Genomic DNA, 66065 nt, shown 5'->3' with positions numbered 1-66065 from the left:
CACATACACACACCCCACAAAGAAGAGAGCTAGGAAAGCAGGAAGGAAGGAGAAAATGACCCCCCATCGTGTTCGTGTCCCGCTGTGTGTGTGTGTGTGTGTGTGTGTGTGTGTGTGTGTCCCATAAAAGGATAATCAAACCAATTTTCAAAGAATGTACACAGAGCCCGGCGGTGGTGGCGCATGCCTTTAAAAAATCCCAGCACTCGGGAGGCAGAGGCAGGTGGATCTCTGTGAGTTTGAGGCCAGCCTGGTCTACAAGAGCTAGTTCCAGGACAGGCACCAGAGGTACAGAGAAACCTTGTGGGGGAGGGAGGGGAATGTACACAGATAGCAAGGAGTCCTCAAAGAAGCTTACTGTCCAAAACCACAAACAACCACTAAAGGAAACAAAGTGTCTATCATAGGAAACAAAGTCAAAGGAAACAAGCCCGAGTCCCTCAGACAGTGAGACTGCTGGGTGTACAGTGTGAGCGTCTTTTATATCATGAGATAAACGAAAGAGCACTTCTAAAACATGGGCTGCAGGTGCGGGTAAGTGGTAGCGCATTGCCTAGCCTGCACCGGACCCCGTCCTAAACACACATCTACAAAATCAAAACCACACCTAAAGAATAAGAAAATACAATGTTTTAAAAGACCAAGGAGATTTTTTGAGCCTGATAGAACCTCTAAAAATGCAAAACTAAAGTAGCCGAAATAAAGCCTTACTGCAGCTTAGAAGGATTTAAACTAATGCAGTTGAAGGAGCAATGATGTGTGTAATGATCTGTCCTGTCCCTTTAAGAGACAAGCCGCGCCTATTCCCTCCTCTTAAGGGAACTGTAAGAGCGAAAGCCTGGGAAGTCTGGGAGGCAGGAAAAGGAGTGTTCAAACCTTTTTGGTTATAATGTGAACTGCTGTAATCTTTAGACGTTAATATGACCGTCTCTATGTAAAGACATGGAAAATTTCAAGAAACTTTGCTTGATCAAGAGCTGGTTAAGGCGCTGGGTTCAAGATACTTTGTAGCATCAAGAGTTAGCTGGGAGCCGGGCAGTGGTGGCCCACGCCTTTAATCACGGGTAGGAGGATCTCTGAGTTCGAGGCCAGCCTGGTCTACAAGAGCTAGTTCCAGGACAGGCTCTAGAAACTACAGGGAAACCCTGTCTCGACAAAAAAAAAAAAAAAAAAAAAAAAAAAAAAAAAAAAGAGTTAGCTGGAAACAGGAACCTTTGCAAAAGTACAAACTATGAAATGTCCCTACCAGAAGTAGCCCACACCCTGCATGTAGCAAACTGACCCTAAATGAACCTAGCTTGCGGTTTTTGCCTATATAATGTCAAGCCCAGATGATGAGGGGGTCTCCTCCCTACTGAGCTGCATCCTGAGTTGTGGTTGAGTCTCCAGCCTGGCTGGAGAGTACGCAGAATAAACCCTGCTTTTGCTTTCTGGACTTGACTAGATTCCGGTGGTGTCTCTGGGGGGGTTCTCAACTTGGGCACAACATCTGAAACAAAACAAAAAAACCACTTTTGGTTATCTACCCAACAGAAAAAAAAGTGCCATTTTGTGTGAATATATTTACCACTGATCTGTCTGTCAGCCAAATTAGCTACAGTTAACAGCTGACTAAACCTCAGTCTGTCTTTGCCCTGCAATGCTGTGTGTCTGTTGAGAAAGGCAGGGACTGGGGAGGTGGCTCAGCAGTTAAGAGCGCCTGTTGTTTTTCCAGAGAACTAGGGTTTGGTTCGCAGCACCCACATCAGGACGCTCACAACTACCTGTTAACTTCAGTTCCAGGGAATCTGATGCCCTCTTCTAGCACACACACACACACACACACACACACACACACACACACACACACGCACACACGCACACACGCATGCATGCACACATTCCGGCACACATGCAAGCACGCACGCACGCACACATGCCAGCACGCACGCACGCACGCACGCATGCACGTGCACACACACCTGTGATTCCAGCACTTGGGAGGTCAGAAACTCAACGTCCTTATCCTTGGCTACTTAGTCAATTTTAGGCCAGTTTGGGGCACATGAGACCTGTCCCAAAAAAAAAAAAACAAGAACAAAGTGGGCCTGGAGCCGTCTCGGTTGTTGATAAGAGAGTTTGCTTTACAAGCGTGAGGATCAGAGTTCTACCCCAGAAGCCATTAAAAGTACTCAGTATGGCTTGGCAGGGTGGCTAATGCTTTGACTCCCAGCACCGAGAAGGCAGAGGCTGGGATCTCTACGAGACTGAGGCCAGCCTGTACTCCTAATGAGTTCCAGGCCAGGCAAGGCTGTATAATGAGACCCTGTCTCAAAAGTAAAAACAAAAGAAGAAAAAAAAAAAAGACAGAACGAAACAGTAAAACCCAAACATTAACAACTTGGTATGGTGGTACAAATTTGTAATCCCAGAGCTGGGGAAACAGACAACGGCTCCCTGGGCTCACTGTCCTGTAATCTAGCCTGATTTGATGAACTCCACAAAGAGACCCTGTGTAAAGGTAGACAGTGTTCCTGAGGGTGACACCTGCAGATGTCCTCGGACCTCCACACTCATGCATATACGTCACATGTGCATGTGCAGCTCCACATGCATGCATATACGTGCACATGTGCATATACTGCAGCTCCACACACATGCACACACACAGAATTAAAAACAGTAAAATAGCTGGGCAGTGGTGGCACATGCCTTTAATCCCAGCACTCAGGAGGCAGAGGCAGGCAGATCTCTGTGAGTTTGAGGCCAGCCTGGTCTGCAGAACGAGTTCCAGGACACCCAGGGCCACACAGAGAAACCCTGTCTCAAAAAAACAAACAAAAAAGAAAAATAAATGAAAAATAAAATAGTAAGTATTGCAGCAGTGATATGGTGGGGAATCTGCTGGTGAAAACCGTATCGAACATAACAAACTGTTTATATCTACGTGTAATGGCGTATTATATAAAACACAGAGGGCTCATTAGATTTTTGTTATGGAGAAAGGGAACTTAATTGAGAAAATGCCTCCATCAGATTGACCCGTAGGAAAGTCTGTGGGGGATTTTCTTTATTGATAGTAGATTCGGAAGAACCCAGCCTACTATGGGCAATCCATCCCTGGGCGGGTGGTCCTGGGGTATATAAGAAAGCAAACTGAGCAAGCCCGGCAGAGCAAGCCAATTAAGTTAAATGAATGTAAGCGGTGTTCCTCCGCGGCCTCTGTTTTAGTTCCCGTCTCCAGTTTTCTGCCTTGAGTTTCTGTGGTGGTGGCTTCTTCCCTCAGTAAACTGTGACTTGGGATAGATAAGCCAAATAAAACCTTTCCTCCCCAAGTTGCTTTTGATCATGGTCTTTATCGAAATAATAGAAACCAGTGTTAACTGCTGTTATCCAGTTGGTTGGGTGTAGAAAGGCAGAGACATTAGTTACAGTAAAAAGGTGAAAAAGACAAAAAAGCAAGAAGTCAGCTTTTCAATGTGAGCAATCTAGAAAGGCTGAAGAGAAGAGTGGCAGGTAAGCTCGGTCTTGATGGAGGGCAATGTTCACTTGAGAGAGACCTGAATAGATTTTTCATTAGAATGTTTCACAAGAGAAGGACTCACTATGTAGACTGCTTGCCCTTGTCTGGCCTCGAAGTCACAGAGATCCACCTGCCTCTGCCTCCTGATCAAAGGTGCCCGGTTTGAACGCTGTGTCTTATGTAACAAATATCTAGAAATAGTCTATGGGCAAGGAAATGAAGCGTGAAGCAATGAAATGAAGATCATATAGATTTCCAGAGCCAAGTTTGAGCTCTGTGACTGTAATTCTGTTGTCTGCTAGACAGACATTAGGATGACCTTGGAATTGAGATGAGTAGCTCTATTCAGTTGAAGTAAAACGATCCCCCCACTATGGGTGCCACCATCGCCTAGGCAAAGGATCTTCCACTGCATAAGATTGAGAAATCAGTTGGTCACTAGCCCAGATGGGCTCCTGTCTTTGTGACTTCCCCTCTATTATGCACTACACCCTGAAATGAAATGGGTGCCAGATAAACCCTTCCTCTTTTAGCTCACCTTTTAAAAAAAGATTTATTTATTTATTATGTTTTACAGTATTCTGTTTGCATTTATGCCTATAGGCCAGAAGAGAGTACCAGGTCTCACTATAGATGGTTGTGAGCCACCATGTGGTTGCTGGAAATTGAACTCAGGACCTCTGGAAGAACAGCCAGTGCTCTTAACCTCTGAGCCATCTCTGCAGCCCCTTTAGCTCGCCTTTGTCAGAGAATTTTGTCAAAGCAAAAGATAAGTTACTGTGACAATGACTTTTCTTTCTCTCTCTTGAGCATGAAGAATTAATTACTTTGTATCACAGTGCATTGATCCATTTTCTGTCACTATAGCCAAATTTCTGAAGCTAGGTGTTCTATAAAGAAAAGAGATTTATTCAGCTCACAGTTTTGGGGGATAATAGATGAGAAATCCCTATTGATTCAGTCTCTGGTGAGGACTCCCCTGGCTGGGTCACATTATGGTGCATGGCACCAGGGAAACACACAAAACCCAGAGAGAGACCAGGCAGAGGTCAGCAACGACCTCCGGCAGGGAGGTCCTAGCTTTTAAAGGTTCAGCCAACTGTTAACATCGCCACGTGAAGCCACGTATGCTCATACCACACATATCCAATCCATAGCCACAGGCAAGGTATGTGCCTCCAGAAGCATCCCTCGGCGAAAATGGCCAAGCTGTGTAGACAGGGCTATGATCTCCTAGAGTCACGCTTCCCTGATTTATACACTCCACAGAGCATTTTGCTTTAAGCAGTTGGACTCCCAGAGGGATTAATGGCAGACTGGGATGACTCCCACAGGGAGCCAGCATTCGCAAGGACCTTCAACCCTGAGTGGAGGGCGCAACACTGAGTAACAGCTTTTAGCTCCGTTTCCTGTCTCCCCCAACCCATGTCTGCACTCCTTGCCATTGTTCCTGCTGCCCCCTCTACTTTGAGTGTCCTTTGCCTAGAAAGCTCAGACTGAGCTTTGAAGATGAATTTAGTCGTTCCCCCGCCCCGCCCCCGTCCCAACTTTTGTATTCATTAGTGCATTTAACCCTCACAGTTCAGATAAAGGAAGGGCACCTCTGTTGCGGTGACCCCCCTCTCTCAGAGTCTGTAGCAAACAAGAGACCAGAGTGTTACCTCTGGCTCTGCCACTGGGTCTCAGTATTTCCTCTGGCAGTCCCTGTCTGTCTCTGTGTTTTGTTCTCTACCTGTATAACACGGTAGAGGTTGGGGCATTATCTGAAAGCGTCCTTGTAATCTCATCTTGGTTCGTGCTCTGGCCACAAAAGAATTCAAAATGCTGCATACCCTTGTCTGTGACTGAGTCTTCTCTCCCTCTGGCCTAGTTCACAGCGCTGCTCCCTTCTGCTCTTCTCCCACCGACCCCAGCCCTTTGTTCTTCTTCCTGAGACAAAGCTGCCAGTCCTGATACTCCCCAAGCAGTTGGGCTTCATGCCAGCCAGTCAAGTGGCAGCTGGGGCTCAGATGAAAGGGCCCTCAGAAAGCTACCTGTGGCAAAATGCCCAGCCCAGGCTCCCGGCAGCTTTGAGCCCAGATGCCTCATGAGGCATCTTGTCCACCACTCCCACACAAGGCTCTCTTTGTGAGCCCCAGAGAGGGACACATCCCTGCCAAACCACGGCTACCCGCTTCCCTTTCCTCAGTTCGATAATAGTTTGAGAAATAGCCCTTAGGGAGTGCTTCGGGCTTAGATCAGGTTGTCCTGCCCTTGTGCCTGGGAGTCTGGAACGTTTTACCCCCATTTAATCTTCAGAACTGCGCAGGTAGCAAGTACTGTCTTTTTCCGTTTTCTGTTTTAGGCAGGGTCTGGCTTGTTATATAACCCAAATAGTCTTGAATTTGCAAGTCTCCTTCCTCAACCTTCCGGGTGCTTGGATTATACTGTGCATGGCATATCTGGCCGCCATTGAAATCGAGATTCATTTGCGATCCATTCTCTCTCTCTCTCTCTCTCTCTCTCTCTCTCTCTCTCTCTCTCTCTCTCTCTCCCTCCCTCCTGTGTCCCCCATCTTCCTCCCCTCCCCTTCTCCCCCAATTCCTTTTGCTATTCCTCCTCCTTTTCCCCCTCTTCTTTTTGAGTTTAGCCCTGTCTGGTCTTAAACTTTCTGATGTAGCTGAGGATGATCTTGAACTTCTGATCCTCCTGCCTCTAGAATTACAGGCATATCACCACATCTGGCTTATGAGATATTGGGCTTCACACTCAGGCTTCTTGCAAGCTAAGCAAGCCCCCCCACACACACACCTGCCCCCCTTTTAAAACAGAGTCAATGTAGTCCTGGCTGTCCTGGAATATTCTATGTAGACCAGATTGGCCTTAAACTCACAGAGATTCATCTGCCTGCTTCCACCTCCTGGGTGCTGGGTGCTAGAACGCTTTCTCCTTTTTTCCTTCTTTTTTATTTTTATTTTTTATTTACTTTTTTTGAGACAGGGTTTCACATAGCCCTGGCTGTCCTTGAACTCCTGTACCTCCTGCCTCCATCTTCCAAGTGCTGAGATTACAGGTGTGTGCTCGTACAGGTGTATCTCTATTTTAAAAGAGGAAGAGCACAGACACCTGAGTGTCTTCAGAGGTGACCTGAAGGGCAGGAAAAACAGAGGCAGCATGGGAAGAGAAAGGCGCCCCTCACTCTGGAGAAATTTTAGCTACATATTATAAGAGATAAAACTGAGGCCTAAGCAGGTGAAGGGACTCACCAAGGCTACAGCTCAGCGGTAAAGTATTTGTCCAGCACGCATGTAACCCCGGGTTCTATTCCCAGCTCAGAGGTAAGCTCTTGTCCAGCATGTATGTAACCCCGGGTTCTTTTCCCAGCTCAGTGGTAAGCTCTTGTCTAGCATGTATGTAACCCTGGGCTCTATTCCTAGCACAAGAGCTGAAAATATTTACTTAGTGTTCCACAACTGGTTAAGTAGTGAGTTTTGATTGGAAACCCATATATCCCTGGCTCTAAGTGTCTGTGATGGCTACTGTGAATTGTTAACACAGTCCAGAATCACTCGGGAGGTGGCTGGACATACCACTGAAGGAGCCTCTCGGTGACATTAAGAAACAGAGCGCGAGGCCACTGTGGGCTTCAGTGTTCCCTGACGAATCCTGAACTATATAAGGTGGCTAGCAAGCTTTGCTTTCTCCTCTCGTCCTAGGGTTTGGTCTTGCTATAGTCAGGCCTCAGAGAAACACTTGCTAAGTGTCTTAGCTGCTTTCTCTTACTGTGATAGGACACTACAAATATGCCCTCTTAAACGGTTCCAGGAATAGGAGTCTACGATCGTCACAGCAGGAAACATGCATCAGGCAGGCACGGCCCTGGGCCAGCAGCTGAGAGCTTACAACCCGATCTAGCGGCACGAGGCAGAGAAAATCAAATCGTGTGAGACTTTTGAACCCTCAGCGCCCACTCCCGATCTCCTCCAACAGGGTCACACCCTTCCATCCCTTCCCAAACAGTTCTACCAACTGGGGACCGAGTATCCAAATACGAGCCTATGGGGTCCACTCTCATTCAGACCCCCCCAGTAAGCTACAAATGGCAAGGGAAGGAAGAAATACTGAGGTGCCTGTGCGTGCCAAGCGTTTTATTGGCTTTGCCCTATTGGCTTCTGGCTGTTATCCTGCATGGTATGCCACTGTGGCATTTGAATAAGAAGGTCCCCATAGCTCACATGTTTGAGTACCCTGTTTCTAATTGGTGCAACTGTTTGGGGAGGATCAGGAGGAGTGGCCTTGTTGGAGGAGATATGTCACTGGAGGTAGTCTTTGACGTTTCAGAAGCCCACACCAGGCCAGCAATCTCTCTCTCTCTCTCTCTCTCTCTCTCTCTCTCTCTCTCTCTCTCTCTCTCTCTCTCTCTCTCTCTCTCTGCCTGTTGCCTGAAGATCATGGTGTAAAGCTCTCAGCTCCTGTCACAATGCCATCCATGCCTGACTGTTCCCCACCATGATAATCATGGACGAACCCTCTGAAACTGTAAACCGCCCCCCATTAAACGCTTTCTTTGATGAGACTTGCCTTGGTTGTGGTGTCTCTTCACAGCAATAGAACAGTACTAAGACAGTCACACAGCTGTGAGCTTTCAAACACCGGCCCCTCTACTGTCACAAACACTCCATTCTCCTGTCCCTCACTCAGGGTTGACCACGATACAAGAGGCAGGGCTGGTCAGTGGAAGTCCTGTGAATCATTCTTGGTCAAATAGAAACCTGGAGAGCAAACAGTGTCTACTGTGGACACTCTCCTGTGGTCAGCCGCTCCCAGACCATCCCAAGCACACACTTTGCAACCCAGCCAGGCATCTACACTCTCCCCTGTTTGCTCTCAGTCTCTAGGTCCGAATCCACCTGGTCTGTGACCTGTAAGGATCCTCAGCTCTCTTTTCAGGGCTATTTTATGAGCAACCTACTCACCAAGTTCCCAAGGGCTGGACCTAAACCCCAGATACTGGGCATGGTGCTCTTAGGACCCCAAGTCCAACATGCAGGACAACTTACCAAATTCTGATGATTTAAAAAAACGGGGGGATTTCTGCTAAGTCCCCAAACATGTACATAAGCCCAAGCTGGAACCTGGGGGGGGGGGAGTCTTTTCTTTCCTTCTCTGGCTCTCAGAACCTGCAATGTCCTCTTTTAAAAGCCTAAACTTGAAGCACATCCCTGTAATCCTGGCACTTGGGAGATAGAGACAGCAGGGTCAGGAACTCCAAGTCCTCCTTGTCTTCTTAGTGTCTTCTTAGTGAGTTCAAAGAACCAGAATCATTGCCTGGGGCTGGAGGAATGGTTTAGTAGATAAAACACTTGCCTCAAAGTGTGAGGGCCTAAGTTTGGATCCCCATAACCCGTGTGAAGCTGGATGTGGTGGTGGTGGTGGTGGTGGTGTGTCTATAAGTCCAGCACTCCTATGGAGAGATGGGAGAGATGGGAATTCCTAAGACACTTGCAGGCATACACAGCAGTGGACAAAGAGACCGATCCAAACAAGGTAGGGGGGAGGGTGTCACCAGACATGACACATTTGTACCTATATTCATACACATGAAGAGAAACATACACATCATATACACACATAGACTAATAATAATAATAATAATAATAATACAGTTCGGCATTAGTGGTATATGCCTTTAGTCCCAGTGCTTGGGAGGCAGAAGAAGGCAAATCTCTTGTGAGTTCAAGGTCAGTCTGGTCTACAGAGTGAGTTCCAAGACAGCCAGAGCTACACAGAGAAACCCTATCTCAAAAAACAAACAAACAAGCAAGCAAATGAACAAACTCTGCCTCTCAGACGAGTTTCTGAGGTGCTAAGCAATGCTGGGTTGCTTGTTTTCAAGATAGCGTCTTACTGTGTGGCCAAGGCCGATCTCCAATTTGAAATCCTCCTGGCTCAAATGCTTAAATCCTCCTCTTAAATGCTAGGATTAAGAAAGAATTTCCAACAATTTCAGAAGTGGCCCTAAACATATTCTTCATATACATTTACGCAAAGTGACGTTCTCAGCATCAACAGTTAAAAAAAAAATCAAAATATCAATCACCTGGAAACTGTTGACAGTGTTCTGTATCTTACAATACAAATTTTAGCCACAATTTAATTCTTTGCATAAAGACAAACAATGAAATCTGTTTCACTGATATGAAAATCTGCTTTTATCTTTAATGAGCAATAGAATTGTATGCATGACAAATAATTGCTTTAAAATAAATTTATTTGGGTAGGCAAGATGGCTCAGAAGATGAAGGAGCTTAACTTCGAAACTGATGACCAGAGTTTGAGCCCGGAAGAGCTGTTTTCTCAAAGCTGTCCTGACCTCCACATGCATGTTATAACACACACATCCATAAACACACAAAATAAATACATTTGAAAGAGTTTTTGAAGAAATAATTATTTATGCTTAATAAGTCTTTATGTTCAGTAATGTTAGTAACAAATGTTTCAATTTATATACCTATTTTATATCCTTGTACACCAAGGTCCTGTAGAAATCTCTTGGGCAGAAAGGGATTACAGGTAAAAAAAAGTTTAAGAAGCTGTGGCATCGAAACCTGTCTACAGGGGCTGGAGGTGGCTCAGTGGCTAAGAGCACTGGCTGCTCTTGCAGAGGACCCAGGTTCAATTCCAGCACCCACATGGCAGCTCACTGTCAAATAATCCAAGTGAGAAAGTCACAGACCTCCACAATTCGAGAGCTGAATTAGAGTACTTTATTAGTTGGCAACAGAGCAGGATTTTGCCCCTGAAAACTCTCAGCACCAAGGCTCAGGGGTGCAGCTTTCTTAAAGACAATAGCCAGAGTAATGTTACTATTGTTGGATTTCTTACTCTTCTTTCGGAGGGGATACTGCCACCTAGCTCTGAAAGAAATCACACGGAGCCTTGTTCTTATAAATGCCCTGTTTTAGGTTGACTTATTTCTAGCCTGCTTTTCTTTTCTTTTCTTTTTCTTTTTTCTTTTTTTTTTTTTTTTTTTTTTCGAGACAGGGTTTCCCTGTAGTTTTAGAGCCTGTCCTGGAACTAGCTCTTGTAGACCAGGCTGGCCTCGAACTCACAGAGATCCGCCCGCCTCTGCCTCCCGAGTGCTGGGATTAAAGGCGTGCGCCACCACCGCCCGGCTGACATCTCCTTTTCATTTTCATGACCTCTATTTCTTTAATTGTTGTCACAAGCACACATGTACACGATATACATATATCGACATACATATATAGTGTTTTATATATATAAAATTTTATATATAAACACATAAACGTTATATATAAAAGTTTATGTGTACTTATATAAAAATATGTGTGCATATATTCCTAAATATATGAATACAATCTGCTTGGTCCATATAGCCATTTATGTATGTGTGTGTTTTGGGAGATGACCATTTGGCTTGGCTAACCAATTTGAAGGCTATTCCTTGGGGAAAACGAATTTTCCTGCTCTCATCCCACCTTAGTAGTTAGCTTGTAGTTCTCAGTCTAGGATTGAGGCCCCATGACAGTGGTTCTCAACCTTCCTGATGCTGTGACCCTTTAATACAGTTTCTCATGGTGTGGTGACCCCCACCCATAAAATTATTTTCATTCTACTTCAGAACTGTGATTTTGCTACTGTTATGGATCATGATGTAAATATCTGATATGCAGGATATCTGATATGCGATTCCTATGACCCAAAGGGCTCATCGCCCACAGGTTGAGATCCACCACCCCAGGGGCTACCGCGTTCCTTGTTAGCAAGTCCGGTGACGCCATCCCTGCTCAGGTCATGTTTAGGCGGTTGTGTTGCTGAGACTTCACGGGCATTTCTAGGAGGCACAGCCAACTTTCTGCTTCCCTGGCTCTTGCAGTCTTCCTGTCAGCTCTCTTGTTACAATCCCTGAGTCTTCAATGCTGCAGTTTTACCTGTTGGGTTAGACCACACTGTCACTTTTTCTGTGTCCTTAGATCTCATGTGGTTTCCTGTCATGGTCCCTATCTGTTGCCAGGAGATGTTGTTTTGATGAGGGGAGAGAGCTATACTTATCTGAGAGTATCAGGACAAATATTTAGAATGTAGGTAGGCACTGTACTGGTTTCGTAAAGTGGTAGGTGTCCGGCTCCCCTTGATTCACGAATCTGGGGTGGTTAACTATGTTTCCAGGAGCAGACACCGTTTCCTCCCTGTTTTGTGGCCTTAAAGCCCAGTTTGAGGGCTATGACAACTGCTAAAGGACAGATGCCACTAACTGTACCCTCGGGAATATTGTTCCACACTGCTCACCATAGGGTTAGTCACCATCGCTGGGGAGGGTCACTGCTTGCTCGGATGGAACCGTCATGAAGACATTCGTAAGTTGTTTTCTTGGAAAAAAAAAAAACAGCAACCCAAGATGCCCCAGGGGCAAAGCCCTGACCTGGCTTATAGCTGATGACCCCCTGCTGCTATGGAGACAGGCAGTTTTCTGGTGAATTCAATTACTGGGCTTCACAGTGAGAGCACAGAACGGGAGTTGGCCTCCTGCCAGAAACTTTGAGAAAATTTACTCCACAGGGAAAGCGCCGGGCTCGTGGGGAGGAACCAATCTGGATTTCAGATGATTAAAACAATTCACCAAGGGTGGAACGGAGCTGAAATTCAAGATGGCTCTGAGCAGGGACACCCTGTCACGGGTTTATCCTGTCAGAACATTTGAATTGTGCGGTTTTAAATGCACACATACATACGGGTGCACATTTATTTCCTCATCTAGTAACTCGGGGATTTCCCCATATCGTGAAGGACCTTTCTCTTTTCTTTTTCTTTATTTCTGTTGATTCATCTGTTTACGTATTTATGAAAGGGCCCTTACTATGTAGGCTGGGCTGACTTCAAACTCCCACCCCTCTGTCCCAGCCTTCCAAGAGCTGGAATTATCGGCGTCTGCCTCCGCGCCTGGCACTGTTTTCGTCCTGCAAGTACATGAGCGGAGGATTTGCCAAACCTGTATCAACATTTTTTGGTTTTGATTTTTCGAGGCAAGAGTTTCTCTGTGTAGCCCTGTCTGTCCTGAAACTCCCTCTGTAGACCAGGCTGGCCTTGAACTCACAGTGATCTGCCTACCTCTGCTTCCTGAGCACTTGGATTAAAGGGGTGCACCACTACCACCTGGCAGCATTTCTATTTTTATTGCTTTTAATTGTGTGCATGTGTCTGTGGGTGCCTTCAGGTGCCCACAGAGGTATCAGAACTCTGAGGAGCTAGGGTTACAGGCCTGTGTGAGTTGCTGGATGTGGGTGCTGGGGACTGAACCCCAGTCCTCTGTAAGAGCAGGGCACACTCTTGACCACTAAGACATTTCCCCAGAACTTTATTATCTGTATTGGGACAGGGTTTCTCTGTGTAGCCCTGGCTGTCCTGGAACTCTCTACAGACCAGGCTAGCCTCAGACTCAGAGATTCACCTCTTTCTGCCTCCCGAGTGCTGGGATTAAAGATATGTACCACCACGCCTGACCTCCTTATTTTTATTTGAGAAAAATATTGATTTGTGGCTAGAGAAATACATGATTAGTTCAGGAGCATACACCACTCTTCCAGTGGACCTGAGTTTGATTCCCAGCACCTTGATCAGAGATTCCCATCAGCTTACTATACCAATTCCTGGGGTACGGGGCCTTTGGCCTCCTAGGCACATAACCCTCCTCACTATATATATTTATTATATAATATATATATATATATTTCTTGGGCGTTCGTGTTTTTGCCTGCATGTATGTCTTAATGAGGATATCAGATCCCCTGGACCTGGATTTACAGACAGTTGTGAGCTGCCATGTGGGTGCTGGAATTTGAACCGGGGACCTCTGAAAGAGCAGCCTGTGCTCTTAACTGCTGCTGAGCCATCTCCCCAGGCCCACTAAATTTTAAAATAATAAAAATAAGTAAAATCTTTTAAACTAGAAACTTTATCTTTCGGTACACATATGTGGCGTGGGTGTGTGGGTGCGCACGCACCCACATGTGTGTTTGTGTGAGCATGAACGTGGAAGCCAGGGTGTCCGTATCCGTCCGAATTACTCCCCACCTTTATCCTTAGGCTTTGAGACAGGGTCTCACGTAGCTCAGACTGGCCTTCAGTTCACTACAGAGCTGAGGATGACCTTCCAAAGTCCTGGCATTGCAAACATGTGCCACTGAGTGCCAGGGATTGACCCCAGGTTTTCCTGCATGCTAGGCAAGTGTTCAACCAATTGAGCTGAGAGGAAAAAAAAGAAATAAAAAGGAAAGGATATGACGGCTCCTAGGTATGGTGGAGGAGGTTTATTGTAGATAAAAGGGAGAGATAGAGATAGCCAGAGGCAGGGACATCTGGGAGAGTCCAGAGTGGACACGACCTGAGCCACGTGAGGGGGGCGCGGGGGAGGGGAGAGCCAGACCAAGAGGCCAAGAGGGTGAGGGGTGGATGAAAAAGAAGAGGTAATAAAAATGGTTGGATTATATAGGGAAGGACAGCAAGGGGAAGGGTAAGGCCAGTGCTTGGGCTGGAGAAGTTTAGGGTAGGGGGCAGGGTATGCCAGCCATACCCTGTGACAGGTAGGGGCTGAGGGGTACAGGGAGAACCTGGTGGTCAGCATCCATTTTGACACATTAATGGACACTCCAGCAAGCCTTTTTTTTCCCAGTCAGAGACCTAACATGAGCCCCAGCCCCAGCCTTGTGCCAACACTGTAGCTATACAGCTGTTACATGAATCTGTCTTAAATGGATGAAGCTACATTTTATTTCTTCCTATTTTCTCCCTCTTTCCCTGTAGCGTAAGCAGCAACACAATAAGCATTCCTTATGTCTAAGTGCCTGTGCAGAGATGTGCACTTTTTTAAGGGCTTTATCCTGTTGCTAAATTACTAGGACTACTGCCCAGTGGTGGTGCACACCTTTAACCCCAGCACTCAGGAGGCAGAGGCAGGCAGATCTCTGTGAAGTTCGAGGCCAGCCTGGTCCACAAGAGTTAGTTCCAGGACAGGCTCCAAAGCTACAGAGAAACTTTGTCTGGGGGTGGGGGAACAAAAAACAAAAAAACCCAACAACAACAAAAGTGAGTTTATGGTCAGTCAAAGGCTACAAAGAGAAACCTTGTCTCAAAAGAAAAAAAGAAAAGAAAAAAATCCCTAGGACTGCCATGCTACCCTCTGAGGACACAGTTTGCGGACATCCCTGTTTCTGTTTTTGCCTCATGTTCTGGTATCACACAGCTGTGTGACAATTGTTTTTAGATCAGCTTATCTGGGCCAAAGGGATGGCTCAGCGGGTAAAGGTGCTTGCCTTCAAGCCTCACTGTCTGAGTTCAGGACCCGGAAGAACAGATCCCTACAAACTGCCACTCATGGGCGGGAGGTGGGGGGGTTGCACTGCAAGCCAGGTTGGCTGACAGCCAGACCAACAGCCAAGCCAAAGCTTCCCCCACCTGTCTCTAGTGATTTGCTGGATCTGATGCAGGAGCATTCTTCTGGAAGAACGTCCAGGCCCACTCCCCTCCCCAGTGCCCACGCTTCCTTTATTCTGTCCCTTTTCTCTCTTTTCTGTTTTCTCTTTCTCCCTTTAATTTTTGTTTTAATGATTTTGTTTGGTTTATGTGTGTGTGTGTGTTGTGTGGTTTGTTTTCTGATTGTTTGTTTTTTGTTTCTTGTGACAGGGTGTCACTGTGTAGCCTTGACTGGCCTGGAACTCGATATGCAGACCAGGCGGCCCTTGAATTCACAGAGATCCGCCTGCCTCTGCCTCTCAAATGTGGCATTAAGAATGTGTGGTACCAATCCCAGAGAACCTAGACAACAATGAGGACCCCAAGAGAGACATTCGTGGATCTAATCTACATGAAAAGTAGAAAGACAGTATCTCCTGAGTAAATTGGGAGCATGGGGACCGTGGGATAGGGTAGAAGGGGAGGGGAGAGGCAGGGAGGGGAGCAGAGAAAAATGTAGAGCTCAACAAAAATCAATTTAAAAAGTGTGTCACTGGGACTGGTTTCTCCTACTGATTTAACGCTGGTCTTTGCCCGGCTCTTTTCTCTGCGTGTCTGCCTTTCTTTTCTCTCTTTTCTGTTTCCTTCTCCTTTCAATGTGTTCTCCCTTGGATCCACCCTTCTTTCTTTTCCTTCCCTGTGGCTCCCTGTCCTCCTCCTACCACTTCTGCGTGAGTCACTGTTTCTACAAGAGACTAGCCAGTCTGGCTTTTAGGCACTAGGACTGGAATTAAATGAAGGTGAGTTTGCCTCTCCCAAGGTGGTGCTAACAGGTTACAGAACGGGAAGCCAACCCAGCATGACATAGGCAGTCTGAGCTTCCAGGAGTCAGTTTGCCCCGAGGCTTTGCCACCCTGGCTTTATCACACAGTGTTGATGACTCATGAGGCACAGGGCTGTAGAGAGCAGACTTTTTCCACCTGTGTGGGTTTAAGATTCCAAATGGAGCCCAGCGGCACAGCAGGGTCACCACGCTTCCTGCTGTGGGGCCTCAGGTCACAATGCTGAAGTGAGAGTGTTTTAGGACCCAAACTCACTGGAGAGTCTGAGGTGGGGTCAGTCATCTTCATGCTAAGGCTGTGTGTGCCGCCCCATTTTAACCACTCACTTTTATGTCTCTGAAGTCCATTTCCGAGATGTCCTTCTTTCAAATCATCTCCAGGAATCCTCTGTGGGCAGACAGGTGATAGGCACTGTTTGTTTTACCCATAGGGTGCTCTTGTACCTGTGTGTGTTCGTGCGTGTGTGTGTGTGTGTTTGCATGCGTGCACACACCTTAATATATCTGTTATCAGAAAATGACTAAACAAATGATGTCTCCTATTTTTTGATATCTCCTATTAAGAATAATGTTCATCCATTAAAAGGAATGAGGTATTCACAGAAGCATAGATGATTGATAACCAAGACTCGTGAGAGGGAAGGATGGGGGATTATTGCTTAATCTATCCAGATGGGTGTTTTGTTTTGTTTTGAGATCAGAGTTCCCCATGGAGCCCATGTTGGTCTGAAAATCCTGGTCCTCCTGCCTGGGTCTCCTGAGTACAGTGATTACAGATGTGTGACCCCAGGCCCAGCTCGGGTGCTAAGCTTCTGTTTGGGGATCGTTGTATGATATTTTGATGTCGTCAGCACACACCACACACACACACACACAGACATACACACTGTCACCACATGGCAAATTAGTGTGCAGACTAACACAAAGGATATTCAAGGTGAAGTGGGAACCGAAACCAAGGCTAAGACGTACCACGTAAATTATAAAAGTGTGTGAGTGTGTGACCACAGAAAGGACCCATGTGGCTCTCTTAGCAGTTATCAATGGAGATAGGATTGACTGGGCAGGCAAGGAAGGGGGACATTCTTGCTCTTTTATGGTACCAAAAAAAAAGTACTGGATTATGGATAATTCTGATTTTTAAAAAAATGCATTCATTTAGTAGTGTGTATATGTGTGTGTTTTCCTCTGAAAAAGATGGAACACACTATAGCCCACCATCCCTGTCCTCAAAGATCTCAGACTCAAGTGAGCAGTTATCGGAGTAGCATCCTTAGCACAGAAGCACTTTGTGGGGACAACCTGGATCAGCTAGAAGACGTCAGGTGAGGGTCTCCCTGGAAGAGGAGACATTTTGGCTTCAAACGCCAAAAGATGGTCACCAATTGGAGAGGCAGAGATCTCAGAATGAGACCAGCTTTTCAGATGCTAGCCGGATTCCAGACCTCACGGAATATGGGAAGGTGGTTTCCTTAAACTCCTCTCTGTGGCCTTAGGAGACAGGCAGCTCCCTCTACTTTCTGGTTGGAAAGCCGTTTTGGGAACAAGCCAGGAGACCCTGGACGGTTCTCCAAAGAAATTTCCCCTTCAAGTTCCTGAGGGAGCTCAGATTTCTCTCTGAGGTCAGGGTTTAGCTATTTTTTTTGAGTCCTGTGTCCTAGAGGCATGGTCTCCGCAGAGGCCCACAGCACTGCCCGGCGGTGCCCTCTGTTGGCCGGAACCAGAGCGGCAGGCGCTCGCTCTTGCTGTGCCGGGCTACGGACAAGCCTGGTGGTCAGAAAACCGATAGCCAGGATGGACTCTTATTCTGCGCCAGTTCCACAGTGGGGGAGGAAAGATCTTGTCAGAAAATACGGCTATTGGGGGTGAGGCCGGATTTGAGGAGTTAAGAGAAAAAAAGGAAGATTGGGAAGCTACTTTGGAGTTCGGGAAGGAGCCACAGCTTTGCCAAATCCGGTGTGTATAGCCTTTGAGCTTTCTCGTCGGGCTGGTATTTCCACCTGGAATCCCAACCCCTCCCCAACTCTGTTACAGAGTCTCAGTAAATAAAAGCTCAGGCCGTCCTTGAACTCACGGCTTTCCTCCCTCAGCCTCCAGAATGCTGGAGGGCTAGGACCGCAGTACACACAATCACGTCTGGCTTTTTTCTAAGCAGTGTTAAAAGTAGCAGATATTTATGAATATCAATGTGCCCATTTCTTAGCGTGATACACAAGACCTAACAAATATATAGTAACTATACTATTTTCTCCCCACCCCACCAAGTGATAGCTACTTACATTTGTGGTTTTTATCATGTGGCAAGTTCCTCTCATTTGAAATGCTGGAAACAGCCCTATGCTGGTACTAAATAAAAGCTCTAGCACTGAATTATACTCACCCCCTTTATTAAAGTAGTTATTTCTTTTTGTTTTATGTACATACGTGTTCTGCCTGTGTAAGCATGGGTGTGCCATGTGCTTGCAGGCACAGAGCCCAGAGAAAAAGATCAATCCCCTGGAGCTGGAGTTAGTCACAGATGGCTGTAAGCCAACACGTGGGGGCTGTGAACTGAACCTGGGTCCCCTGCAAAGGTAGTCAATACTCCTAACCACCGAGCTATCTCTCCAGTCCCCCCCCCCCCGCTACTTTTATTGCCATAGGGTCTCATCACATGGCCCAGGCTGACCTCCATCAGGCAATCCTCCTGCCTCAGCTTCTCAAGTGCTGGGACTTGTGACACCAAACTAGCCCTATTTAAGTTTTCATTTACTGCACATTTATATGTTTGTAGATAAGGTAAAGATGCACGAAATCAGAAAGATTATACATACATCCTTTATTATATATACTATGCCACAAATACGGCTCATGGTGTGCAATACATGTGTATATCTATGATATGTAGTATAATAGTGTGTTTCTGTCTGTGCATATGTGTGTGTGGATATGTACATTATGTGGAGGGAAGGAAGGGAGAAAAGAAAGGAAGGAGGAAGGGAGGAGGAAGAAACTATTTCTCCCTTAACATTCTGTGTATAAGATCATTCCCAACGTTTTCTTCATTGCTAAATCCATGTAGTGAGTAATCCAAGCTCCCAGGATAAGCGAAGCACTTTCTATCTCCACCTGCCTGTGCTTTGGGGTTCATCTGTTTCTGCTGAACTGGCCCACTGGGTGGTGTGTTTGTCCGTCCTTCCCTGGCAGCCTCCGACTCTGAGCTTCCTGGGGTCTCGACTGTGAGTGTCTGGAAAGATGGAAGGATTTTTCTCCTACCACCTTCTTTTCTGGGGGGGAGGACCCTAATTTTTTATTGATATTTTTTGAGCTCTACATTTTTCCCTGCTCCCATCCCTGCCTCTTCCCTCTCCCCTCTCCTACCACCAGTGAACAAGCAGATGATTCTGAGTCCGGGAACACATGGTGTGTGCGTTATGTGCGCATGTGTGCGTGAATGAGTGTGTATGTGTGCGTGTATGTGTGTGCGTGCGTGTGTGTGTATGTGTGCGCGCATGTGTGTGCTTGTGTATGTGTGTGTGCGCGCGCGCGCGCGTGTGTGCGTGCACATGTGTGTGAGTGCATGCGTACATGCGTGCGTGCAAGTGTGTGCTCAGACTGGAACTTGGCATGGAGAGGAAGTCAGGTTAGTTCACTGCTGGCAGGGAAGAAGGCCAGTGAGGCCACGATAAGGCTTTGAACTTTGACCAGCAGGTGGTTCACTAGCTGGACTTTGCTCCTTGTTCTGTAGAGGTGACCTGAGAGCTAACGTAAGAGGATTGCAGCCACGCCAGCTTCTTCCTTCTCTTGTTTGCTGGCTTCAATGCAAAATTTCCCTTAAATTGATATCATAGGCTGTGAAATCAGAATCGGAAGAGATGAGAAGAATGACAGGCATAATAATGACCCGAAAGGTCTCTGTCACCTAACCCCTGGGACTAAGATGGCTTACAGGCCAAAAGGGAATTAGGCTGTAGAAGGAATTAAGATTACTAGTCAGCAGGCACTGAGACTGGGACTATCCAGGTGTGCTTGGTGTAAGTAGCAAAGAAAGGGAGAGCAGGGGAGGGAAAGGAGGCAACGGAGCGGTGGGAGAGATGGCAGAAGAGGAGGAAGGCAGGACAGACGGACGTACGAAAGAGCACAGCAGATTCTAGCAGCTGGGAAAAGGCCACCAAGTGAATCCTCCCCCAGGACCAGAAGGGTCTGCATCCCGGCTGACATCTTGATTTTAGGCCAGTGAGATCCATTCTTTTTTTTTTTTTTTTTTGAGACAGGGTTTCCCTGTAGTTTCTAGAGCCTGTCCTGAGACCAGGCAGGCCTCGAACTCAGAGATCCGCCTGCCTCTGCCTCCCGAGTGCTGGGATTAAAGGCGTGCGCCACCACTGCCCGGCAGTGAGATCCATTCTTGAACTTGACCTCTAAGGCTGTAATGTAACAAATTGACAGGCGTCCCTCTGAGACATTAGATTTAGGGAAATTTGTGACAGCAGAGATGTAAAGTAACAGAGGAAGCCATGGGGTTATTTTCAGAAAGGAGGAATGGGGTCCTCTCACCTCAAGACACTATGAAGGGCAGAATTGTGCGGGAGTCTGGTCCCGCGAAGCCCTGGCCCCAAAGGAAGAAGGCAGTAAGGATAGACAGGGATGCTCAAGGCCGGAAGTCTGAGAAGGCTCAGAATGGCATCTATTGGCCAATCTTTGTTCCTTTGCTTTGCTTTTTGAGACAGAATTAGGTTGTATAGGTCAGGCTGGCTTTGAACTCCAGATCCTCCTGCCTCTAACTCTCAAGCGCTGGGAGGTGTGTGCCACCACCCTCAGCAAGTTTACGGATCCTATCTTTTTTTTTTAATTTATTTATTATGTACACAGTATTCAGCCTTCATGTATGCCTGCAGCCAGATTTCATTACAGATGGTTGTGAGCCACCATGTGGTTGCTGGGAATTGAACTCAGGACCTCCGGAAGAGCAGACAGTGCTCTTAACCTCTGAGCCATCTCTCCAGCCCCTACGGATCCTATCTTGATTAAGGTCTCTTCCATCAGCAGCAATGACTCCTGCCGGCACTTGCCCAGAGAAGGCGAGGGGTCCCCAATCACTTCCTGGACACTGGCTAGGGTCCTAGCTTGGGGACTGGCCCTGGGGTAAGACCAACAGTTCTCCTAAACACAGCTCACTGAGAAAGGGATTGACCAAGGCAGAGGAAGCAGGTAGGCTATTTGGGTCCTGGGCTTTCCGGATGAGCTCTGTTTGGCCAGTATTTCACTCAGAGGAGCCCAGCAAAAGCCTGCGGAATGAAAGCAATGGAAGTCTAAAATAAATAAATAAATAAATAAATAAATAAATAAATAAATAAATAAATAAAACCCCACCTGGAACACAGGGAAGCCAGACGTCCGGGCTTTTCCTTCATCACCTGTCCTTGTGGAGCACTGGTGAGGTGGAGTCAGGAGACCAGATAACCCAAGGTCAGCCTTAGAACACAGGGAGTCCCAAAACCCTGTGTAGATAAATATAGAAGAGCCGGGCAGTGGTGGCTCAAGCCTTTAATCCCAGCACTCGGGGAGGCAGAGGCAAGTGGATCTCTCTGAGTTCAAGGCCAGCCTGGTCTATAGAGCAAGTTTCAAGACAGCCAGGACTATTACAAAGAGAAACCTAGTCTTGAAAATAAGGAAGGAAGGAAGGAAGGAAGGAAGGAAGGAAGGAAGGAAGAAAGAAAGGAAGAAAGAGAAAAAAAGGCATGCACAAATCAATATATACCATTCACCCTTTTGGTAAGCAAGGAAGGAAACAGGATCCTGAACTGCAGGGCAGGGGAAGAGGAAAGATCTTCATGTTGCCTCCCAAGGGTTCCCAGAGAAGCACAAAACAGGGACAAGAATTGTCTGGTGACAGGGTTTTAAAATAGCAGAGCCTTTTAGATAGTGATAAACGTGGCAGATGAAGTTCTCCCAGCAGAGGAAGCAAAATGTGGCTGCAAATAGAAATTGGGGTCTCAGCTTCCTCATCGGTAGATTTGAGGGGCCGTGTGGCCAGACCACCATAGTCCTGCAGCCGTGACAATTCCATGCTTGTGATGATGGAGCCGTGAGGGAGCACTCAGGAGGAGCTCTCCTGCTCCACAGCCTCAGAAGCCCAGTGTGGCCTGGGATCCTGGCCTGTGAGCCCATTGCATCAGCCACAGGAAGGACTGGTTTTTCCCAGAACTGGTGCGGGGGCAGGGTTGGATAGGGGAAGTTGGGAGTGGGGCTGGATAGGAAGGCCTGCCAGCTTCCGGGGTCCATGCTGGTCAGGACTTCATACAGAGCCTAACAGTCTGCTGTCAGTAGGCTCTCTGAGCTGCATAGACTCACATTACAGCCAGCAGTGGGAAGAACCTGGAGGTCCTGATGCGACTGAGGTCGCCAGGGAAGGGTCTCCGTCCGTCCCCTTCTCGATAAACAGTCCTTAGAGTCCTGATGTCTCCAGCTTGAAAAATCGCCCCCTTTGGCCTAATTCTTCCAGTTTCTAGGCAGGAGGCTGAGGTCTGCAGAGGCTTGTCACATATGGAGCCAGCTGTCCCTTTAAGGAATTTTTGGGTGGTGGATAGCACGTGTTCCTTGGTCTGGATGCGTCCACTCTCCTTTTCCCAGAGATAACAAGTGTCTGGAGTTAGGTTGGGCAGGGCCTGAGAAGCCACATGGCTGCTTTCTGAACATCGGAGGCTGCTGCCCTACCGGTGACGTGAGTGACCTGGGTGTGTTACCTTGCGTCTCCCTGATGTACATCGCAAAGTAGACAGGGTGGTGGTGCAGGCAGATTCCATGTGTTATCATGGCTCTCCTCCAGATCTCAACCGCCTAATGTGCTAGGACACACAGGAGGCTCTGGGCTTCTCTAAGGCTCAGAGCACACTGTGTGGGTTAAGCCACTGAGGGCAGGAGCAGGGCAGATCACAGATAGAAGGCCGCTGACCTTGGGGGGTGTGTACCCACATCAATGGAGGTCAAACTCAGGGCCTTCTAGTGTGCCGAGAAGCCATCTGCTACTAAGCTGTACCCTCAGGTCTGGACTGCTGGACTCTGGACTGGAGGGAACTGTTAAGGAAAACATCTAGGAGGTGGGAGTAGACGGCTCAGTAGTAGGATGTATTGCCCAGGAAGATTCTGAGCCTTGATCTTAGCATGGTAGATGGGGAAGGGAGAAGAGGAGAAGGGGGCCAGGGAGGGAGATAGGAAGGGAGGGAGGGAGAGAGAGAGAGATTAAGATTCCTAGCAGGCTAGCAGAACAGCCTGGCGCCCACAGACATGTAGGTACGATTTTTAGCCTAGAAAGGCTGTCTGTCCCTCCCTTGGTCTGCAGTCGCCACCTGGGCTCGGTGCCAGCTGAGGTTACTTGGGGTCTGGCAGCCTGGGTACCACTTGCTCGTCTTGCCCTTGCTCCAGATTCACATGGTGTTCCTGGCCAGGCCCTTGACCCCAGTGCCTCTGGTGCCAATTCAGTTGGTCCAGCTTGGAGCACTCAGGGCGAGGTTATCCCAGGAGTCACATGGGCCAGCCTCAGTTTCTCCATGTGGTTGTCGTCTTGGAAAGGAAGACTAGAGAAAGTCGTGTGTGTGTGTGTGTGTGTGTGTGTGTGTTAGAGAGAGAGAGAGAGAGAGAGAGAGAGAGAGAGAGAGAGAGAGAGAGAGAGACAGAGAGAGAGACAGAGAGAGAGAGAGAGAGAGAGAGAGAATCTTGGAACCCAGAGTTTCACTGCTGCTAGGCAAGGGTTCTACTCTTTAGCCCAAGGCTGGGGAACTGAGCTAAAGATTGAGGACCAGGCCAGCTTCCACACTTCCCTCCTTCCTAAGAGTCTCTTGGCGGCCTCCACCCAGCTGACTCAGATACGGCATCTGTGAGAGCAGGAACACTGTACCGCTGAAGAGACCCTGTTTCCCCTTCCTGCCTCTTTTCCTTCTCAAGAGCTAGACTGTATGAATCCAGCCTTAGGACTACTGCGTGTCTCTGCGTGCGCGCGCACGTGTGTATGGGCGTATGCATGCGTGCAAAGCCAAAGGCCAACCTCGGGTACCTTTCTTCAGGAACCCTCCTGCCCTTTGAGAAAGAGGCTCTCTGGGACCTGGGGATCAGCAATTCAGCTTTCCAGTCCAGCAGCCCCAGGATTCTCCTGTTTTCATCTTCTCGCACTAACACACCCAGTTTTCTATGTGGGTTCTGGCGAGCAAACTCAGGTCCTCATGCCTGTGCCCCCAGCTCAGTCTGTCTTCTGTGACGCGTAGGCTGGTGACGTCTTATCCAGGGCTTTCTGGCTGTTGTGGAGACCCGGAGGCCGTCTTGGTTATTCGTTTGCTGTCTGGGTGTTTCTGCAGCCCCCTCTCTCCACTTCCTGTGGCTCCCGTGTGTCCGTGCGCACAGTTCATTTACTCACCCGATTGTCAGCCCACGTCCTCCTTTGCTGCTAATACACCCACTCATCCTACTCCTCTGCCTCGAACCCAGAACTGTGTCTGGGAATAGGCCGGCCTCATTTGGGATTCAAAGATGCAGAGGCAGAATACACCGTGAGGCGCACTGGGCAAGGGAGGCCACGCCTGTAATCATCGCACTCCAGAGGCAGAGACATGTGGATCTCTGAGTTTGAGGCCAGCCTGGTCTAGAGAGTGAGTTCTATGACAGCCAAGGCGACACAGAAAAACCCCTGTCTCAGAAAACCAAACCAAAATAAGGTTTTGAGGCGCGAAGGCCAGGCACTCGGGAGGAGCCCCTGCCCGTGGATCTGCGGTGCGGAGGCACAGTAGAGACTCACCCTTGAGGTTTCTAACTGCAGCCGAAGAGGCCCAGGGATGACCTGGCCACTGGGTGAAAGAGGTAGGAGGTAGTCGTTCCAGAGGCTCCCGGGGCCCTTCTGGCCGCTCTCCATGCCACGCTGGAGACAGCTCTCCCGGGCCTGACCACAACAGAACACTCTGTTTGCTAGTCCTCCCTTGTGGCCCTGGGCTTGGGCACTAGGCAGAGGGTAATGCCCTCAGGGACCTGGATGTGGATTCAGAAGGGGTTACACAACCGGTACTGGAAAGGCTTTTCCTTTGGAGATTTCCAAACCGTTCAGTTTGCAGGTGCATGCTAGCGCCTGGGAGTCTTGCGGCATGGCAGCTATGAGCAGCACGGGGGCCCTAGGGACGATGTCCTGCCTCATGACCTTAGGCTAGACCCATGGTCAGCATCAACACTGGAAGAAATTCTCTCCAGAAAGTGTAAAAACACATGAATATAGGGATAAAATGAATCAATAAAACATTTATTTTTTTTTTCCTAGATAAGGTTTTTCTGTAGCTTTGGTGCCTGTCTTGGAACTAGCCCTTGTAGACCAGGCTGGTCTCAAACTCACAGAGATCCACCTGCCTCTGCCTCCCGAGTGCTGGGATTAAAGGCGTGCGCCACCACCGCCCGACAATAAAACATTTACTTAAAAGAGCACTTTTGCTCTCACAGAGGACTTGGGTTCAAGTCCCAGCACCCACACAATGGATCACAACTGTCTGTAACTCCAATTCCAGAGGTCAAATGCCCTCTTCTGACCTCTGCAGGCACCAGGCACACCTGTGGTAGACCAGGCATACAAACAGACAAAGCACTCATACATATAAAATAAAATGTTTAGAAGTCAACCAACCAAAAACCTCTCTTGCTTAATTTTGTTTATTTACTTATTATTTTTGTGGCTATGTGATCAAATGCATAACAGCCCTGCCTGTTATGGATTCTACCACGAGCTACATCTCCTAACCCTGGATTAATTTTGATTTTAGTTTTGTTTTCTCCGAGGTAACATTTTCCTTCGTAGCCTAGGTTGACCTGGAACTCATTATGTAACCCAGGCTGGCCTCAAACTGGTGGTGAGCCTACTGCCCCAGCCTCCTGAGTGTTGGCATTATTGGTTCAAGTCATCACAGGTGGCTAATTCTTTAACTTAACATTCATTTTGAAAAACTGTTCTTTCCCAATTCAGTTTAGCCAACAACTTGATGCCAAGTCTCTAACTACTGACCGATATGGGCTGTACTGGGCTAAATTGTCCTGCAAAGCAGTTCTGCCACCGTCAAGGGCTTGGTGGAAAATTCCTGTAGAGAGGACTGCCGGGGTTACGCATGGCAACACCCACTACGACCGGGCTTCTGGGCTGGCTTCAGGGCTCTTTGTCTTGCACCAAGCCGTCCCATTTCAGGATTTTGTTCCTGTGTTCTTTTTACAGCCAGTTCACCTGGATTGAAGAGGTGAGCTCTGCGCTTTAGGAGGGGAGCAAGCGGCAAAGCAGCTTGACTTCAGGTAACCTAAAAGAACTATTGATTGCCTGCCCCCGAGTGTTCCGGCTGCCAAGGGGACAAAGCTTCCCTTTAGCTGGCTGGGCCAGCTGCTGAAGGAAGAGCTGGCCTCTCACTGAGGTGATCATGCAGACCCGAAATGACAAGCAGAAGGCTGGATGGATCACCTGATGTAGACACTGGGGACCAAACCCTGGGATTGGCTTAAACCAAGGCTGTGTTGCTCCAATGGCTGGGTTTTGGCATCCTGACAATCTGCTGACTGCTCAAAAGCCTGCAAGTAGCGCCAGGGCAGTCTGTTGCACTCCTTGGGAAAGAAAGCAGCCATGCAAGTGCTAACCAAACGCTACCCCAAGAACTGCCTGCTGACGGTCATGGATCAGTACTCGGCGGCAGTGAGGAACATGGAGCAGGTGGTGATGATCCCCAGCCTTCTGAGGGATGTGCAGCTGAACGGGCACCGCGGTTCCGTCCGGGAGGGAGCTCCGGATCTCTACACCTACTTCACCATGCTCAAGACCATCTGCGTAGAAGTGGAGCACGGGCTGCTGCCCAGGGAGGAGTGGCAGACCAAGGTGGCCAGCAGCGAGGCCAGCGACCCTGGGAATGAAGCCGCCGAGAAAGAGGAGGCTGACGAGGAGAGGCTTGACGGGGAGCTGGACCTAGAAGCTCAGTTCCATCGGCATTTCTCCAGCCTCCATCACATCCTTACCCACCTCACCCGGAAAGCCCAGGAGGTGACAAGGAAGTACCAGGAAATGACAGGACAAGTCCTGTAGGCCTCCAGCTCTACGGAAGGTAATGGTGGCCATGCCAGCGGGTTATAATCCCTGCAGGGACACGAGGGAGGAGATGAGCAGTGGCATAACTCAGTAGGAGGGGGCCAGGTGAACGCTCACGTCAAGGGTATCGGGGCTATCAAGTGGGAGGACCCGGAACTGGCCTCCTCAGCATTGATAAGCAATGACTGTGAATTCCTACACAGAACAGCCTATGTACATACATGTATGTAGGAAATAGTCTGTGAACACATCCCTCCTGAGTACATGGGTATTTGTGTGTGTGTGTGTGTGTGTGTGTATGTGTGTGCTGTGCATGTGTCTCCCTCCTGAATACATGGGCATCGTGTGTGTGTGTGGTGTGTGTGTGTGTGTGCTATGCATGTGTCTATGAACACATGCCTCCTGAGTACATGGGCATCTCTGTGTGTGTGTGTGCTGTGCATGTGTCTATGAACACATTCCTCCTGAGTACAAGGGCATCTGTATGTGTGCATACATGGGTATGTGTGCACTGTGGATTTGTTAGTAAACACATGAGTGTTTGTAGATTAGCACTTGAATGAGTCTATTCTCAAGGTTACCCCCACCCCAGAAAGGGTTTCTCTGTGTAGTCCTGGCTGTCCTGGAACTCCCTTTGTAGATCAGGCTGGCCTCGAACTCACAGAGATTTGTCTGCCTCTGCCTCCTGAGTGCTGGGACTAAAGCTGTGTGCCACCATGCCCAGCTTTCAAGGTCAACTTTTTAAAAGCTTTTAAATTATTTATTGTCTTTAGAGTGTGTATGTGTCTGCGCGCGTGCATGTGCGCGTGCGCGCACGCATGCGCCATGGCATACATGGGAAGGTCAGAGGACAACCTGTGGGGATCAGTTCTCTCCTTCCACCGTGTGGGTCTGAGGGACTGAACTGTCATCATCAGACTTGGTGGCAGGCACCTTCATCTGCTGGGCCATCTGGCGGGTCCTTTCATAAAGTTACTATTATTCCTGTGTGTACATGACGTGTGCTGTGAGCTGGTGCGCTCTAATGTGTGTGGAACTCAGAGGATAATCTTGTGGTGGAGTACTCCTGCCATCTTTTCCAAAGCCACAGCTACTTCTCCTCCTCTTTTTTTTTTTTCCTTTTTTTTTTTTTTTTTTTTTTTTTTTTTTTTTTTTTTGAGACAGGGTCTCTATGAAGCCCTGGCTGTCCTGGTACTTGCTATGTAGACCAGGGTGGTCTGGAAACTCAGATTCTCTGCTGCCTCAGAGTGTCCGAGTACCAGGATTAAAGGCATACCACACCATGCTCAACTTCAAAGTCAGCTTCTTTAAAAATCTGATTACGGGGACTGGAGGGATGGCTCAGTGGTTAAGAGCACTGACTGTTCTTCCAGAGGACCTGGGTTCGATTCACAAACAGTAGTTAACAACTGTCTGTAACACCATTTCCAGGGTGTTACAACACCCATGGCAAAACACCAATGTACATAAAATAAAAATAAATAAATTTTAAAAAAGGGAGGGAGGAAGGGTCTGGAATAAACATTAAAGTAAACTCTAAATATAAGCAAATAAAATCTGATTATAGGTACGGACTGTCCCCAGAGTTGGGACACATCCTATTCATATAATCCCAGGGCATATACCACCCACTAAGGCCATCCACAAATCCTAAGACCTCTCCTGCCATGAATTAGTATCTCCTTTGCACGAAGCGCCAACATGGATCTTAATTGCTGTATAATTCCCGTATAAACCTACCAAGGTGAAAGCAGCTTTTAGGTTTTGATTATTTTTATGTTTCAGAAACAGGGTCTCATCTCAAGGTTGGTCTTAAACTTGCCGCCCTCCTGCATGTCCCTCATATCCTGTCAAAGATGAGGTTATTGTTTTCATTATGCAGGTGAAGATCCTAACCAGCTGTGTTTGTGTGTCCACGCACTATGACTCCTATGTGCATGTGCCCACGCTGGCCTTTCCTGGCACACAGGGGCACATAGGTGAGGCTGCTCACAGTGGTCCTGAAACTGGCAGGGAGAAGTCATACTACAGTGTCCGCTGGCTTTGACCATGGGCTACCTGCCAGCTCCATCTCAGTCCCTTAATTAGGACTGAGACTAGATTTGTACCTCCAGGGTGGGTAAGATGGCTGGGTAGGTGAAGACACCTGCCAACAAGTCTGACAACCTGATTTTAATCCCTGGGATTCATACGGTGGAAGAGAGAATCGACTTTACCAGGTGTCCTGCCCCCCCCCCCATCTGAAGTCATGTAGGTAGGAAAGGAACAAAAGCCAGAGGAGACATGGTGTACTCCCCGCGTTCAGAGTTCGAGGTAGGAGAACTGGGAGTCCCAGACCAGCTCCAAAAAGCCCAAACCTAGAATGGTAGGATGGGCAGTAGTGGTGCACACCTTCAATCCCAGCACTCGGGAGGCAGAGGCAGGCGGATCTCTGACTTCAAGGCCAGCCTGGTCTACAGAGTGGGTTCCAGGACAGCCAGGACTACACAGGGAAACCATATATAGAAAACTAAGAACAAAAAACAAAAAACCCCAAACAAGCAAACAAAACCCCCAAACATCACCCAGCAAGCAAACAAACAAAAAGCAAATCTGGCCCAACTTTGAGCTGAGGGTTCTTCCCAGAACCATTCTCTGACACCCTGGAAAGCTCTGGACCTCAGGGACTAGGCAGAAACTCTGCTCCGGGCACTTTCCGAGCCGCTTTCCTTTCTCACCTCAAACATGACCTGTTTCCTCAGGCCTCTCTCCCTGTCCCCTTGAGTCTTCCTGGGCTGCCTTCCAAAGGAGCTCTTTGAACACAACTAGGCTGGAGCCTGGGGGAAGGGAGCGGGCTGAGCCTCAATTCCTGCTCACCTATCAACACTGAAGGGCTGTGGGGCATTACGGCAATACTTTGTTTGTTTTTCCTCTGCATGTTAGCAGTAGTAAAGCAATGGCTGGCATTTGAATAGTGTTTAAATCCTTTGCATATAATTTTATTCCATGCATTATCATTACTTAAAAATTTTGCTACTATCGCATGGTTGGGGATTTAGCTCAGTCATTCAACAAGCCGAAGACCCCGGGTTTGCTCCTCAGCCTCAGCCTGCCTCCTGGTGGGTGGGGGAAATGTTTTGTTATTGGTGTGTGTGTGTGTGTGTGTGTGTGTGTGTGTGTGTGATGTCTGTACAAGCACAGGCAGGCTCTTATTCTGGAGAACAACTTTTGGAAGTTGGCCTGCCCTTCCACCAAGGGTTCCAGAGTTCAAGGTCAGGCCATCCAGGATTGCTGCCAGTGTTCTTAGCTGCTAAGTCATCTTGCCAGTCCATATTTTTTTATTACCTCTTACAGAAAGAAACTGGAGATCTGTTAGGCATGGTGGTGCATGCCTATAATTCTAGCATTTGGGAGGTAGAGGCAGGAGGACCAGAAGTTCAAGGCCACCCTAGGCTACACAAGAAACCAAACCAAACCAGCCAAACAAACAAACAAAACCACTGGAGGACTGAGCAGTAAGAGAAGCTCCCAAAGGACTTGCCCCGGTTTGATTCAGTTTTCTGTTCTTTAGAGCAATAAAGCCTGCAGCCTATGGTGGAAATGGGAATTGGGGGCAATGGAGGGGGTAGAAACCACATTCTCCAACTAACGGAACAGCTTTAAAAATCTAGGCTCTTCTCTTAGCTCCACTATTGCCTGCTATGGTATACCAGGCCTCTGTGGAGCCTTGCTGCTTCTCGGCTTCTGCTAACACGATGCAGAGGAGAAAATGCAAGCAATCCTGCTCTGCTTGTCTGCTAGCCCTTAATGCTTGCGGTGCTACCAGTTCTCTCTCTCTCTCTCTCTCTCTCTCTCTCTCTCCTTCCCTCCCTCCCTCCCTCCCTCCCTCCCTCCCTTTCCCCTCCTTCCCTTCTTTCCTCCTTTTTTTTTTTTTTTTCCGAGACAGGGTTTCTCTGTAGCTTTGGAGCCTGTCCTGGAACTAGCTCTTGTAGACCAGGCTGGCCTCAAACTCAGAGATCACCCTCTGAGACCCACATCTTCGGCTCGCCATAGCCTTTGTACCCCACAGGGCAGCTGAGCAGGATGAGGAGCACTCAGAGGTCAGAGGTCAGAGGTCTAAAGGGACGAGTCCTCCATCTGCACCCCACTCCCAGCAGCGATCCAAGTCCAGACTTTGACGCTATCTGTTCTGTGATCCTGGAAGGAGCCTTGGCCCCTCTAGACCACAAGCTTCTTAAACTCTTGATTCATGACCCCATAGGGAGCCATATAACTGATTTTATTTTATTTATTTATTTTTTGAGACAGGGTTTCTCTGTGTCACTGCTCTGGCTGTCCTGGAACTTACTCTGTAGGCTGGCCTCGAACTTACAGAGACACAGAGATCCACCTGCCTTGGTCTCCCAAATGCTGGGACTAACCGTGTGAGCCACCACCGCCCGGCTTGATTACATTCTTTTTTCTCTTCTTTTCTTTTCTTTTCTTTTCTTTTCTTTTCTTTTCTTTTCTTTTCTTTTCTTTTCTTTTCTTTGACATTTGGCTTTCGAAACATTTCCACTCTACAGGTCAGTTTACCGGAGAGAGGGGGCTCTGATGAAGACTCAACGGCACATCACCCTGAGACTGGAAAGGAAGACCCGGACCCAGCTGGACGTGAAGGGGACTTTTATCTCTGGGGTGCTTCCCCACCTCCAGCTGATCGAGTTTGCGGACTTAGTTGCAGGCTCACCTTTAAGACGTTTGTTACAATTCCCAGTCTCTCTTCCTTAGCAGTGTAAGGTGGTGACTGAGCTTCACAAGGCAAAGATCAGTAGAAAGCAAAGGCGTTAGCGAGCGACACTACCTCTCGGAGGTCATTTAGTGCCTGGTGTCACAAGCTATCTATTCCCCCGGAGCCCACATTCCTTCGTGTATAGAGCAGGGACGCTGCCTACCTCACAGGGAAACACGGAATCAAAAGCACCCGGCATGTGCCCACATCCTAACCGCCAGCGTGAGCATGTGCTGTCTGGAGCTCCCGCTTCTCAGCCCGGAAGAGACTGAGGTAGTTGAGTGTGTGGGATGAGCTCCTCACCTTGCTGGATCTGATGAGGCTGAGCACAGGTGACCTATAAACCTATTTATTGCAGCAACAATTAAAAAGAAAAAAAGATGGTGTGTTGGTGTCTTTTTATTTTTTTTTATTTTTTTTAAATATTTATTTATTTATTATGTATACAATATTCTGTCTGTGTGTATGCCTGCAGGCCAGAAGAGGGCACAAGACCCCATTACAGATGGTTGTTTTTTTTTTTTTTTTTTTGTTTTTTTTTTTTTTTTTTTTTTTTTTTTTTTTTTTTTGTTTTGTTTTTTGAGACAGGGTTTCTCTGCGGCTTTGGAGCCTGTCCTGGAACTAGCTCTTGTAGACCAGGCTGGTCTCGAACTCACAGAGATCCGCCTGCCTCTGCCTCCCGAGTGCTGGGATTAAAGGCGTGCGCCACCACCGCCCGGCTCCATTACAGATGGTTGTGAGCCACCATGTGGTTGCTGGGAATTGAACTCAGGACCTTTGGAAGAGCAGGCAATGCTCTTAACCTCTGAGCCATCTCTCCAGCCCGTTGGTGTCTTTTTAAAAAACATTTTCTGTACTTTTAATTTTCACAAGTACACCCATGAACACCAAATTCATCTGAAACAATTGCCCAGAAACAATTTGTTATATTTGTACTGTTACCTAATTTGAAATCAGGTACCCACCAATTTTACTCACTTCTGAAACCTAATCTGATTATATATAAGTCTGTAGAGAAAAAAGGGTTTGGACAGCATTTGGATTCTATGCGCTGTAAAGAATTGTCTCTCTGGGAGCTGGAGAGATTGCTCAGTGGTTAAGAGCATTGCCTGCTCTTCCAAAGGTCCTGAGTTCAATTCCCAGCAACCACATGGTGGCTCACAACCATCTATAATGGGGTCTGGTGCCCTCTTCTGGACTGCAGGCATACACAGAGACAGAATATTGTATACATAATAAATAAAATACTTAAAAAAAGAATTGTCTCTCTGGAGGCAGAGACAGGAGGGTCTCTGTGAGTTCCAGGGAAGCCCAAGCTATACAAGACCTTGTAGCAACAAAGACCTTCTGCCTGTAACATGTGTCTTCTAGTGGTCATGCTCCAACCGACTATGGTAGCTACTGGCTGTCTTTTCCAACGTGATCCATCTAGGTACAAATTCAATCTGTCCTGTTGAATCTTCCCAAACCCCGCTCTGTATTATTACATAGAGAGCTCAGAAATACAAACCTGTTGTTCTCATTAAAAACGTTTAAGGGGGCCTGGGAAGATGGAGCAGTGGGGAAGGATGCTTGCCACCAAGCCTGAAGACCTGAGCTGGATCCCTGGAACTTACCTAAAGAAGGGATCAATTCCCACAAGTTGTCTGATACACCCGACATGGCATAAGCACACACCCTAAATATAAAACATAAGCAAAAACCCTTTGGTGACCCAAGAGTGACGTCTTAATCCTAGTGTTTGGATGGACGAGCTGAGGCAGGAAATCAAAAGCACACACTCTGCTGCGCTACATAGGAGTGAGGTCTCAGAAAATCCCAAACCTATTAAACTGTCTGGTAACTTCCCAGGACTCACTGGGATCAAATTAAAATCTCTTTATGTGGCACAAACCCTCCATAATCTCGCTTATTTTGTACCCTCCTTGCACCAGAAGAGGAGCTGGTGGATGTTGGTGAAGGTCAGATACTATCTCAGGCTTTACAAAGCAAATTGTCATTATTATTCAACTTCATGGCTGTAGTATTATAAAGCAGCCACAAGCAATACATAAACAAACGAACATTGTTGCTTTCTAATAAAACTTTATCAATACTGGGGATTCAGACATAGCTCAGTTGGTAGAGTTTTTGCCCAGCATACATGGCTTCAGTTCCCAACACTGTATAAATTGGGTGCCGTACAGAACATCCATAAATCCAGCACCGGGGAGGTAGAGACAGAAGGAGCAGAAGTTTAAGGTCATCTTCGACTACATAGTGAGTTCAGAGTCATACTGGACTAGAGGCCTTGCTTCATAAAAACAACCTTCCCATAGCTTTATCAGCAGTAAGCCAAATCTGATCCACGTGCTAGTTTTTCTGTCTTATTTTTGTATTGCTAGGACCAGCACCTTGTAGCTGCTAGAAAACATTCTACTGTAGATATACTCTACTGAGCTACACCCACAGCCTCTAAACTTAGAAATATTCCAACTGGGGGCTGAAGAGATGGCCCAACAGTTAAGAACACTGGCTGTTCCTCCAGAGGACCAGTGTTCAATTCCCAGCACCCACACAGTGGCTCACAGTCACCTCTAACTCCAGCTCTAAGAGGATCCAGGGCCCTCTTCCGGTCTGGGCATGTGCTGTGCACATACATATAGGCAAACTACCTATACACATAAAATAAACAAAGTAATTAATATGTAAAAGTAAGATCTGTACCGATACTAATAAACTATTTAAAACATATTTCACCTGGAGGGGAGGGCTAGAGATGGTTCCACTCTTAAGATCACTGGGTTCAATTCCTAGCACCCTCATGGCAGCGCAAAACTGTTTGTAATTCCAGGTGAAGGGGATCTGCACCCTTTCCTGCCTCTGAAGGCACCCACTCTGTGCACAGACACACATGCAGGCAAAACAACAAAATACATAAAAATAAATGGGTCTTTTTAAAAAAATTCCTTCATATGGGCTGGTGAGATGGTTTAGGTGTTAAAGGTACTCACTGCCAAGCCTAGAAACCTGAGTTTGATCCCTAGGACTCATGTGGAAGAAGAAAGGATTCCTGCACGTTCTTTTCTGACCTTTGCATGCTCACAGAATACACAGAATAAATAAATGTACAATATTTAATGAAGGTTCCCTGTACTGAAAGCCACTCTCAAATAACCACCCAGAGTCTTAATATAAATGCTCAGCTAATAGCTCAGGCTTGTTATTAGCTTTTTTTAAGTTTTATAATAGATTTATTTTTAAAGGGTAAAACACTCAGACAATTTAAATACAAGTCCAACAGATGCAATCAGGTGTTCTCGGAGTCCTCCCAATGAGGAAGAAGGTTCTGAAACTTTTTCTCATATACATCCCTCTTATCTGCAATGTAATCTACAGTTTCTATGGACACATTAACTTCTCTGCATCTATATCAGGAATTTCAAGTCCAAATTCGCCTTCTATGGCCATAATAACCTCCACTTGGTCCAAACTGTCTAAGCCCAGGTCCTTCATAAAATGAGAATTTACTGAGAGCTTTTCTGGGTCAATCTTGTCATAAAGTTTCAAGACAGAGAGCACTTGGTTCTTAATTCCCTCTAACATCAAAGGGGTTATGTTACTGTACTGCCGACACAAGTGTATGACCCTTTGAGGCACCTGTGTGAGGGCCAGGGTGGGCTGCCGAGTCCTGGACCTCCTCCAGGTTCCCACAGGGCAGACCGGCGAAGACCAGTGTGGGTGGGAGCCGCGAAGGCCGCAGGCAGGCAGCTGTTACTAGCTTTCACACTGTCAATTAACCAATATTTCTTACCTATGCTTTGCCACGTGGCTTGGTACCTTTTCTCAGTCGGACATGCCCATCTTGCTTCTCTGTGCCCGCTGGCGACTTCTGACTCTGCTCTTCTTCCTCCCGGCACTCAGTTTGGCTCTCCTGCCTAACCTTATCCTGTTCAGCTATTGGCCAGACAGCTGTTTATTAAACCAATCATAGTGACACATGTTCACATGGTGCAAAAGAATATTCCACAACTTTTAAGTCTTTCAAATTTCTTAAAAATGGGCAAGTAAGTGGCCAAGGAGGTGGGTGATTCTATGGGTAAAGGCATTTTGACAAGCCTGATGATCTGAGTTCAGTAACTGGGTCTCAGCTGGTGGAGAAAAACTGACTCCTGCAAGATGCAAGATGTCCTCTGAGGGTCCCACATGGCATGGCACATGCAAATGTCCCCCCCTCTCTACACACACACACACACACATACACACAGTGATAAAAGGTGTATACTCCCATGACTAGCTAAAATGATTTTTTTGTAGTGACCCAGTTTTTTTTAAAATATTTATTTATTTATTATGTATACAATATTCTGTCTGTGTGTATGCCTGAAGGCCAGAAGAGGGCACCAGACCTCATCACAGATGATTGTGAGCCACCATGTTGTTGCTGGGAATTGAACTCAGGACCTTTGGAAGAGCAGGCAATGCTCTTAAAACACAGAAACAAAAACCAAAAATTCGGTGGGGCAGTGGTGGCACACTTGTAATCCCAGCTCTTGGGAGGTAGAAACAGGCAGATCTCTGTGAGTTCGAGGCCAGCCTGATCCACAAAGGGAGTTCCAGGACAGCCAGGGTTGTTACACAGAGAAATTGTGTCTTGAAAAACCACCACCACCACCAAGAACAACAACAAATAATGATTCAAAGATGGGGAGGAGGAAATTGTAGGAGCCACCAGAACAGAGCCCACAGAAACAACTAAGCAGGGCTCATAGGGGCTCGCAGACTGAAGCGGCAATCACAGAATATAGGTTACGGCTTTTGGCTTGATGTTTTTGGGTGACTCCTGACAGTGAAGTGGGGGGTGTCTCTGACACTTTCACCTGCTTTTGGGACCCTTTCCTTTCTGCTGGGTGCCTTACCCAGTCTTGATGTGAGGGTTTGTGCCTGGTCTCATTGTATGTTGTTCATTTTGAAAGACTCTAAATGCATTTGTAAGCCCCCTCAACCCTAAAACCTTACAGTCACTCTCTCTTGGAAACAGACAGTCGCCCCCCCCCACACACACACATGCAGGACTGCTCATCCTCCTATGTCCTTGTGAATAACCACATGCAGGACTACTTACTCATCCTCCTGTGTCCTTGTGAATAATCTTCAAACATAACTCCATTCTGGGAATTGAGGCAAATATAACCTACAGATGTTGACTCATTTCCTGATGTATTGATTTAGTCACTAGAACAAGGTCAGGAAGACCACAGAGATGCTCCCTTATCTCACCTGATCATGCAGCTATTCTCCTGCCCTGGAATAGACCAATCACTGCTAGTAACCCTTTGAATAAGCCAATCCAATAAGTTGAAAAACAATCTTCAGGTTCCCCCACTTGTGTCTGTGGCTTTTTGCTTTAAAAGATGGACTGTAACAGCTATCGGATGTCCTTCACATCTCGAACCTGAAGGGCCCTGTCATGACAGAATAAAAATCCTCTTGCTTTTGCATCAATTGTGCCTGTGTGAGTGGTGTCTGGAGTGACTCCTCCCTGATGTTTGGACTTCTAGTCCAACAATTTGATGTCCAGATGTCCATGCTCAGTTAATGTCCTTGGGGAGCCTGTTTTTTTTTTTTTTTTTTTTTTTTGAGACAAGGTTTCTCTGTGTTAACTTTGGAGCCTGTCCTGGAATTCTCTCTGTAGACCAGACTGGTCTCAAACTCACAGAGATCCACCTGCCTCTGCCTCCCGAGTGCTGGGATTAAAGGCATGCGGCACCACTGCCCAGTCAAAGCCTGCTCTTATTTGGGAGATGAGGGAGAGAAGGGGTGGATCTAGGGGAAAGGGCAGGTGTGGGGGCTGGGAGGAGTTGAGGGAGAGGAAGCTGTGGCTGGGATGTATTTTTGAGAAAAAATAAATGAAAATTGAAACAAACAAGGATTCAGAAGTCGGGGTTAGAGCTGGCAAACACCTATCATCCTAGCACTTGGGAGGCTGAAGTGCAGCTTTGAGGTCAGCCTGACCTACACAGCAAGATTCTGTCCCACGATGAGTATGGTAGTACACACCTGAAACCTCCAAACTCAGGGGGTGAGGGCTGGCGGATCAGGGGTTCAGGTCATTCTCAGGTACATAGTAAGTTCAAGGCCAGCTGGTCATAGCAGACTCAGCTCCAAAACAACCAACCAAATATTCATTTATTTATTTTTGGTTGTTTTTTTGAAACAGGATCTCACAATGTAACCCTGGCTGACCTAGAACTTGCTATGTAAATCAGGCTGGCCAAAATCTCAAGGAGATCTACCTGCCTCTACCTCCCCAGTGTTGGGATTAAGGGTGTGCACCACCACATCCAGCTAAAGCATAAGAAATTTTTAAAAGGAACCTTGCTGGAGAGATGGCTCAGCAGTTAAGAATGTGTACTGCTCTTGCCAGGGGCAGCTCCAACTCACAACCACTTCTATTAACTTCAGTTCCAAGGCAATGGACACCCTCTTCTGGCTGCCTTGGATATCCAAGTGTACAAACCTGCACGCATGCACGCACACACACACACACACACACACAAACAGAAAGCAGCAAAAGAGCAGAGTGCTTATAATAACTATTTTAATTACACTGATTAACCTAAATGTCAACTGTCACAGAAAGATATTCCATAAAATTGGGAAACCACTCAGGCTGGGGTGAACTGGAGCCTCTGCAGACATCAGCGCACTGGATGGAACACCTCCAGAATCTCACCGTATGTCTTTCTCTCTGTGAAGGAAGCACACCACAGTTATTCTTAAGTTATACTTAAAAGAAATTCAACTTCTTGGGCTAGCGATGTGGCTCAGGAGTGGAGCACTTGCTGCGTGTGTGAGGCCCCAGGCTTATTCCTCAGAATTCACAAAAGAAACAAAGATTAGGGTCTGGAGAGAAAGCGCAGCAGCTAGGAGCACAGGCTGCTCGCTACTATCTGTGACTCCAGTGCCAGGGGACCCAGCATTCTCTTCTGGCCTCTTCTGTGTGCACACACACACGTGGGCAAAACATCCAAATAATAATAATAATAATAATGATGATGATGATGATGATGATGATGATAATAACAACGACAACGACGACGATGTAAGTAACTAAGAAGAGGGGAGGCCTTGGATGTGACGAGGTGGTGACGGATATGTTCTTATAAAGACATTTCCTATGGACCCAAGGGAGTCTGGTCTACTACAGAATGTGTGGAGTCCACACAACTAGACAGTACCTGAAGCCATGGACATGGACAACATTAACCCAGGAAAAATACAAAGCGAACAAAGAGGTTTACATGAAATACCTTTCTCAGGAAAATCTTCTGGATGCAGTTTGATATACCCAAACATGTCACGGTCCTTCAGGGCGTACAAATACTCTTGGCGTTTTAGAAAATAATATCCGACAAAGTAAAAGGAAGTAACGTACAGAAGCTGGCGGTGCAAGCCTGTAATTGACAGACCCCAACGCAACAGTCAGTCAGAGCACAAAGGATTTCATTTTTACGCTGCACCCCGGGGAACATGCCTCCTGCCCCACCCACCCAGCAGGGTCTCATGCGGCTCAGACTGGAACTGGCACCTTAGTTCTTTCCTCTGTCTCTCGGAGAGCTGCAGGGCTGTTCACCAGCGTAGAGTACGCTTCCATCTGTAGCCTCTTTCCCACACCCAGATCTCGAAGCCCATCAATTCCACCTGGTAAACTTCTCCTCCAGGGACCTTACCCCTTGCAGGCAGGAGCCCCCGGCTCTGATCCAGTGTTCACCTGGTCACCTTTGACCCCTCCCTCCCTCGTCTGTGGCGCACATGCTCCGGCTACTGCAGTGCCCAGCAACTGCATCATCATGCTATAGCCTCAGACACCAACTTCTCCACTGTGGCTTCCCAGCTTGTGGGGGTTCAAAGGATGTGCTGGTTTGAAAGAAAATGGTCCCCATCGGCCCACAGAATGTGGCACTATTTGGACTTGTGGCCTTGTTGGAGCAGATGTGGTTTTGGGGGAGGAGGTGTGTCACTACTTGGGGTGAGTGGGCTCTGAGGTCTCAGACGCTCAAGCCAGGCCCAGTGTGGCCATCTTCCTGTTGCCTTTGATCTGGAGGCAGGACCTGCAGCTACCTCTCTGGCACCGTCGTCTGCCTGAGCGCCACTGTGCTTCTCACCATGATGACAATGGACTAAACCTCTGGACTGCGAGCCAGCCCCACTTAGATGGTTTCCTTTATAAGACTTACTGTGATCATGGTGTCTCGTCACAGTGACAGAAACCCTAAGGGCTGGAGAGATGACCCAGCAGTTAAGGGCGCTCACTCAATTCCCAGCACCCACATGGCAGCTCACAACTGTCTGTGACTCCAGCTGAAGGGATCTGGCACCTTCACACATTTACACGTGGGTAAAACACCAATGCACATAAAAAAACAATAAATCTAGCCGGGCGGTGGTGGCGCACGCCTTTAATCCCAGCACTCGGGAGGCAGAGGCAGGCGGATCTCTGTGAGTTCGAGGCCAGCCTGGTCTACACAAAGTTCCAGGACTACACAAAGAAACCCAGTCTTGAAACAGCAACAGAAGTACCTGGACTCTGCAGTTCTAGGCCGTAAGAATATCTTGTGGGGCAGGAGAAGCGGCTCAGCTGTTAAGAGCACTGACTGCTCTTCCAGAGGGCCTGGGTTTGGTTTCCAGCATTCACATGGTGGTTCACAAATGCCTGTAACTTGAGTTCCAGAGGATCCAGCACCCTCTTTTGACCTGCACAGGCTATTGCATGCATGTGGTGCACATACATATATGCTTACACACATATAAATATTGTTTAAATATATTTTTATTTATTTTATTGGGATTAAATGTTGCACCACCACTGCCAGGCTGGTTCCAGGTTCTTCTGCTTCAAACAGCAACTAATTCCCCAAACTGGTTCTCTGAGCCAAGGTAAGCCAGTGCTCTGAGCTCTCCAATGTGCCGCTGGGCTACACAGTGGCCCATACTTGGGAGAAGCCCTTACACACGTTTTATATACTGAGGCCGGAACTCAAGGCATGGCTTGGCCTTACTTCTCCAGCTTCCTTTCTCTCTGTAGATTTTCCCCACAATTGCTTTTCCTTTCTTCCATTTGATGAGACTAAACCTGGAAGTCATTGTGCTATTTGCATATGATACACTACCAATGTTAACCTAAAAATCAATAAACATTTAATTTTAAGAGATGTAATTACCAACTAACTTGAAGTGGTTATCAATAAGGTATTTTGTTTGTTTGTTTGGTCAGTTTCAAGACAGGATTTCTCTGTGTAAGAGTCCTGACTGTCCTGGAACTCTCTGTAGACCAGGCTGGCCGTGAACTCACAGAGATCCACCTGCCTCTGCCTCCCGAGTGCTGGGATTAAAGGCGTGCACCACCACTGCCCGGCTCTGACTTGCTTCTTAAGGGCAGTTAGTTCTTCACCCCATCTACTCAGTTCGTGCCCCAGCGTCTGGCACAGAGAACATTTAGCCACTTCCTTCTCACTCAGCACCTTTTGTGTGTCACACACCTTATCTACAGGACTCACTGAGCTGCCGCAACAAACACACGAAGCTCCGTTATTCTCATTTGTTAGATGAGAAAACCTGTAGACTGGCCACATGACCTGCCGAAGGGACACAGACAGAAAACAATGGAATAAAACCACATAGATCCCAAGTGACAGGCTTAGATGAATGTGGTGTGAGAGAGATAGAGATTTCTCTAGCAGTACAAACATGCGGACCTCCAAGCCTAACACAAAGATGCCTAACTGGGATGATTCCTAGTGGCTGGAGCCATTTCGTTAGCTTTCTTGTAACCGTGGTCCTTAGCTCTAACTGATGGTTTATATTGCTCACAAACCTGACTAAATGCAGCTCATTATCCTAATCTCACACATGAAGCAATAGAATGCACCCGCTTTCAGAAGTCCTTGCACCTCCTCCCCAGGCCTAGCTAGAGCTCTTTTAACTTCGCCTGATATTCAAAGTTAAGTTCACAGTTAGTGAAGTGGATAAGGGCACTTGCTACCAAGCCTGAGAAGCCGAGTTCAAGCTTCAGGACTCACACAGTAGCGGGAGAAAACCAATTCCCTCAGGCTGTCATCTGCCCCTTACGTATCCACACACAAATAATACAACAAAGTTCAAAGGCACCCAGAGTTAGTTTCTTTCTTTCCTTTTCTGTCTTTGGAATTCTACAGTTCATAGCATAGCTATTCTGTCAGCTATAATCAATCTTGACAGGAAGCCAGTGACATACTAGAAGGCTTGCTAGTTTAGTGACAGTCCCCTGTTCAGTAGGTTGTTGCTCCCAGAACAGCAGCAGCAGTAGCGTCTGGGAGTCTGCACACATTAGCCCCTTCCCCAGACCTTAGGAATCAAACCAGCATTTTCACAGGATCCATAGATTGTTCTTCCGGGCTTCAAGTCTGTGAAGCTCAGGTTCTGAACACACACTAACGCAAGCTCCGCCCCTTTGACTAGCCACGTGACCGTGGGCAAGGCGATCTTGCTTAGACCGATCTTGGGTTCCGGGTCCCCGTCAGCGGCACTACTTTCGCATGTCTCTATTTTGTATCAGACACCTATTGCTATCACACCCATCCGAGTGACAGCAGCGCGAGCCCCGGAGTGCGCGACCGAGTAGCACGAGCTAGAGCGCGAGCTAACGGTGGGATCTAGAGTTTCCCGCAGCGCCGCACTCGGTTCGGTTCGGAGGAGCTCCGGGAGGCGCCCGGCCCGGGAGAGCAGGGATCCGGGGTGGAGTGGGGGGACCACGGCGGGCAGCCCGCGCCCTTCCTCCGGGCGGCTCCCGTGCACGCAGCCCTCACCTGCTTTAAACACAGGCCGCCTCTGCAGCGCGTTATTCAGCAGGCCGGCGCAGTAGCCCAGGAAGCCGATGTAGACAAGGCGCGGGTCGTTCAGCTTGGGCGGGGGCAAGCTCCGGGCCTCATCCGGCAGGAATGTCAAGGGCTCGTGGCCCGGCCGGCCGTTCATCATATTGATGCCGGTTCCACGTGAGGTCTTGACCTCAAAGACTCCCGGCTCGGAGAGAAACCACGGCACCGACCGCCGCGACCCGTACCGTCCTCCTCCGAGCTCCGGGTTGAAGGGCAGAGCGGACGGCGGTGCAGCGCCCAAAAACTTCCCCCGCGCGTGCAGCCGTAGGAGCAGCAGCACGCGAGGTTCCGGGCTACTAAGTGGCCCACGAGACGCGAAGGCTCGCCCTAAGGTTGGAGTGAGAGAGCTTGGGAGGCCAGATGGATCCAGTCCAGGGGTACAGAAAATGACCCAAAGCGGGCAAAGACTAGGAGACATTGATATTTATTTATTTTTGCCCAGTTCTCACATAGGAAAAAATTTCCCCCGTTCTCCCTCACCTGTTCCCCCCCTCCCGCCCCCTCCCCCGCCCATAGTTCTTCAGTAAAGATTATCTTTGCATTCAACACTCAACACCCACAAGTGATCGCGATGGATAGTTAATTTATTGAATTCCATTAAAGCTAGCTTTCTGGGGTTCATTTGCAGTTACACCCTCCAAAGTCTAAAATTAAGGTACGGTCAGCAACAAAGCATTCTGCAAAGGCCCGGAGTGGATCATTTAACCTATTCTTGAGATTCAGTTCTGGTGATAATCTGCTAAATGATTCCCTCTGGGCCTTCAGGTCTATGTACATGGCTGAGGGGGCGGTTCCCTTAAGGAGTAAGGAGTGAAAGAAAGAAGGAAGCTCTAACGTGGTGAGATGATTGCCTGTCAGATTACCCCGTCTCTGCTCACTTTCCTAGAAAAAGGGCTGTTTCCTGATACTGAATTAAAATGTTTTCGTGTCCTGTCCATTCATTGGTGACATTCTGCATTTTATCCAGAAGACTGCTCACTAAACCACAGGTCAGTACAAATATATATGCATCAAAGACCCGAGTGCTAGCCGGTGGTGGTGGTGGTGCACGCCTTTTAATCCCAACAGGCAGTGCTCTGGGAGTTCGAGGCCAGCCTGGTCTACAAGTTTCAGGACAGCCAGAGCAGTTACACAGAGAAAGCTTCTAGAAAAACAATATGGTCTCTCAACCACCAAGCCATCTCTCCAGTCTAAATAAATAAAATGCACAATGAACCATGTCTGGAGTCCACGCTCCCTGTGTGTATGAATACGGATCCTTTATCCATTAGAATCTCCCAACACTTCCCCCTTCCATCTGTAAACCTACACAGTGTACCTGGTAAACCTGTTCAGAGTGTTGCAGAATGTTCCTTTCCACTGTGTGAAGATGTGTCACTGTGGTTAATAAGGAGCTGAATGGCCAATAGCTAGGCAGGAAGAGGTCAGGTGGGGACAGAGAGGCCTCAGGGAAGAGGAAAGGCAGGGTTGCCAGCCAGACTCAGAAAGCAGCATGAGCAGTACAGAGAGGATAACTAGCCATGTGACAGAACGCCGATTAAAATAAATGGGTGAATTTAAGTTATAGGAGCTAGTGGGATAAGCCTAAGTTAAGGCCAAGCTTTCATAATTAATGATAAGTCTCCGTGTTGTTACTTGGGCGCTGGCAATACAGAGAAAGAGTCGCTACCACAGAGCTCTTTGGATAAGAGAAATAAATATACCAGTAGGGCTGGAGATGTAGTTCAGCTGGTAAGAGGGCTTGCTGAGCACGGATAAGGCCCGGGTTCAACCCCAAGCACCACATAAACGAGGTGTGACACCTGCACGGACTCAAGTTTTCTTTTTGTGTTTTTTGAGACAGGTTCCCATTTCCCAAGATGGCTTCATACTTGTCATGTAGTTGAAGATGACTTTGAATTCCGAACCTTCCTGACTCTAACTCTCAAGTGTTGAGATTGCAGTCACATGCCACAACACTCAGCTCTAAGTTACTTTATTTTTACATTGTGTTTCTGGTGTGTGGGTGTGTGGAGGGGGATGTCTGTGCACAGGCCTATACTGAGGCAGGAAGGGCATCAGGTTCTCTTGAGCTAGGATGGCAGGTGGTTGTGCTGGGATTTGAACCCTGGAAGAGCAGCATACACTTCTAACTGCTAAGCCATCATTTTACTGCCTCCCCCGGCCCTGCCACACCACTAACATTTTCTTGAGTCCCTGAACTCACAGAGACCCACTTGCCTCTTCTGCCATGCCCAGATTGTTTTTCTAAAATTACATTTTATTTTTGTGGATATGTGTAGGTGTGAATGCCAGAAGACAATTCGTAAGAGTTTACCTCCTTCCATCCCAGGGATGGAACTCAGACCTTCAGGCTTAGTGGCAAACACTCTTGCCCACTGAGCTACCCTGCTAGTGTGGAGAAGTTTGCGCTGCTCAGGAAATCCCCACACCAGGTGGGCATTCTCATTCTGCCATCCCGTCACGTTCAGAGTGACAGTCTATAAATCGTAATTTAATTTGCACCGGCATCGAAATTAACTCGTTGAATTTGATGCCAGGCATGGCAGCGCGCACACACACATACATACATGAAACACAAAGGAGTTAAAGGTGGCGCATGCCTTTAATCCCAGCACCAGGAGGCAGAGGCAGGAGGAACTCTGTGAGTTTGAGGCCAGCCTGGTTTACATAGTGAGTCCCAGGACAGCCAAGGAACAGGCTTTGAGACAGGACCCTGCCTCAAAGAGAAATAGACTCACTTTTAGCTTTAGATTTTCTCAATGGTTTGGTGGCTGGCAAAAACATGGCGGAACACTAGGTGTTAGCTTATAGTAGTTTGCTGTTGCTTGTGTTTTCTTGAGATAAAGTCTTCCTATGTAGCCTTGGCCTGGTGTCAAATTCAGAGATGCTCCTGCCTCTGCCTCCCAGCGCTGGGATTAAAGGCCACCATGCCTGTTTCTAAACTATATTTGTTTACTGTGTGTATGTGTGTGGGGTCACACGGCACACATAGAGGTCAGAGAAAAACTTCAGGGGTCAGTTCTTGCCTCCCATGAGTTCTGGGGACAGAACCTGAGTGACAGGGTTTGTGGCAGACACCTTTACTGTCATCTTGGTGGCTCTACTTTGCTGTTCTATTTTAGTCGAGATTTTCACAGAGGCTGGCCTCAACCTCATTATGTAGCCAAGGATGTCTTTTAACTCCCGATCCTCTGGCCTCTAACTGTTGGGACCTGTGCCAAAAATCTAGACCCCTATGTGTGATTTGAGGAAACAGGTAAACACACTCAAATATTACAGCTATTCATGGTAGCAGACCCATGTTCTCAGAGGGGAGTAGAGAACGCATAAACAGCAACCGGTAATCATTTTAGAGATAAAGACACCATGGTAAAGAACGGTTACATAATGTCCAACAGCTCAGTGAGTTAAGGTGCTTGCCACTATGTAACCAGAATTCAACCATAGTACCCACTTGGTCAAAGGGAAGAACCGATTCCCCTGTGTTATCCCAGACTTACGTAGGTGGGTGCCATGGTGTGCACACACTTACACGTGAACACACAGAACGAGAGCTTGCTTTCCAAGCAGGCTGTATGACTCTCTTTAATCAGCGTGCTGTGCTAGGTTTAATGTTCACACACACACACACACACACACAAAACACCATGTGAGGCTGGGCCTGGACACGGTGCACGGGGGACGGGGGACGGGGGAGCTAGCGTACGCTTTCCTTTCCCTCCGCACAATCCCCACAGACAACAGACGGGATGACTGGACCACACCCCACGATGACACTGGCTGTGGGCTTTCTTGGGTCTGCAGTGGCTAACGGGTAAATACCATGTATACCTGTGTCAGCTAGGGCGGGCTGAATTGGAATGTGTGGCACATGGTAGGAAACTGAGACCCTAGACAAAGTGTCTATAGTCTCAAGAAAAGGGAGAAAAGGGGACATGATATGGGTAGGGACAACAGCTGCTCTTGGACCAAAGTTTGGTTCCCAGCTTCCAGACTGGTGTGGGAGATCCTTCTGTCTGTGTGTTGCTTTTATTGGCTAATGAATAAAGAACTTCTCTGAGCCTATGTCAGGGAAGAACAGAACTAGGCAGGAAAGCTAGGCTGAATGCTGGGAGAAAGGAGGTTGGAGTCAGAGAGATGCCATGGAGCCACCACCACACAACCTGTAACTCCAGTTCCAGGGGACTCAACACCCTCTTCTGGTGTTTAGACTCCAAACACACGTGGGGCATACATGTACACAAGGGGCATGCACACACACACACACATAAAATAAAAATAAACGAATTTTAAAAAAACAATAGTTGGGCGGTAGTGATACATGCCTTTAACCCCAGCACTTGGGAGGCAGAGGCAGGCGGATCTCTGAGAGTTCAAGGCCAGCCTGGTCTACAGAGGGAGTTCCAGGACAGGCTCCAAAGCTATACAAAAGAAAAAACAAAAACAAAACAACAAAAAAACTCCAATAAATGAAGGGAGAGGAGCTGAACCCACTCCAGTGTGTCTACAAGAGGAAGGTCATGTGGTATCCTTGTCTGAACTGCAGGGCTTGCTGTGTGGCCTGGAGGCTCAGAGGCTTCGCCAAAGCAGCACATGAAATATCCCCTGGCTTTCTGAGTGTAATCGCTGTAATTCCTAAGAACAACTCTCCTGGAACAAGGTGTACAGACACAATACACCATCTGCCCGTGTGCGTGCCAACGGGAAAATAAATGCAAGGGTTGGTAATGACCCAAAACATTTTGATATTTTATGTGTAAATATAAAACAGCATTTTATTTATATTTCCTTGGGTATAGAATCTAATCATGTTGCATCCTAATGGTGGTCAGAACAGCAATAGAATAATCTGCTATTAGTCCTCCTGGCTCCCTTCAGTGGGCACAACAGACCATTTTCATAGAGGACAGCGAGAGCTTTGCTGCTTAGAGAGGGCAAGTGGCTTCTCACCATGGAAACAATCCGGTTGCTAGGCAGGGCAAGGCCAAGTGTGGAAGAATGGTCCTTAAACAGATTATGAAATAAACAGACCCTGCTACTGGCAACTTGCTTCAAGCTCTGAGTAATATCCCATGAACTAAGTGCTTGGCTTTCATCCAAAGGCGTCTTTCCTCATTGCTTCTTTGTCTTGCTGACAAGACAGCCGGTCAGCACTGAAACGTACAGCCTGGCCCAGGCGTATGTGATGCCCACCGCGCAATACACTGAGGTCAGCAACAAAGGAATGAAGGGGTATTTCAGCTTCCAGGAGGTGAGAGGGAATATCAGTTCACAGCAGACTTCCAGAGGCCCCAGGCCAAGGAGGTAGACAGTTTCCATCCAGTTAAGAAGAGGTTTTTCTTTCCTGAGGGAGAGAAGTCTGATTTTAGATGAGTCACATCTGGTCAGCAAACATCCAGCTAATGTCTCCCACCCGTATCCTCTGTGAACAACAGCCGGCGCTAAGGTCGGAGACCACACTGAGGCTTCACATGTCGGAAAAACATCTCTGTCACACTACCATCATAACCGTTTAACCTACCACACTTACCTACGCTGCTCAGACAGTATCAATTCTGTAGAGGACATACAGAACACACATGGAACAGGGATTCTAGAAACGTGCTTTATTCTGGTAAAACAGAAGTCACTCTCATACTTTTGGTTGTAAGCCTAGCTTTTAACTGCTGAGCCCTCTCTTTAGCCCAAAAAATTATAGGAATCATAGTACATAGTTTAGAAGGTTAAAAATTCTGACCACAATTTTCTACTAACTTTTCATAGTGTGAGTATTTTAGTTTTTCCGTTTGTATCTGCAGCTATGCCACCATATCCATAAGAGTATCTCACATTCTAGTCTTTGGTTTTCAAATAAGGTTTGAAGCTAGGCAGACTTCTTCATGTAACCCACAAACTATGTCACAGGACAGGGCTAGGGAATCTCCCGCTCTGCTTACCAAGTGCTCACAACAGCTCCAGTGCTGTTATGCATTAGTGATGGCTGTGGGGGCCACAGGCTGAAGCAAGGTGTCTTCAGAATGGCTTCTCTACCTTAGTTTTAAATCATTCATTTGCCTTTATGTGTGTCTGTGCACTGTGTGTGTCTGTGCACTATGTGTGTCTGGGGCCTGTGGAGGTGAGACCCCTGGGACTGGGGTTGTCACTACATGGATGCTGGGGGTCAAACCTGGAGTCTCTAGAGGAGCAGCCAGTGCTCTCAACTGCTCCAGGACACACACACACACACACACACACACACACACACACGAGAGAGAGAGAGAGAGAGAGAGAGAGAGAGAGAGAGAGAGAGAGAGAGAGAGAGAGAGAGAGAGAGACTGACTGACTTCTGGGCATCATGGTTTGGCTACACTGGCTGGCCAGCAGGCTTGGATGCTGTCTCCCATCTGCCTAGTGCTGGGACTGACTACAGGATCACATGTGCCTGTTTTCTGGGGGGCTGGGGATTTGAACTCCAGCCTTCCTGCTTACACTGAAAGCTTTACCATCTGAACCATCAGCCCGGTCTCAACTTGAAAATACATTTGAAATCCTCTATGCCCTCGAATATGCTGTACCTGAAGAGTGTCTTCAGAGCAGAGACGCTGTACACGGTGAACAGGAGCATGAGGAAGACTTTAACGGGGAGCTCTGTTAAAGACAAAATACAGACGTCAAGAGAGCACACGGACATCGCTGATGTTCTCTTCCCTTTAGACAGAGTCTCTCTGCACAACCCAGCTGGCCCAGAGCTCTGTCGACCAGGCTGGCTTTGAACTCACAGAGATCCACTTCCCTCTAACTGGTGAGTGCTGGGATTAAAGGTGTGCGCCACCACACCTAGCTAACCATTTCTGAGACATCTAAATATACTTAAAACTAGGGGCAAACTGGAGGTTTTACTTAAGATGAAGAGCAAAAGTCTCTTCTTCCACAAGACTCCCCAGATATTAGGTTAGAGCGCACTGGCTTTAGGTCTGAATGGAAAGGGCATGGCGCCTTCCCCAGCAGAAACTGCTTACCTGGGGCAGTGAAGAGCAGAGGGAAGAGGGAGTAGTGTCCCGTCGTGGTCAGAATCAGAAAAGTCGTCGCATCCCCTGCTTTCTCCACAGACAGAAGGCTAAAAGTAAAAGTTCTTACAGTAATTCCTTAACACAACTGAAGTGACCGCACAGCTTAAATAAGTATGTGTGTTATTATTCTTAGGACTGCTAAATTAAATACCGACAATCCCTTCATAAAACGAACACTGATAATTCCCTAGGAAATAAACATTGAGTCTGTTATGAGTCCAACTCAAACGAGAATTGACTATGATTTTTAAAAAATATTTATTTATTTATTATGTATACAATATTCTCTCTGTGTGTATGCCTGCAGGCCAGAAGAGGGCACCAGACTCCATTACAGATGGTTGTGAGCCACCATGTGGTTGCTGGGAATTGAACTCAGGACCTTTGGAAGAGCAGTCAGTGCTCTTAACCTCTGAGCCATCTCTCCAGCCCCTGACTATGTTTTTAAAAAAAGCTTTTCCAAAGTTTTGTTTACTTCATGTGTATACACACAGTATGTCTGTGCGCACGCACACACATCTGTGACTGTGCAGACATGCCTGGTGCCTGTGGAGGTCAGAGGCATCGATCACCTGGAAGCAGAATTACAGCTGTCATGTGGGTGCTGGGAACTGAGCCGGGTTCTCTGGAAGAGCAGTCAGAGCTCTTGAGTGCTGAGCCATCTCTCTAGCCCCTGGGTGTTGTGTACACACACACACACACACACACACACACACAGAGACAGAGAGAGAGAGAGAGAGAGAGAGAGAGAGAGAGAGAGAGAGAGAGAGAGAGAGAGAGAGAGAGAGAGAGAGAGAGAGAGAGACCTTGCTTTGCTGAGTTGCCTTCCTGCAGCTGCTCAGTGGAGAAAGACAGGGGAACTACTCAAGACTCTCACTTCCAAACCTATGGCTAATCTTTTAGATGATCCCTGGATCTGCAGTGTGAGTTCAGAACAGAGTCTGCTCTACTTTGTAATCTGGAAGTTCTATGGCTCCAAAGATACGATTCTGATCATAGTTTAAATAATTTCTCTTGATTTGAGAAACCTCTCAAAAACAGAAAGAGGCAGATTCCATTTTCATCTATGTGCTGGATTTTAATGAGGTATCAAGCAGATATTGTTCCATTTATAGTACTGAGTCTGGTGCACACCTTTAATCCCAGCACTTTAAGGGAATTTCTGAGTTTGAGGCCAGTCTGCTTCCAGAGAGTGAGTTCCAGGACAGCCAGGACAGCACAGAGAAACTCTGTCTCAATAAACAGTAACAACAACAATAATAAAAAAAGCAAGTGAGAAGAACACAAACTTAGCAGCGTAAGGGCAGGCTGAAGTCCTAACAGCGACTTGCTAGCCCTGTGACTTGGTTTTTAAGACAGCATCTTGGTATACAGCTCAGAGCGGCCTTGAACTCATGATCCTCTTGCCTCAGCCTCCTCAGCCTGGGAGATACAGGCATGTGCCACCAGAAGAGGTTCAGCTATGTAACTCTGGTAAGTCACACGCTCTCAGATTCCTTGCTTCTGTGGATTCTAGTTGGAATTACATCACTTCATCCCAATTATCCTAAAGGTTGCCAAGCAGAAAATAAAGCCTGCAAAGCAGTAAGCTGAGAAAGACCCAGCTCTGGAGAGTGGACACATGCGGGACATTCTGTAACTAACACAGGGAACGCCAGGGCTTTGTTCTTACTGATGTGATGATGCTAAGGGACGGTCTTTTCCACGCCACACTCCCACCCAATACCAGACCCATTATGGTATTTGATCATCAAATATATAGAAATAATGAATGATTTTCGCACATCTCAGAACCCTCACAGGTCTAAAGATCCAAGTCAATCCATCATCCTGTCCCTCCTCGGGGACATGACGAGAACAGCACAAAGTTAAGACACTCGGAAACATGCCGACTCTGAGCTATCTGCTTACCTCATTGGGAGAATCGCAAGGAGTATGGCTTTTTCATGAACGTGCCACCCAAACATGAAGGAACTCAAGGCACAAAGAACCAGGCATCGGAGAAAGCCTCTGGGCCCTTGGGGTTTAAACCAAAGACAGAAAACAGAAGGCTAGAAGCAACAGGCAGAGACAGAAGTTCAGTGTCATCGCAGGGCAATCGCAGGCAAACACAACAGCAGAGCCAGGGGAATCTCCAGCTCCCTGTGCAGTCCCCCACAGCCAGTGCTACAAAAGAAAATCAAGGCCACGGGGATCTGTATTTACTTCATCAAAATGACCCTTATCCAAACTAGTAAATGATAAGTTCTGGAATATAAAATTTAACAGCTTACCATCTGTATAATTAGCTAATATCCACTGAACTTACTAGGTCAAACTACAAAAATTCATAGAAATTTTGGGGATAGTGCATTAGATTTTATCAGCTTTGTGAGCTGCAGTGAAATTTACAATAATAAAGCCGCAGTGAAATTTACAATAATAAAGCCATTGTTCTCTATACACACAGCTTACAAAGCTGAGGTTTCATGTTCTTGTTGGCTTGCCAGGTTTTTTTTATATTTTACTTATTTCTCTCTTTCTGGCATCATGTGTGTGCACACTTGTATGGGGTAAGGGCACATGCACACAAAGTATGAGTGTGTGTGTGCACACTTGTGTGGAGTAAGGGCACGTGCACACAAAGCGTGTGTGTGTACACTTGTGTGGGGTAAGGGCACATGCACACAAAGTATGAGTGTGTGTGTGCACACTTGTGTGGAGTAAGGGCACGTGCACACAAAGCGTGTGTGTGTACACTTGTGTGGGGTAAGGACACGTGCACACAAAGCGAGTGTGTGCGTGTGTGCACACTTGTGTGGGGTAAGGGCACATGTACACAAAGTGTGTGTGTGTGTGCACACTTGTGTGGAATAAGGGCACGTGCACACAAAGTGTGTGTGTGCACACTTGTGTGGGGTAAGGGCACGTGCACACAAAGCGTGTGTGTGTGCACATTGTGTTATTCCTTTCAGAAAGTCTCTCATCGAGCCTAGAGCTAGGCTAGTGGTCAGCAATGCCAGCCATCTTCCTGTCTCTGTTCCCCACACTGCTGGGTTAAAAGCATGCACGTGTGTGCAGCCATGCAGTTTTATCATGGGAGCTGGGGATCTGAGATCCTCATGTTTGCACGTCATGCTCTCACTCCCTGAACCACTGCCCTAGCCAAGACTGGGGTTTTAGAATTTTCTAAACATCAGCTAAAACCTGTGACTAAGATTAGCAGAACTCAGAGGCCTGCATGTTAGAACTGTCACACAATTGCATGGGGTCACGTGTCTTGCCAGGAGAGCTTGATCATTTAGAAACCAAAATTAAAGCTAACGTGTGACTACCCTTCCAACACTGTCACAAAGCTGGAGTCACTGAGCAGTGACAGGCGTGAGCGGAGGCTCTAACAGCAGCTGGCCCACAGCAGCTTTGTCTTTGACTGACCCCTAAGGAGCAATCTTCCTGCCTCCACCTTCACAGAGCTGGAACGGCAGGCCTGTGCCACCAAGTCTGGCTCCACAGCGGACTCTCATCTGATGTGCAGAGAGCCACTGTTCCTCTCAATTCATTATCACCATCAACAGAATATCCTGTTTTCCAGACACGTTTGATCATTTAGCCAAGGATGAGAAAAACAGAACAAAGCTTGGATGTTTTGCCACAAAGATTCCCTCTTTCTCCACAGCATGCTCCATGCCTCCTACTTGGGCTTTTCTTTTTCCTCGTGCCAGGATGGACAGATGGCTTAAACAGCCCCTGGCAAGACTCTCTCACAGAGGCTTTTCTGGTAATCTTCCCTCGCTGTGTTCAAAGTTACTGAGAATTGCTAGGAAATAATCCAGTCTGCAGGAATTCAGCCATGGGACTTATCCTGCAGTTGGAAAAGCTGAAAGCGGAAATTCAGCCAGTACTGCGATAGGAGAAGCAGAGAAGAATCAACAAGTGGGTACCACATGCCAAGTTCTTACCAGTATGGCTATCAGTGTACAGATGAGGGTGGCCAGAGGGGAAACTGAGGGAAGGACTGTGTGCTGGAACTGCTGAACCAAACCACTTGTCATTGAGGCCCTGGGGATCTGGTTGGGATCAAGAAGTTTCAATTCCAAACCTAGAGAGTAAGCAGACATTTTACTTTAATCAACAGGACTCCCTATCTTATGAGTCCACTCCTTGAGTAATAATTTTAAAACGCTAATAAATCTGTGGCCGTTCATAGCTGGATTTCATGGTTCATGAGTGTAGGTCTGGCTGTGCTGCCTCCAGACAGGCTTCTTTCCGGTTTCAGACGATAACCTATGGCTATAGACTAAAACTGGAACAAGCCATCTGTGCAGCCTACAGGAACCTGTGGGCAGGCGGCATTGGAGCAGCAGTCTCTTCCCTACCTCTGAAGTGATGCGAGCTATCTGAAGAGCAGCCCGTGTCAGACCAAACTCAGCCTTTCACTTCCTGTAGCATGAAGTTCACATTCCCACATACAGCAGCCTTTGGTGATGTGTCACCATCCCCTCTCAGGCCCCAGCTGCACGAATGTGGGCGGGGCTTAGTCACAATGGACTGTGAGTCCTGAGCATACTCCCCTCTGCTCAGCAACTCCGAGTGACTCACCCACTCTGCCAAACTAACTAACTCAGTCATGCAAAGAGAACCCCTAAATCGAGAGGCAAGGCTGCTCTACGGTTCTCCAGTGCTGTTTCTGTGTTTACTTTCTCTACTATACTATGTCCCTGAAATACAGAAGTGACTTGGAGTTCTTTCTATCCCCAAACACAGAAGGTCAACAATTACTCGTCAGACGAACCAAGCCTGGAACAACGATGCAAGCCCCACCCAAAATGAGCTCCAGAGAAAACAGTGCGGTCCAGACAGCCTGAGCACATACAGCCCTTTCCATGGCCACTGAGAGCCAGCAATGCGGGGAGGCTGCAGTCACCAGATGTGTTACCTACCTACTCCTTTCCCTTCAGATTCTGGGTCTCTTTTTCCTTTTTTTATTTTGTTTTGAGACAAGTAGCTCAGTCTCAGTAGCTCAGGCTAGTTTTGAACTCCTGATCCTCTTGCCTCTGCCCACCAAGTGTTGGAATTACAGGTGACCTAGCCATCTCCTCTCTTTTTTGGGACAAGATCTCATATAGTCAACCCAATCAAGAACGACTCTGAGCTTCTGATCTTCCTGCCTTCACTGTCTGAAAGCTGGGCTGCAGGTGTACCCCACTGCACCTGATTACACAATGCTGAAAGCTGAGGCTGCAGGCGTACCCCACTGCATCTGGTTTACACAATGCTGAAAGCTGGGCTACAGGCGTACCCCACTGCACCTGGTTTACACAATGCTGAAAGCTGGGGCTGCAGGTGTACCCCACTGCACCTGGTTTACACAATGCTGAAAGCTGGGGCTGCAGGTGTACCCCACTGCACCTGGTTTACACAATGCTGAAAGCTGGGGCTGCAGGTGTACCCCACTGCATCTGGTTTACACAATGCTGGTAGAACTAGGATTTGCACTCCACCAGGAGTTAATTCCTGATTTTATCTATTCCCCTAAATATCTAAACCTGACACTAAATTTCCATGTAAGGCATCTTTGGGGAGCAGGTACACAAGGTAGGGTACACGTCCTGACTCAGGCAGGGTAATTAGGCCTTGTACTGCACACTAAGCTGAACCGACAACAGCTTTTCAAAATACAAATGTTTGAAGTTACTTTGTAAGAACGCCAGTGTCAGTGACACTGGACTGGAGAGTGAGGGAGGAAACCAAATTATAATTTCTAAAAATAAATAAGTAAACAAAGTATCAATTCCCTATAAATATGTAACTCCAGGTCCAGGGGGATCCAGCACCTCTAGCCTCTGTGGATATCAGCACTCAAGTGTACACCCTCCCCCATATGATTAAAGGTAATTCTGACAAAGCGCCCAAATGCTTATCTACTCATTCAAGGAAAGCATCTACAACCTCACTGCCACAAGGGACATTTGTAAGCAACATAGTCCACTTTCTGCACGAAAGACTCAATCTCAAACAATTCAGCTCCGCTCATCTTGGGCTGAAGTGCGGGGCTGGAGACCAAGTGATTCGGAACACACATCCAAACACCTCCCGGGAGAACTACTCAGAGTCTACGTGAGAAAACTGGTACCATACCAATGACACACAGGGCTTTGTCCACAGCATTGTACAAAGCCCAGAAGTTTGGAGCCCAATAGGCATGGCAAAGGCCCCTCTTGAACGGAAAGAGTCGGGAAAAGACTTGCGGCAGCTGGTTCTGTTGAAAAGGAGAAATGAAACCAATTAAACAGCCATCAACTTTTTCCAAATTCTCAAACAGAGCAGGAAAACTGCCTGGGGCACACGGCATAGGAAGTTCAGCAGTCTGGGTTCCAATCTTTGTTTCTACAGGTGAATGATCTCAATCAAGCCATAGACCTCTTTGCCTAACCTTCCCAAGTGGCCAGGAGAAGACACCTAAAACCAGGGACTACCGTTCTTCCTGCTAGGAAGCACACGGAATTGACAAGGCGCAGGGAGAGCACAGACTGTGCTCCAGCTAGGCCTGCTGACGTGGTGGGGAGCAGGGCACGTTAGACGTGGTGCTCTTCCCTTAACAGGAGTACAACACTGATTTCAGGGTGTGCAGCAAGAGAGAAAAAAAATATTTCTACATCTATCGCAGGTACTTTCCAGTGTTTACTGTATACAAGGATGATATGAGAGGCCAAAAATGTTAATGAGAATTCCCGAGTATAACACAGTTCCATGCCACTTGAACATGAACAGAATGTGTGGAGAGCACCTCCCTTCCCTTGGTAGGAAGGTAAGAAAGGAGCTTTTACAACGGCTTCTTACACTCCCCACTCTACTTCTAAACAACAAAACCATGACTTACACTAATCTTTAAAAAGGAAAAATCAGAAATAAAATGTCTTACCAAGGCTAGGAAAGGGCCCAACGAAAGAGCAGAAACTAGGAAAACAATCAGTCCCAGGGAGAGTACGCGGGCAAAGCTGAAGCTGCCCCATCGGACACTGCCATCTACAGGAAAGGAAAGCCGCATTACCCGGAGCATGAAGAAGGGGTTTGGACACATAGCCCAAAAGTCCTCCCGCTTCAGCCTCCCTAGTACTGGGATTAGAGGTGATGCCACCGTGCAGGGGAATACACTGATCTCTCTGTGGATGGTGAAGGGTTTATACATCAGCACCCAGGAGATATCTATAATGCTCCATAACAGTGTAAGCTGCAAGGAAGAAAATAAGGATTTGGTTAGCACTGTGAGACTTGCCTGGTTTGCGTGCGGTGAAGCAGTGAGATCGCAGCAGATAGACACCATAGGCTGGTGCCACGTAGAGGTAGATGTGCTTGAAATGCAGGAGGACAGCGAAGAGAAATGCCGCTTCCATGTGCCTTTTCTAGGAGACAGACAGGGAAATGTATCGCTTTAAATGCAAAGTGCATGAAATGCAGTATGTAACATCCTGCAGTGGATCCTGGAACAGAAGGAAGACATTAGCAGAAAAATTAATGAAGTTCAGATACACCAACGCTGGCTTCTTAGCCTTGGTGAATGGTCATTTGAGAAGGCAGCACAGGGAGAAAATGAGTGAGGGGTATTCAAGGACTCGAAACTACTAACTTCTGTGTGCAGCTAAGATTGTTCTGAAAAACAAAACAAAAGCAAAACTCGCCTATTTTTTTAAAAGTAGAAACCATTTTAAAAAAAACAAAAACCCCCAAAAAACAAAAAACGAAACAAAAAATAAAAAAACAAAAACTGGAGTCTTGCTATGTCGTTCAGGTTGGTCTCAAACTGGAGTTCAAACAATTCTTCTGCCACAGGGCCTACTGAGTACTAGGACCTCCTATGTTCTAACACACCCAGCTAAAATAAGAACTATTAAGAATTTTTGTTATTAGTGTTTTGCTTGCATGTTTGTGCACGTGTGTGGTGTCTGCAGAAGCCAGAGAGCATTGACTGGATCCACTGGAACTGGAATTACAGGAGGTTGTGGTAGGGTAAAAGGCCCAGCCAAAAAAACATACCTGACCCTGAAACTAGAGCCCGTGAAAGAAAAAACTTTGGCCCTGAACAGGAACAAAGAAACACTCTGCTTCTGACCAACTAACGCAGCATGAAACTCAACCAATTCCTGAGCACAAAACCTAGCCAATCCTTAAGCACGAAACCCAGCCAATCCTTGAGCAGGAAACCCTTGAGCAGGAAACCCAGCCAATCTCTGACTTGTCCAAACTCAGGGACTGAAACTGTGCCAGTTCCACACTGAAACTCTCCACCCTGGAAAACTGTTCTATTTAAGCCTGTGCCTGTCCAGTCTGCTGCTGCCTTTTCCCACCATGGCAGAGGCAGCCACCCTCCCGGATTCATCCCTCCCAATAAATCTCTCTTTTTATTTTATTATTATTTTTTGTTTTGTTTTGTTTCGTTTTTTTGTTTGTTTGTTTTTTCAAGACAGGGTTTTCTGTGGCTTTGGAGCCTGTCCTGGAACTAGCTCTTGTAGACCAGGCTGTCCTCAAACTCACAGAGACCCGCCTGCCTCTGCCTCCTGAGTGCTGGGATTAAAGGCGTGCACCACCACCACCTGACTCCAATAAATTTCTTGAATTAGGTTTGGGTGAGACCTTCTTTTGTCAGAATGGAGCAGAACCGAGAAGTAACATCTTTCACTGGAGCAGAACAGGAATGTAGCACTCCCTCTGGGGAGAGCCTCCCCTGTCAGAGCGGAGTCCTTACACTGGGGAAGCGTTGGGAACCTGGACAGGACTGTAGCACTCTCTATGGGGAGAGCCTCCCCTGTCAGAGCGGAGTCCTCACACTGGGGAAGCCTCTCCCTGGAGCAGGGCTGTTGGCTGCTATGCTTACGGAGACTTTGTGGTCCTCCTTGGCTCCGGGATCCCTTTCATCTAAGCTGCAATGGCACAGTTGTGAGCTGCTGCGAGGTGCTGCGAGCTGAAGACAGGTCCTCTGGAGGGCGGCCGGTGCTCTTAACTGCTGACTCATCTCACCAGCTCAGGAACTATTTCTTTCTTTCTTTTTTTTTTTTCCTTTTCTTCCTGAGACAGGGTTTCTCTGTCCTGGAACTCACTCTGTAGACCAGGCTGGCCTCAAACTTAGAAATCAGCCTGTTTCTGCCTCCCATTGAGATTAAAGGCATGTGCTACCACTGCCCAGTCAATAACTATTTCTTAGTGGATATATGGTAAAAATAAAATTACCATAAGCTCACTGACATAGGGAACTTCTGTAAGGAATGCCATCCTGGGGCAGGGAAACTCAGTGGGAAATGCAGTTCTGCAGACCAAGCAATCCAAACACACAACACGGGCAGGGCTTCCCACTCCTTGATAGGGCTAGCCCATTCATTACTCATTAAGCAAAAAGGCTGGGTACCATACCAACAACAATGTTCTGTACAAATCATTCTATTTAAAAAGTATACTGCCAGGCGGTGGTGGCGCACGCCTTTAATCCTAGCACTCGGGAGGCAGAGGTAGGCAGATCTCTGTGAGTTCCAGGACAGGTTCCAAAGCTACAAAGAGACCCTGTCTTGAAAAACTAAAACACCACCACCAACAACAAAAACAAATATCCCATGTATATACCATTATTCTTTATTTTCTCTATTTCTGAGAGATTCAAATTTTCTATAACAACATTAAAAATTCAAAGTAGGGGCTGGAGAGATAAATCGGCAGCTAAGAGCATTTCCTGCTCTTGCAGAGGACCAGATTTCTGTTCTTAGCCCCAACATGATGGTTTACCACTGCCTGTCACTACAGTTCTGGTGATAGGATGCCCTCTGACCTCTGTGGGCACCTGCACACACCCGGTGCACATAAACTCATACAGGCACAACACAAATACAGACAGACAAAATAATAAACCACCACTTTATCAGATACATAGTAAGCATCAAGCCTGACGCTAAAATATGAGGTATGTCATACCGGGCAGTGGTGGTGCACACCTTTAATCCCAGCACTTAGGGAGGCAGAGGCAGGTGGATCTCTGTGAGTTCAAGGTCAGTTTGGTCTACAGAGTGAGTTCCAAGACAGCAGTTACAGAAAAACCCTGACTCAAAACAAAAAAAGATACAGGCATGTCATTAGAAACTACAAACTATATTCTAAGAAGCCAGAGACAACACAGTCAGTCTGGTCAAAGAGAAGCCAGTGTCAGAGGACTGAGTGAGTCCTATCTGTCGTGCTGCGAGAGAACAATTGTTGTGTGTGTGGCTTGTGCTGGGGACTGAGTCCAGGCCTAGTGCTCCTAGGCACGCATTCTCCTACCGAGCCACATCCTTAGCCTATTAACAAACACACAAACCAACAAGAATGAACCCTCCAGTGGTTACAGCACTTGCCTAGTCTGTGTGAGACCCTGAGTTTACCTCCAGTTTGGTCTCTAGGGCCCTGACTTCCCAGCTCCAAAGGGTCCACCTACCCCAGCCTTCTAAGTAGCTGGACTATAGGGTGTACCACCATGCCAGGCTAAGGGGAGTAAATGTGGCATTTAATCTCCAGGAGTAACGGTATCCTGGTTGTTAAGAAAACAAAACTTCAGACAAGCCCCAGATAATTCTAACATGGAAGTCTGAATTCTATCTACCTCATAGGAATTGCAGAAGAACCGAATACGGCAATGTTAAGGCCCAGCTGAGCCTTATGATTTTATTAGCATTAAGATAGAAGCATGGGTCTTTTGATTTCAAATTCCATATTCCCATCACATTATTCTATCGATCCTACAAGCTTCTCATGAAAAAACACCACCATTAATTATTTAAACAGAAAATGCTCCTAGAGATTCTACCGACAGAAACAGTTAGTCAAACACTCTGATCCACGCCTGCCACACTGTAATGAGTTTTTTAGGATATAATTTTCCCATCTATAAAATAAAGAAAACTTATCCTAAGAGCAAGTAGAATCTATGGAAGTACCAATAAAAGTATCTATATGGCGAAACTCTGAACGGGGAGGGGCAAATAATATCTATCACCCACTACAGCATCGTCTGTATAAACTACAAACTGAAAGGGGAAATCTCAGGTTCTTCCGTGCTCACCTGAAATACCCGTGCAATGGATAGCAGCATGAGCCCAGACAGAAAGCCGTTGTACTGGAAATGAATATCTGGATGGACGTCAAGGAAGATGAGCACACTAGATTCATAATGAACTGTGCTATGAAAAGGTACAGTATTTGTGGATGCTTTCTTAATGAGTAAATTAAAAATAACAGTTTATAACTGGTTCTCCAAATTAACTACTCAGGGACAAAGTATTTTAATAACCAGAATCCAGCACATTTGGAGAAAGCAGTTTGTGGAGTTAAGTAACCCAGAGCAAGCCCCCATTCAAAAGCAGCTCACACTGACTAATCATCACTCCACAATTAACCTATCAAGTTTATGCTATAAGATAAAGCATATCAGCCGGGCGGTGGTGGCGCACGCCTTTAATCCCAGCACTCGGGAGGCAGAGGCAGGCGGATCTCTGTGAGTTCGAGACCAGCCTGGTCTACAAGAGCTAGGTCCAGGACAGGCTCTAAAGCTGCAGAGAAACCCTGTCTCAAAAAAACCAAAAAAAAAAAAAAAAAGATAAAGCATATCAAGGATACGGTCTACAATCAGCAGCCCAAAGTTCCACAACAGCAGCACGGACAGAATAAACTTGGGCTTCTCTGTAAGTTCTTTGCTTGTTTTCTTCCCATCAATGCATTTACAGCACCTACATGGACACACCAGGAGGGAAACAAACAACTTTCAGCTTCATCACAACATCGCAATACTTCTGCTTTCCGCCTTTTCTGATAAACTGTCCATGGTCGACCTCGGCCGCCTGCATCTTTTCCTTGGGTATGCTGATCAGATACAAGTGTTCATTTAATAAAACTAAGCCAACAAATAGCAATCTAAGTCCTCAAAGTAAGGATTTTAAAAATGAGAGTGCACACACAAGTTCAGCCCTTACAAGTGAAAAGTGTGGGTCAAGGCGTGGCTCTGCTGGCAGGGTGCTGGCCTGGCACACAGGAGGCCCTGCACCAACCCTGCACAGTCAGTAAGTACTGCATGTCTGCATCCCAGCTCTGGCGAGCAGAGGTAGTAAGAGGCTTAGCAGTTCAAAGACATTATCAACAACATGGCAAATCTGAAGCCACCGTGAGACCTTGTCTCAATAAATAAATAAAATAAAAATAAAAACAGGGAAGAAGGAAGAAAGGGAAAAATGCTAGTTATAAGCACAGCTCTTTATGACATGCTAAGCAATGAAAAGCAAGACTGGCTGGGCTCAGTTCCCAATGTGTACGTATGGCCCATATATTTACACACAGAGGAAAACATTCAGACCAGTCCTGGGCTCCACAGGAGACCCTGTCTCGGAAACAGAGAGACCACTACCCAGACAACTACGACGATGACAATAACCTGGGGAGAGGCTGCTGTGCAGGCGCGGGGACCGGAGTTCAGTCCCCAGAACCAGTATTAACAAAACAAAAGTAAACCCGAGCACTGGCTTGTCATCCTAGCGTCAGGGGGTCTCTGGGGACTATCATTCATTGTCTTCTTTCTTCTCCTTCTCTTCCTCCTCCTGCCTCTCTTAATTCTCTTTTTCTTTTTTCTTTCTTTTTTTTTTTTTTTTTTTTTTTTATACAGGGTCTCTCCCTGGCTTGGAACTTGCCAAGTAGGATCTCCTTGTATCCTCCACCTCAGTATTGGGATCACAAATGTATGTTACCATGCTTGTTGTATGTGTGTGTAGAATGTGCATGCCTGATTCCCACAGGTCTGCCGAGGGCACTGGGTCCCTTGGATCTGAAGTCATAGACAGCTGTGAGCTGCCAGGAGCATGTGGGAATCAAACCTCTGTCCTCCTCAAGAGTGGCAAATGCTCAACCGTGAGATAAAGAATTGACTGGAATGACATTGGTCAAGCAGACTTTGGTGAAGCACAATGTGTGTGTGCTACATGTAGGTGCGTGTTCTACTAAACAGGGCAGCCTTGTGAGAGAACTGGTCCGGGAAATCTACCTGGATCAGTTCAACAACACTCACAGCATCTTCTCAAACCGCCACCCCAAACCCTAACAGATCCCCATTTCTCCACAAAACCTCTAAGACTGCTCCCTGTAATTACCTTAGGCATGTTAAAGCTCAACTTGGGTTTTTGCTGTTTCAAGATTTGCTATTATATGAACAGGGCTGTGTTTCCTGGAAATCAGCGATAATACAATTTCTCCACACAAACAAAAGCCCACGCAGCATGACGCCTGCCACTTACTCGTGAACAGCGTACACAAAGAGCGCATCTGCCAAGATGACGGAGAACCTCTGGAAGAGCAGTGTTCCCGAGCTGCAGTAGTTCAGGTTACGGACATTAAGCATCTCTTGATCAAAGAATTTGGCAATATGTGATAGGGCGTACTCAAACCACGCAAAAAAAGGGGGGTAATCCAAGGTCCACTCTGAAGTTGCCTGGGATTAAAAAAAAAGTCAAAATTGAAACACGCTGACTAAACAAGGTGCATACTGAAAACACGCTAACTAACTAAACAGGTGCATACTGAAAACACACGCTAACTAACTAAACAAGGTGCATACTGAAAACACACGCTAACTAACTAAACAAGGTGCATACTGAAATACAGTTGCACTTCAGACGTGCTAAGCATGCAGAGCTGTTTGTGTGTGAGGAGAATTGGAGAGCGACGAACACAATGCTCACCTCTAACCCCAGCACTGAGGAGGCTGAGGCGGGAGGACTTCAGACCAGCCTGGGATTCCTCGGCCATGCACTGGCCTAGACAGCAATCACAACCCTCCTTCTCTGTATGTGCACTTAATTTCTTTTTTTAATTTTAAAAATCTGTGGGGGCTGGAGAGATGGCTCAGAGGTTAAGAGCACTGCCTGCTCTTCCAAAGGTCCTGAGTTCAATTCCCAGCAACCACATGGTGGGTCACAACCATCTGTAATGAGGTCTGGTGCCCTCTTCTGGCCTTCAGGCATACATACAGACAGAATATTGTATACATAATAAATAAATAAATATTTTAAAAAATATGTATGAGCCTTTTTCCTGCATGAACGTAGGTGCCAGGGCTGGTCTGAAGAGTGACTCCCTTGGGACTGGACTTACAGGCGGTTTGAGTCACCATATAGGGGCTGGGGATGGAACCCTGTTTCTCTGGGAGAATAAGGCTTTTAACCACAGCCCATTCTCCAGCTCCCTGTTACTCTTTCCACAGAAAGCTTCTTTCTCCGCAGGTCCAGGACAGGCTCACTGGGCACTAACTGGTTCATCACTGGGACTAATGGTGGTTCAAGGTGACTGAAAGGTAACTATAACCAAGGTGAGACTCAGGGCAAATGATTGCTCACTCTCTGCTCATTTTCATTTTTTTAAATATTTATTTATTTATTATATATACAACATTCTATCTGCATGTATGCCTGCAGGGAAGAAGAGGGCACCAGACCTCATTACAGATGGTTATGAGTCACCATGTGATTGCTGGGAATGGAACTCAGGACCTTTGGAAGTGCAGGCAGTGCTCTTAACCACTGAGCCATCTCTCCAGCCCCCTCATTTTCTTTTTTCTTTTTCTTTTTGGTTTTTCGAGACAGGGTTTCTCTGCAGCTTTTTTAGAGCCTGTCCTGGAACTAGCTCTTGTAGACCAGGCTGGCCTCGAACTCACAGAGATCCACCTGCCTCTGCCTCCCGAGTGCTGGGATTAAAGGCGTGCGCCACCACCGCCCGGCTTAGCCCCCTCATTTTCATTTTTAAGTTCTTTTTTGGAGTCCTGGTGGTTGGATTTACGCAAGCATTATCACAGTTAGCCATGCTCACGGTCCGGTCCAGCCCTCTGCTTATATGAATGAATGACAGATTCTGTAGACCAGGCTGGCCTTGAACTCACAGAGATCCGCTTGCCTCTGCCTCCCAAGTGCTGGGATTAAAGGCGTGTTGCCATTGCCCGGCCCTGTTGTCTAATTTTTTTTTTTTTTTTTTTGAGACATGGTTTCTCACTGTAGCCCTGGCTGTCCTAGAACTTACTCTGTAGACCAGGCTGGCCTCAAACTCAAAGATCTGCCTGCCTCTGCCTCCTGAGTGCTGGGACTAAAGGCGTGCGCCACCACTGCCTGGCAGCGTACATATAATTTTAAAAGGTGAAAATGAAACTTACCTCATAGTACCACTGAGATATTGGCAGACTGTGAGTAATAGCAAGCCAGTTTCGGTGTACTTCAAAATCTGTGGAATGGCTACGCAAGGCAAATACAGGCACAGCGTGAGGTTGAAGCAGCCATATCTCATTATATCCTATAAAATGACACGGCACGCACACACGCACAGCGCCCTAAACAGCCATCTCCCTGTGCTTTACTGGAGGATCTAGGCATTTGTGAAGGGGTCTCAGAGATATCCAAGGGCTGACAGAAAGCTTAAACTGGGTTCTCAGACTACTGCACAAAGTGACTTTCTCTTCCTCATAATCCAGAAAAAGCCTTACAAAGGAGCTTCAAATATCTAAAATCACATTTATATTATTTTATGTGTAGGTGCATGTGTGGAAGTCAGAGGACAATGTATGACAGTTGGTTCTCTCCTTCTACTGCATGTGTTTGGGTATGGAACTCAGATAGTTAAACCTGCCATCAGGGGCCCTTTACCCTCTGAGCATCTCAAGAGTCCAAGGATTTGTTTTCAGACAGGGTGTCATTATACAGCCCTGGCTGGTCTTGAACTTTCTTCATAAGCCAGGCCTTGAATTTGCATCAATCTTCCTGTCTCTGCTTTCAGAGTGCTGAGATCATAGATAGGAGCCACCGTATCCAGCTCTTGCTTCACTGACACTACGCTCTAACATGGGTTACACTCCCTGCCTTGGAAACCCTCTTGAATTAACACCAATAATACAGAGGTGGTTTTGTGTATCAACAGCCCTATTAGGCAAAGTTTGGCCATGCAGTCCAGGCTGGCCTTATATTCTATTTTTTGCATTTATTTATTTTGGGCACAGAGGAGGAGCAAGTTGTGGCCTGTGTGTGCATTCAAGTGTACACATGAGTCTGTGTACACTTTTGTTTGTGTACACGAGTTTGTGTTCAAGTGTGCGTGCAAGCAGACAGTTTGAGAGTTTGTTTTCTCCTCTCAATGCAGTTTCTGGGGATCAGCTCAGGTTGTCAGACTTGCCTGCAAGTGCCTTTGCCCTGGCCTTGAGTTCTTGGATTTTAGCCTTCACATCCCAAGTGTTGGAATTATTATGCATGTACCCAGCTTAAAGGTTCCTGTCTGCTAAAACAGTTACCATTCTACACCTGCTTTATCACACTTAGAATTTATGTTATTATTTTTGAGAAAGGGGTTTGCCATGTAGTCCAGGCTGGCCTCCTGAGTTCTGTAATTAAAGACACGAGCTGCCACGCCTGGATTTAATTTACATTATTTTCACATCATTTTAGTTAGGCTTGGAAATGAGATTAGCTTCAGTAACCAAAACCTTCAATTAAGTTGTGA

The 66065-nt window shown here is 47.2% G+C and overlaps 3 protein-coding genes and 1 long non-coding RNA gene across 4 annotated transcripts in view; 1 reads left to right on the top strand and 3 right to left on the bottom strand.

Moving 5' to 3' along the window:
* Nucleotides 1-20662: 20662 nt before the first annotated feature.
* Nucleotides 20663-24746, bottom strand: LOC119802667. The gene is made up of 3 exons (XR_005283488.1): nt 24562-24746; nt 21147-21274; nt 20663-21061 (listed from the first exon to the last, which is right to left on the bottom strand). It is a non-coding gene; the product is annotated as an uncharacterized LOC119802667 (long non-coding RNA).
* A 1611-nt stretch (nt 24747-26357) lies between these two features.
* Nucleotides 26358-31995, top strand: LOC119802666 (thyroid hormone responsive). The gene is made up of 2 exons (XM_038313728.1): nt 26358-26875; nt 31404-31995. Exon 1 carries the CDS (start codon nt 26404-26406, stop codon nt 26854-26856), a length of 453 nt encoding a protein of 150 aa, XP_038169656.1. The 5' UTR covers nt 26358-26403; the 3' UTR covers nt 26857-26875; nt 31404-31995.
* A 6177-nt stretch (nt 31996-38172) lies between these two features.
* Nucleotides 38173-42741, bottom strand: LOC119802653 (NADH dehydrogenase [ubiquinone] 1 subunit C2-like). Its single transcript, XM_038313712.1, has 3 exons — nt 42436-42741; nt 38902-39045; nt 38173-38339 (listed from the first exon to the last, which is right to left on the bottom strand). The coding sequence occupies exons 1-3, from the start codon at nt 42602-42604 to the stop codon at nt 38290-38292; spliced, it is 363 nt and encodes a 120-aa protein (XP_038169640.1). The 5' UTR covers nt 42605-42741; the 3' UTR covers nt 38173-38289.
* Nucleotides 42742-47255: 4514 nt separating this feature from the next.
* Nucleotides 47256-66065, bottom strand: part of Alg8 (ALG8 alpha-1,3-glucosyltransferase) — a 19841-nt gene continuing 1031 nt past the window's right edge. Inside the window, exons 2-13 of the mRNA XM_038314285.2 lie at nt 64732-64810; nt 62828-63021; nt 61167-61276; nt 60613-60680; nt 56812-56938; nt 56458-56561; nt 55674-55794; nt 53495-53634; nt 51468-51607; nt 49506-49603; nt 49062-49134; nt 47256-47851 (exon numbers count right to left, since the gene is read on the bottom strand). Of these exons, the coding sequence (XP_038170213.1) occupies nt 47620-47851; nt 49062-49134; nt 49506-49603; nt 51468-51607; nt 53495-53634; nt 55674-55794; nt 56458-56561; nt 56812-56938; nt 60613-60680; nt 61167-61276; nt 62828-63021; nt 64732-64810 (1486 nt within the window). The 3' untranslated portion in view covers nt 47256-47619. The remainder of the gene's footprint in view (nt 47852-49061; nt 49135-49505; nt 49604-51467; nt 51608-53494; nt 53635-55673; nt 55795-56457; nt 56562-56811; nt 56939-60612; nt 60681-61166; nt 61277-62827; nt 63022-64731; nt 64811-66065) is intronic.

This window comes from Arvicola amphibius, chromosome 12 (assembly GCF_903992535.2).
Source record: "Arvicola amphibius chromosome 12, mArvAmp1.2, whole genome shotgun sequence".
In the NCBI taxonomy this organism is placed as follows: domain Eukaryota; kingdom Metazoa; phylum Chordata; class Mammalia; order Rodentia; family Cricetidae; genus Arvicola; species Arvicola amphibius.
The sequence above is the reverse complement of the archived record's forward strand: the minus strand, read 5'-3'. Positions and strand labels throughout refer to the sequence as shown.

Coding starts and splice junctions, on each gene's coding strand:
- LOC119802666 (XM_038313728.1), top strand. CDS start 26,404: ATGCAAGTGCTAACCAAACGCTACCCCAAGAACTGCCTGCTGACGGTC.
- LOC119802653 (XM_038313712.1), bottom strand. CDS start 42,604: ATGATGAACGGCCGGCCGGGCCACGAGCCCTTGACATTCCTGCCGGAT. Junction 39,046..42,435: donor GCGGCCTGTGTTTAAAGCAG/GTGAGGGCTGCG, acceptor TGTCAATTACAG/GCTTGCACCGCCAGCTTCTG. Junction 38,340..38,901: donor AGAAGATTTTCCTGAGAAAG/GTATTTCATGTA, acceptor CTTCCTTCACAG/AGAGAAAGACATACGGTGAG.